The following is a 68,446-nucleotide window of genomic DNA, read 5'->3' as shown; positions in this document are numbered from 1 at the left end:
AGGACTGGTGTGATTAATGAGGTGGTACTGTCGTTGAAGCACTAACAAAGTGGCTGACTCACAGGTGCGAGTTCACTGAAGGGTATTGAAATCTGAGTCTCAGACTGACTTTTATTCCATGGTCATGCTGTGGCTCACCCACCTGACACAAAAGGGTCTGAAAAGTATTTCTGGGATTCTGCTCTGCATTTCTGTAGGAGTGGTGCTCATGTTCACAATCGAGCCTGGGCCACAGGGAAAGCTGAAGCAAGGGGTAAAGGAAAATTCCTCATCTTTCCTTTTCCTCTCTAAGCAGTTTCTACCAAGTTTAATCCTCCATTTAGTAATTTAGATAGATTTAGCAATTTCCACAGGACATGAGTACTGGAAAGAGCTTTAGAGATAGAGTAGTTCAGGTTCTCACTTGAGGAGGCTGCAGACAAGAGAGAATTATCCCACAGAAATGTATGTACAGGAAGAAAAAAATGACAGCTATGCTTCCTCACTCTAGGGAAAGGGCAGTGTTTATGTCAGAGATGGCAGCTCTGTTGGGGGAACCAGTTCAAGGAAATTTCATGGGCTTTTAAAAAATATACTTTTTATTGATTTCAGAGAAGGAGGGAGAGATAGAAACATCAGTGATGAGAGAATCATTGATTGGCTGCTTCCTGCATGCCCCTACTAGGGACTGAGCCCACAACCCAGGGATATGCCCTTGACTGGGATCGAACCCGGACCCTTCAGTCCGTAGGCCGACACTCTATCCACTGAGCCAAACCAACTAGGGTTTCATGGGCCTTTTTAATGAAAAGGGTGAGACTGGGAATCTTGGTGAAGGCAAGTCAAGGAAAGAACTCAATAAGAAAAGGAAGACGAGTGGCGGTTGGAGGTTGGCATGTAGAGAAGAGAGAAAAAAGGTATCCAGGAGGCAAGAGTGCCCAGAAGATGACCATCAGCCAGGACCTAAAGAAGACACAAACAAAAAGTTCCCATCGTAGAGACTGGCTGATGCACTTTTAGGCAATGATCAAATTGTTTTTTAGTTGCTATCCATATGAACTTTGCAGTATTCTCCATTCATTTACTCGAATCCTGAGTGAGAGTTTGCCACACGTTGTGTTCCTGGTACTCTAGGGAATGAAGGAATGAAGGTGGTGTTTAGGGAAAGTTAAAATGAAGAGAGAAAGTCTAGGTCATAGAAGACAAGACCCAGAGCTGAGAATCAATTCAGTGAAAGCAAGAATTTGGTACAAGAGGTAATGGAGGGAAAACACAGGGGTGGGCAAAAGTAGGTTAAATTACCAGTCATCATTACCTAAAAGATAAATCACAAGTAAGGACACAAAACAATAACAATAAAAAGACAAATAATACAATAATTAATAAATACATAATAATACAAGAATAAGCTCTGTGTTTCACATACCCACCCCTGTATGTCCCAGAGAATTCCCAGACTTCTGACAGTGGAGAGATGTTGTTGTCCTCATAACATGGAGAATGAAGCTTGAGCCAATTTATTGTAAGATTAAAAGAGATAAACAGCCCTCACCAGTGTGGCTCAGTGGATAGAGAGTTGGCCTGTGAGCAGAAGGGTCCCAGGTTCAATTCTGGTCAAGGGCACATACCTCGGTTGCAGGCTCAATCCCTGGCACGTGCAGGAGGTAACCAAATGATGTGTCTCTCTCACATTGATGTTTCTTTCTCTGTCCCTCTCCCTTCCACTCTCTCTGAAAATCAATGGAAAAATATACTAGGTGAGGATTAACAACAACAAAAGAGATAAGTCAATGGAATAAAATTGAGAGTCCAGAAATAAACCCATACATTTATGAGGAAATGATTTTTAAAATTGACTTTTAGAGAGAAAGTAAGGGAGAGAGAAACATCAATGTGAGAGGGAAACATCAACTGGTTACCAGGGACTCGAACCCACAACCTACATATGTACCCTGACTGGGAATTGAACCCAAAACCTTTTGGTGTACTGGACAATGCTCCAACCAACTGAACCACCCAGCCAGGGGTGGGCAAATGATTTTTGACAAGGATACCAAGACAATGCAATGGGTAAAGAAGAGGGTTTTGTTTTGTTTTTGTCTTTTTGTTAATTCTTACCTGAGGATATTTTTTCCATTGCTTTTCAGAGAGAGTGCAAAAGAAGGAGGGAGGGAGGGAGGGAGAGAGAGAGAGAAACATTGTTGTGAGAGAGACACATCGATTGGTGGCCTCCCTCATCCATCTTTCAGGGTGGGGAATGAACCCGAAACTCAGGTACATGCCCCGACTGAGAACAGAACCCTCAACCCTTTGGTGCAAGGGCCAGTGCTCTAACCACTGAGCAACACTGGCCAGGGCAAGAAGAGGTTTTTGTTTTGTATTTACCAAAAGGTTTTGGGAAAACTGGATATTCACATACAAAAGGATAAATCTACACCCCTACCACATGCCATTCACAAAAATTAACTCAAAATGGATAATAAGCTTAATGTAAGAGCTAAAATTGTAGAATTCTTACGAGAAGATGTAGGGGTTTAATCTTCACGACCTTGGGTTAGGCAATGGTTTCTTAGATATGAAACCAAAAGCACAAACAAAAGAAAAAATAGATAAATTAGGCTTCATCAAAATTTAAAATAGTTGTGTTTTAAAAAGCACCATCAGGAAAGTGAAAAGATTGATAAGAGACTAGTACCCAGAATATATAAAGAACTCTTACAGCTTAATAGTAAGACATATAGCCGAAACCGGTTTGGCTCAGTGGATAGAGCGTCGGCCTGCGGACTCAAGGGTCCCAGGTTCAATTCCGGTCAAGGGCATGTGCCTGGGTTGCGGGCACATCTCCAGTGGGAGATGTGCAGGAGGCAGCTGGTCGATGTTTCTCTCTCATCGATGTTTCTAACTCTCTATCTCTCTCCCTTCCTCTCTGTAAAAAATCAATAAAATATATTTTTAAAAAAATAGTAAGACATATAACCCAATTCTAAAATGGGCAAAGGATTTTAATAGTCCTTCAAAGAAAATATACAAATGGTCAATAAGCACATGAAAAGATGCTCAACATCATTAGTCATTGGGGAAATGCAAATCAAAACCACAATGAAACTACTTCACACCCACTAAGATTGCTACAATAAATGTGGACAATAACAGTGTTGGCAGGGATATGGAAAAACTGGAACTCTCATACATTGCTCATGGGAATATAAATGGTACAGCCACCTTGGAAAATAATTTGGTAGCTCCTTCAAAAAGTTAAATACAGAGTTATTTGACCCAACAATTCCACTCCTAAGTGTTAGGTCTGATCCAATAATTGAATCAATACCCCCTCCCCTGGGAATGGACCTTTAGGCCACTTAACAATGGACATTCCACTTGCTAATACCATTATCTCTCCCCTCCAGAGTTTCCCAGAATCCGACCCGCCCAGAGAATTCTCCGCCCAGAAAAAGCCCGCTTAGAGTCCTTTAAAAACCTCTGACTTCCCGTCTTTGGGGGCTGGTGCCATTTTGAGGCTTAGCCCATCCAGGTTTCCAGATGACCTAGTAAATTCATAATTCTATACCCCCTTTGGCCTCGTGCATTCCTCCTTGGGCGACCCTAACACGAAGTATCTACCCATAGAATTGAATATATGTGTAGCCATAAACTTGCACACTAATGTCCATTGAAGCACTATTCATTTTTTTTATTGATTTCAGAGAGGAAGGGAGGGAAAGATAGAAATATCAATAATGAGAGAATCATTGATTGGCTGCCTCCTGCACACAGCCTACTGGAGATTGAGCCCACAACCCAGGCATGTGCCCTTGACCAGAATCGAACCCAGGACCTTTGAGTCCTCAGTCCTCTAGCCACTGAGCCAAACTGGCTAGGGCACTATTCATTTTTAAAAATATATATTTTTATTAATTTCAGAAAGGAAGGGAGAGGGAGAGAGAGAGAGATAGAAACATCAATGATGATAGAATAATAGATCGACTGCCTCCTGCACCCCCCTCACTGGGGATCAAGCCCTCAACCCAGGCATATACCCTGACTGGGAATCGAAACATGACCTCCTGATACATAGGTCGATGCTTAATCACTGAGCCACACCTGCCGGACCTAAGCACTATTCATAATAGCCAAAAAGTGGAAACTACCCAAATTTCCATGAACTGATGAATGGATCACAAATTGTGGCACTTTAGATTTATATAATGGAACCAGGGTCCCAGTGCACAAATTCGTGCACCTTGAAAGGAACTGTGGGCCACGAGGCTGCAGTGGGCATAGGGGTGGGTCTCGGCCCATCCTCCGCACCCCTGCCTGGCCCCTCCTGCTATGGCCCCTGATCCCCTGTCTACCGGGAGCCCTGCTCCCACCCCCACCACTACTCCCATGTGCTGACGTCTCGGCCCTGCTTGCACCTGCTGACTGCGTAGAGCGATTGGCAGAACAACCCGCCATTCAGTTGTGCCCTGGTCGCCCCTCAGGAGCAGGGGGTGGTGGAGAAGCCCTCAGGGGCGATCGGGGCCAGCACCTTCGCAGGCAGTGGTGTGGGTGCAAGTGGCGGCTCCAGCACTAGCAGCAAGTTCGAGAAGGGCCATCACCAGCAGTGGATGGGTGAGGCAGCTGCCGGCCTCGATCGCTCCTCAGGAGCAGGGGGAGGTGAAGAAGCCCTGAGGGGCAATTGGGGCCGCTTGCACCGCTGGCAGCGCTGAGCAATCGGAACCAGCGCCAGGCGCCGGCAACGGGTGCAAGTAGGGCCAGCGCCAGCTGCAGGTGCGAGCGCCTGGCGGGACCATGGTGCTCAGGAGGAAAGAATTTTCAGTAACCGCCAGAGGCTCGCCCCAATGACAGTGACCAGTGCCCCACCTTGGTTGGGCATCCCCACTCACCTGCTCCACCATCCTGCCACAGCTGATGCCCGCCATGTTCCTCGCTCTGCTGCCTGCTGCCGACGCCCGCCATGTTCCCCACACACCCCCTGGTGGTCAGCACATGTCATAGTGACCAGTTGTTCCTTGTTCAGCCGTTCAGTCTATTTGCATATTAGGGTTTTATATATATAGATATTATTCAGCCTCCAAAACCAGTGAAGTACTGATACATGCTACAACATAGATGAATCTCAAAAATACATTGTGTTAAAAGATAAAATGAGGCATATTGCATTTTTATATAAGTTTATTTGAGTAAAAGCAGATTCAAATTGGGCAGAACCAAACCATAAGTGGTTAGGAGTGCTCCACCTACAGGAGCTAGGAGAAAGACTTTTGTAGAGAAGATGAGGAAGCAAAGCAAGGACATTATTATCTGTAACTTACACTTTTACCTTACTTGGAAAAGCTGTTTGATTGGCTCTTTAATTGGTTGTTGTTAGGTTTTGATTTTTTAATGTGCTTGAGGCATTTCAGGATTAGGTTTGGTTTGCTTACATCGGCTGCTGAACCATTAGAACCACCTCAGTTTAGGCCTCCTTGTTTGATTAATTTAACAAGTGAAAGAAGTCAGTCACAAAAGACCATATATTTCATTATTTCATTTATATGAAATGTCAAAAATAGGCAAATCTATAGAGACAGAAAGTAGATTAGCAGTTAAAGGGGTGGTGTGGGGAGAGGAGAGATGGGGAGTGACTACAAATGGGAACAAGCTTTCTTGTTGGGGTGATGAAAATGTTCTAAAATTAGACTCTGGCGATTGGTGCACAATTATGAATGCAGATTAAAAATAATTGAACTGTAGATTTTAAATGGAAGAATCATATGATAGCCGAGGCCACGTGGCTCAGTGGTTGAGTGTCGACTTATGAATCAAGAGGTCACGGTTCAATTCCCGGTCAGGCATATGCCTGGGTTGCCGGCTCGGTCCCCAGTTTGGGGTGTGCAGGAGGCAGCCGATCAATGATCTCTCTCATCATTGATGTTTCTCTCTCCCTCTCCCTTCCTCTTTGAAATCATAAAAATAAAAAAATTTTAAAGAATCATATGGTATAAAAATTATATATTAAAAAAATAAACCAACAAGATCATCCCCAAGAAGCTGAAGAACCTGGGAGCACCCCAACAGAGGGAATATTAGTTACCAAGTTGGACTCAGATTTAGCTGTGTTCCAGTGTGCCCCATTGCACTGTCTCTCTGCAAAGATGACCTTCAGAATTCACTACTCCCTAGCCCAGTGATGGCGAACCTATGACACGCGTGTCAGAGGTGACATGCGAACTCATTTTTTTGGTTGATTTTTCTTTGTTAAATGGCATTTAAATATCCTATATAATAAAAGGCTAATATGCAAATAGACCGAATGGTGGAACAACCAGAACAACTGGACAACCGGTCACTATTACATGCGCTGACCACCAGGGGGGTGTGCACGGAACATGGCGGGTGTTGGCTGCAGTGGGATGGTGGAGCAGGTGAGTGGAGGCGCCAGACCAAGGCGGGGCACCAGTCACTGTCATCAGGGCAAGCCTCTGGTGGTTATTGAAAATTTTTTGCTCCCCCGCATGCCACAATCCCACCTGGCACTCACACCTGCTACTGGTGCCGGCCCCACTCACAGCCGCAGCCAGCACTGGGCACCGGTCGGTGGAGAAGCCCTGAGGGGTGGTTGGGGCCAGCAGCCACCACTTGCACCCACTGATGGCACCAAGCGATCGGGACTGGTGCCGGGTGCCAGCAGTGGGTATGAGTGGGGCTGGCGCCGTCAGCATGTGGAACCGGCAGCAGTGGGAGCAGGGCTGCTGGCAGAGAGGGGACCGGGAGTCATGATGGGAGGGGCCGGGCGGAGGGCCGAGGATGGGCCGAGACCCACCCCTATGCCCACAGCAGCTTCACGGCCCATAGTTCCTTTCCAGCTGCAGGAATTCGTGCACTGGGCCCCTAGTATAAAATAAATATCAAAAATATAAGTCTTTGTTTTACTATGTTTGCAAATATCAAAAAATTTCTATATGTGACACGGCACCAGAGTTAAGTTAGGGTTTTTCAAAATGCTGACACGCCGAGCTCAAATGGTTTGCCATCACTGCCCTAGCCCCAAACTGACACAGGTTGCCCAGAGTCCGGGCCTCGCATTTCTGTACCTGAAGACTTGTCACTTCATTTAGTTACCTCTCAAATATTTATCTTTGCACTAAACTCCATGAGCACTTTTAGGGACTCGGAGAAACAAGGTGCAATTAGAACCCTTGAGAAGTTTCAGTCTTGTAGAAGAAATAAAACATACAAATAACTACAGTTAAAAAGCAGGATGCAGCCAGTGCCACAAGGGGGCATTGTGGGAGATCAGAGAAGTCACTTCGGATTTAGGAACCAGAACGAAGCTTTGAAGATGTGTTATAAAGGCTGGCTAAGATTTTAGTAGAGGTGAAGATTTCAGGGGGATACAGAAAAACAAAAGCGTGAAGTTGGGAAGACAGACATATCCCAAGAACTGTTAAGAGCTCAATTCAGCTGAGTGTGGGGCAGTGAGAAGAAAGGAATCATGGGATATAATTTAGAATCTCTCTTTTCTGTTTTTTAAATCCTCACCCACGGATATTTTTAGAGAGAGGGAAAGACAGAGAAAAACATCGATGTGTGAGAAACACATCGATTGGTTGCCTCCTGTACCCGTCCTGACCAGGGCCAGGGCAGGGAGGAGCCCTTGACTAGAATCGAACCCGGGACCCTTTGGGCCACATGCCAACACTCTATCCACTGAGCCAAACCAGAATTTAGAATCTGTTGAAAAAATAGCCCTAACCGGTTTGGCTCAGTGGATAGAGCGTAGCCTGCAGACTGAAGGGTCCCGGGTTCGATTCCAGTCAAGGGCATGTACCTTGGTTGCTGGTGGCACATCCCCAGTAGGGGGTGTGCTGGAGGCAACTGATTGATGTTTCTTTCTCATCGATGTTTCTAACTCTCTATCCCTCTCCCTTCATCTCTGTAAAAAAATCAATAAAATATATTTTAAAAATTAAATATGGAACTGCCATTTGACCGAGTATTCCCACTTCTAGGAATATATCCTAAGAAACCCAAAACACCAATCAGAAAGGATATATGCACCTCTATGTTCATAGCAGCACAATTTCCCTATGTTCATAACAGCACAATTTACAATAGCTAAGATCTGGAAACAGCCCAAGTGTCCATCAGTAGAGGAGTGGATAAACAAGCTGTGGTACATTTATACCATGGAATACTATGCAGCTGTAAAAAAGAAGAATCTCTTACCCTTTGAGACAGCATGGAGAGACCTGGAGAGTATTATACTATGTGAAATAAGTCAGTCCGAAAAAGGCAAGTGTTACATGAACTCACTCATATGTGGAATCTAAGTAACAAACTGATGAAAGGAGTAGATCCAGAGACATGGGAGCATGGAACAGAGTGTGGAATCTGGGAGGGAAGGCAGGAGAGGGTGGGTGGGTGGGAGGTAATAAACCAAAGATCTTGTATGCATATATGCATAACCCATGGACACAGACAGTAGGGTGGTGTGGGTGGGGGTGGCGGGCGGCAGGGGGCAGGCTGTAGGGGGTTAAAGGGGGGGGGGAATGGGACAATAATGTAATACTTTCAACAATAAAGAATTATTAAATAAAAGTTATTAATAAGGCAAAAAAGAATATTTGTTTACAGTTCTGTTTGTCCTCCCCCCTATTTAACATGTTTTTGTTTTATTCATTTTTTAAAAAATTACTGAAGTAGAAATGAACATTGTAGCCAGTGAAGCAAGACAGAACATAAAAAGAAAAAAATTTAAAGTAAAAACATTTCTTCCTTCTCCCCATCTGGCCTCCATTGCACCCTTTCACACCTTCCACTTTTCCAAGTCAGCTGAGATTGTGTGACCTTGGGCACAGCGTTGTCGCGGCTGGATCAACCATTTGTCCTTTTGAAATAAAATTTACATATAATGAACACACGAACCTTGAGTGTAAAATTCTCAGAGCTTTGATGAACTCATATATCTGTGTAAACTCAACGCCTACTGCCGCAGAACATTATAGTTACCCCAGAAGTTTCCCTCCAGGCCCTTCTTAATCTCTGTACCTAGGGCTAATCACGGTTCTGATGTTTTTCTACCATAGATTAGTTTTTCCTATTACAATATTTCAATTTTTTTAAAAATAAGAGAAAAATGTAATGTGCATATTGCCAGGCATTGTTGTAGGTGCTTTATAAATATTAACCTCCTCGCTCTTCATGTCAACCTTTCAGCATGGTAGTATCTTTCCTCCATTTTTGCAGATGGAGAAATGAGACAGAAAGTGGCCAAACAGCCTGCCAAGGCCTCACAACTGAAGAGACTGGGGCTGGGCTGCACAACCCACTGTTACCCACTCTTCGGCATCTTTCTGACCTAAGTAAACTCCAAAATGCCAGCAGCAGTTATCTTTGGGTGTCGGGGCTGTGATGATTTTTGTTTTCTTCCTTTATCTGTATTCATATGATCGGTCACTTCAGCAAAGAGCATGAAAGCATCCAGTGTCACATGGGAACCATGTCTGTTAGTTGACAGATCTCAACGTAGGCAGATGAAAGGCAGGAAGTGACTACTTCTCCATGGGTTTCTGAATGTTTACTCCTCTTGAAATCACCATAGACTTTGTCTAAAGTGTAACATGTTTGCTCTGTATTTTGAAACTAATGGAGTATTTTAAGGTGTTAATAAAGATAAAGTTCCTTTTTCTTTTTTAAAATTTTATTTTGGCCCTTACCGGTTTGGTTCAGTGGATAGAGCATCAGCCTTCGGACTAAAGATTCCCGGGTTCGATTCCGGTCAAGGGCATGTACCTTGGTTGCAGGCACATCCCCAGTGGGGGGTGTGCAGGAGGCAGCTGATCGATGTTTCTCATCGATGTTTCTAACTATCCCTCTCCCTTCCTCTCTGTAAAAAAATCAATAAAATATATTTAAAAATTATTTTGAAGTAATTTCAAACTTTTGTACCCTTTATCCACATTCACCAATTATAGACATGTTGCCACATGTTTTTACCATTCTCTATTTCTCTAATGTTTTTTCTGAAATAGTTTAAAGTTGCTATATACCATGCCTCTTTACTCCTTAATACTCCCATGTAAATTTTTAAAGAATAAGGACATTTTCTTACCTAACAGTAATACTATTTCCACATTCTAAATTTTAACAGTTATCTCAGTGTCTTTTATAGAATTTTTAAATTGTCTTATGTCTTTACCTTTTTATTTATTTCAGAGAGAGAGAGAGTGAAACATCAATTTGTTGTTCCATTTATTTATGTACTTATTAGTTGCTTCTTTTTTAAAAAAATACTTTTTAATAATTTCAGAGAGAAAGGGAAAGGGAGAGAGAGAGAGAAACATCAATGATGAAAATCATTGATTGGCTGCTTCTTGCAAACCCCACACAGGGGATCGAGCCTGCAATCTAGCCATGTTCCCTGAATGAGAATCGAACCATGACCTTCTGGTTCATAGGTCAACATTAACCATTGAGCAATGCCGGCCGGGCATTAGTTGCTTCTTATATGTTCCATGGCCAGGGATGGAACCTGCAACCGTGGTGTATCAGGACGATGTTCCAACCAACTGAGCTACCAGGCCAGGGCTTGTACTATGTTTTTAGCCTCCTTACATCTGGAGCTATTCCTCCCCTACTTTTTTTTTGTCTTCTTTGACACTGTCATTTTGAAGGGTATACACCAGTTGTTTTGTAAAATGTAATTTGTGAGGAGATAGAATGCCTTTATGACCATGTATTTATTTAATAAGTATGTTTATGCATTTTTGAACGTTTACTTTATTCAAAGGCTTAAATATTTAAGAAATATGTAAATGGCTAGGAATCTGTATAAGAATTCTAAAAACCTTTGGAAGAAAATGCTATTGACACATAAGGAGAAAAAGTAAATAGACCAGAGTATGGAAAGAAAAATCCATAATGATGAAGAGCAGAACATGAAGAAGAGAGAAGAATGTTAGCAAACTGAGAACAAGAGAGGAGAAAAAAATGGGGGGAATGTGTGTTTAATACTGTGATCCCTGTCAAGAATTTTGACCCTGTCCTCATATCTCTCATTATCTTGGTCCAAATATACCTTTCAGGGTTATAAAAATGCTCAAATAAATATTTGTGCATGAATGAACAATTTGTCACAAGAGAATCTGCTTATATTTTTCAAGTATGTATTTAATCATAAGCATCTATCATTGTCCTACCCCCAGTACAAGTGCTAAGTCTGAGAAGAAAGAAGCTATTCATTGTTTCTAAGAAGTATATAAGAAGTGAAGATGCTATTCAGATTTGGTGCATTCTGTGCACAGGTAGCAGCTCTTCTGTCAACAGTCCTCCACAAAGCTCCTCTGGGTGATGGAGAACAATGTAACAATTTTCTATTTCCAAACAACTTTGACCATACTTCCAAAAATATCAGCAAATGAAAAGTGTATTAAGCAGCTTGATTTTACTTGTGATTTAAGGTTAGTTGTTGATATGTTTTCACAGTATAAATTTCACACAAAAATGCCATTTTGCCCTGTGATTTTAGGTTGAATTCATTAAGAAACAGTATTAAGTTTGCAAGAGAAGTTAATTTCTAAAGTCATTCAGTGTTTGAGCATCGTAGTTGAAGGCAGTTCTCATTTAGAAAAAAAATTTTAGCCGAAACCGGTTTGGCTCAGTGGATAGAGCGTCGGCCTGCGGACTGAAAGGTCCCAGGTTCGATTCCGGTCAAGGGCATGTACCTGGGTTGCGGGCACATCCCCAGTAGGAGATGTGCAGGAGGCAGCTGGTCGATTCAAATATTTTCCACAAAGTATCTGTTGATGATTAATACAATGAATAACCACAGGTTTTAATCATCTTACATTTTCACAGGCTTTGTAAATTTTCCACCTCAAGTTTTTTCTTCTTCACATATATTTTTACCACCATTGGTTGCAACACATGTGCAGCTTTGTTGCAGGTTCCATTTAAGGTTGTACTGAATTAGTGATTTCTCAACTCCTTTGAAATATTCTTGCCTGTGGTTGTTTCATGCAAATTATTCATAAGTCTAATTCTTCAGTAACTACAAAGTCTACACTGGCTTCTGGAACAGCAATAACTGAGCTGTATCAGTAACTTCTGCCAATTCATCAAGAACCAAGGAAAACCACTGGAAATCACTTGCCTTTTAAAAAAAATTGATTACTGATGTTTCTCCCAACATTCTCAAGTCTTTGAACAACTGTCCTCACCAAAAGGCTAATATAATAGTCTTAAGCAAAGTTTAAGTGCTGTGGGCAAGGCAGAATTGAGTAGATTATATAAGTACTTTCTATGTCCTTTATAATGTACTTTTTTAAATGATAAAAAAAAAATTAGCCCTAACCGGTTTGGCTCAGTGGATAGAGCGTCGGCCTGCGGACTTAAGGGTCCCAGGTTCGATTCCAGTCAAGGGCATGTACCTTGGTTGCGGGCACATCCCCAATAGGGGGTGTGCAGGAGGCAGCTGATGGATGTTTCTCTCTCATCGATGTTTCTAACTCTCTATCCCTCTCCCTTCTTCTCTGTAAAAAATCAATAAAATATATTTTAAAAAATTATTTGGGTGGAAAACTACCATGTTTCATTGCTTGACGAAGGTAAGTTCCACCACAGTGGGGTCTAACCACTGCTACAATTTACTCATACGTCATTTGTGCACAATAACCAATTAACATGACTGACAAGGTGGCCCAATGACTTGATTTCCTATTACTCCCATTGACTAAACCAACAGTCATTTCACATCATGCTGAAGAAGAAAAAGCACAAAAAAATACAGGCTAACAAATGTCCAGTCTTTGTGGTTTTTTTGTGATTGAAATGTTTAATAGTTCTCTAGCTTGTGGTCTCTAATTCTGTTTAACAACTAACTTCATTTCTGTGCAGATCATGAACTAGCAAATGTCTTCTAATCCCAAATGCTTTTAAAACAAACCTGTATTTGACCACTTGGCTTTTAAAACCATTGGTTTGCACACTCTGAAATGTATTTTTTTCATTCCGACATTGTCATTCATAAATTTTAAAATAATGGAGAATTTCATTATCATCACTTGAATGCTTAGTAGCAGCCTGTGGTCTGTTACTTTGCATTGCAAATTTATAAAGAGGGACTTTGGAACCTCAGTCATGGTCAGCCAGAAGGTAGTCTTTCCCTCCTTTGATTAAACCAATGTTTTTGGAAGTACAGTCAAAGTTGTTTGGGGCCCCTTCTTCACTGCCACTGGGTAAGGAGGCCTGAAACTTGTTCTTTCAGCCAAAGAACTTAAGTTACTATCAAGAGATCACTCCTTCCTTTTCTCCTTGGGTGGTTGCCACAGGACAGAAGGCTGGGGCTCTTCCTGATATCTGAAGATCCTTTTCAGGGAAATCCATTCTGTTGGTGTTTCTTTTTTGTTGTTGTTTCTTTTTTTTTAAAAAAAATTATTGATTTCAGAGAGGAAGGGAAAGGGAGAGAGAGAGAGAAACATCAATGAGAGAGGATCATTGATCGGCTGCCTCCTGCATGTCCCCTCCTGGGACTCAAGCCCACAACCCTGGCATGTGCCCTTGTTCGGGAATCAAACTGTCATCTCCTGGTTCACTGAGCCACGCTGGCGGGGCCTATTGGTGTTTCTTTTCTTTTTTTTTTTTACTTTTTTAAAAAATTTATTTTACTATTTTTCTGTTTGCTTTTTCTTTTTTTTAAAAAAAATTCTTTATTAGTTAAGGTATTACAAATGTGTCCTCATCCCTCCCCCCCCCCCCCTCCAATCATGCTCCCATCCCCCTGTTGTCCATGTCCATTGGGTTGGCTTAATATGTATGCCTACAAGTCCTTTGGTTGATCTCTTCCCCTTGCCCCCTCGCTCCCCTACTTTCCCTCTGGGGATTAATATTCTGATCGCTGTTTCTCTGTCTTTGGATCTGTCCCTGTTCATCAGTCTATGTTGTTCTCTATATTCCACAAATGAGTGAAATCATGAGGTATTTATCTTTCTCTGACTGGCTTATTTCACTTAGCATAATGCTCTCCAGTTCCATCCATGCTGTTGCAGAAGGCAAGAGTTCCTTCTTTTTTACCGCAGCGTAATATTCCGTTGTGTAGATGTACCACAGTTTTTTAATCCATTCATCTACTGATGGGCACTTAGGCTGTTTCCAGATCTTAGCTATGGTGAATTGTGCTGCTATGAACATAGGAGTGCATATATCCTTTCTGATTGGTGTTTCTGGCTTCTTGGGATATATTCCTAGAAGTGGGATCACTGGGTCAAATGGCTATTGGTGTTTCTTAATGTTAATCCTAAGGCTTGTCCCACCTCCACACTTCATAAATTTCTCTCTTATACACCCATCTCATAAGCAGAGCTACCATAGGTTTAGAATTCTTTTTTTAAAAAATATGTTTTTATTGATCTTAGGGAGAGGAGAAGGGAGAGGGATAGAGAGATAAAAACATGGACTGCCTCCTGGAGCCCCCAACCCGGGCATGTGCCTGACCTGGAATCAAATGGGTGACCTCTTGGTTCATGGGTCCACACTCAACAACTGAACCACCAGGCCAGAGGGGTTAGAATTCTTATTCCCAAAAGGTGGGGGGAGAGGATGGGGGAGAAGGGGTTGGAAGAGGTTTTTTGGGGAAAAATTGGAGGACCTATGTAATACTTTCAACAATAAAGATCGAAAAGAATTATTATTCCCACATGGCTAGTGAGTGGCAAGCAAGGCCTCAAGCCAGGTCTTTGGGTGCTGTGTGGCGGGTCCAACATGAGAGCCAGGAGGAGCTGGGGAGAAGCGCCTGAGACTAGGGGTGGGCTGGGAGTGATGCTGAAGACACCTCTTGTGCCATTCTGGGCAGGCCCCAAGGGGAAAGGACGTTCCCCGCGTCGATTCCACCATCACCCTTACACCTAAATTCGTATGTTCTCCACGGAACCGAGCTGAGTGAAGCCGTGCCCCCTGGCGCCAGTTCAGGGGGCTGAGCAGCTGCGGCGTGAGCGCCCCGTTATGGGTCTGGGGCCGCCAGCTCTGCGCTCTGCGAGCAAATACTTGGCAGACGGGGCCCCGACAGAGGGTGCTTGGGCGCGACGAAGGTCACATCTGCCCCAAGGTGGGCTCAGTTGCACGTTCCGCGGCCGGGGTTGGTGGGAGAGGCTGGGCGGGGCGGGGTCTGGAGGGGGCTGGCCTGAGCCTAGACGGCGCTGGGCGTGGCCTGGACGGCGCGGGGCGGGGCCTGGACGGCGGGAGTTGCTGGGCGGGGCCTGGGCGGGGCGGGGCGGGGCCTGGACGGCGGGAGTTGCTGGGCGGGGCTGGCGCCCTCGGAACCGCGCGCAGCACCTTGGGGTCTCAGCGGCTGGCTGCGCACAGACTCCCGGACACTCGGACAGACATGCTGTGCTCCCCGGGAGAAGGACATGGGGCCACTCCCGCGGGCGGACCCGGCGAAGAGCCAGGAGCCTCCACGCTGCCGGGAAGTAGGCGGGAGCGGTCAGGCCGAGCTGTCTCTTTGAGACCGTGTTCCCGCTGACACCGACGGTGAGGAACCCAGCCCCAGGTCCCCGGAAAACCCTAGAGGATGGGCATTTGAGTATTCAGGTCTCTGGGCGTGGGATTTTGGGAGGTTATGAATGGGGGGGGCACCCTGCTTTGAGTCAAAGCCCCAGGTACCTTGTAAATTTTAACAGGGCTCAGGTGAGCCCGAGCAAGGCCAAGTTCCAAAGGGAGGAGAGGACCCCGTCTGGCCTCAGGGCCCACTCGGGGCTTGTCCTTCAGGATCTTGGTAAGCCCAGCCAGCTTGTGAACTAGTGGGTGAATACAGGAAGCTCCAGGCCTCGGTGGTGGGTGGGGAGGCAGAGGAACCAACTACTGTCAGCTGTTCTTCACGGTTTCCTGAGCTGCTGAGAGGTGCAGCTTTGCCTGCCTATGGGCCCCAATGAGGCAGCAGCACCCCCCTTAGGACCTCAGAGCACAGCAGCAGGCTGTGGAGAGGTGGCTGAGCACTGTGCCTCCCTGGTACCCACTGGGAGTTGGGCCACTGGCACCAGGGAGAAGAGGCTGGGTTGTTTGATGACAGTGGGGGCAGAATTGAGGATTGTGAAGTCATAGTGTAATGGGATGCTACAGGTGGGGCCTGGGGCAGACTGCCTGGCGAGAGAAAGGTACTGCCCAGGCAGACCAGTGCTTCTGCTGGTGGAAGGGAGCCTCTGGGATCAGCAGGGCACACCTGGTTCCCATGGTGGACTGATGAATTGGGTAAGGCCACCCTACCACAAAGATCCCTCTCCCCATCCTTACACAGGCAGGAAAGCAGTCCCATGCCAGTCTGGAAGCCTAAATACCACCCACGCCATGGGGAAGGAAAGCAGTAGAGAGACTGAGTGGCATATCCTGCTGCCCCCTTCCTCCCAAACCTCCTCCTGGGCAGACCCCCCAGGCTCTGCCCAACCCCAGCTCTGTGAGTGTTCTGTTTGTCCTGGGTAGTTGGCTTCCAGGATTTAGGGTTCCAGGGCTCTGGGAATATGCACTGGGGAACAGATGAGTCCTGAGGATTACCACTGACCCCACCCCTACTTCTCCAGATGCAGAGGCCTCCATGGCTGTGCTAAGCCTTCTGTTCTTGGCAGTGATGTATGTTGTTCACCACCCCCTGATGGTCAGTGACCGCATGGACCTGGACACACTAGCCAGAAGTCGGCAGCTGGAGAAGCGCATGAGTGAGGAGATGCGCCAGTTAGAGATAGAGTTTGAAGAGAGAAAGCGAGTCGCTGACCAGAAGCAGAAGGCAGAGAACTTCTGGAGAGGAGACACATCCAGTGACGAGTTAGTGCTGGGAAGGAAGGACATGGGGTGGCCGTTCCAAGACAAGGGCCAGGAGGGACCGCTGAGCTGGATGCTGGGAAACCTGTGGAATGCTGGCCTCTTTTGCCTTTTTCTCATCTTCGAGCTTCTGCGACAGAACATGCAGCACGAGCCGGCCTTTGATTCCAGCAGTGATGAGGAAGAGGAGGAAGTCCGGGTGGTGCCTGTCACCTCCTACAACTGGCTCACCAACTTCCCTTCACAGGAGGCCCTGGAATCCTTTTACAAACACTATGTCCAGAATGTCATCCGTGACCTGCCCTGCACCTGCGAGTTTGTGGAGAGCTTTGTGGACGACCTCATTGAAGCCTGTCGGGCACTCAACCGCCAGGTGGTCAGCCCCCAGGAGGCTCGCCCACAGCTGGAGGACTGCCTGGGCATCGGGGCTGCCTTTGAGAAATGGGGAACCCTCCATGAGACCCAGAAATTTGATATCCTGGTGCCCATTGTTCCGCCCCAGGGCTCCACGTTTGTGCTGGAGATGAGGGATCCATCCTTAGGCCGCCGCTGTGGCAGTGTGCTGGTGGAGTCAGAATGTGTGTGCAAACGTGAGAAGCTTCTGGGTGATGTGCTGTGCCTGGTGCATCACCACAAGGACCACTCGGCCCTCTTGGGCATGTGCAACAGCTCCATCAAAGCAACCCTCTGCACCGGCTCCCACCTGGACGTGTGCAAGACCGTACAGTGGTTCCGGAACATGGTGGGCAACGCCTGGGCTCTCGTGGCCCACAAGTATGACTTTCAGCTCAGCCTCCCACCGTCCACCACATCCTGCAAGCTCAGGCTGGACTATCGCTCAGGCCGCTTTCTCTCAATCCGCTTGGTCCTGGGGGTGCAACGGGAAGACACTTTGGTCTACCTGGTGAGTCGGGCCCCTGACCAGGAACAGCTCACTAGTGTGGACTGGCCCGAGTCCTTTGCAGCCTGTGAGCACTTGTTCCTGAAGCTGGTAGGGCGTTTTGCTCCAGAGAATACCTGCCACCTCAAGTGCCTCCAGATCATTTTAAGTCTCCAGGACCTTCAGAGCTCACCCCAGGGAGCATCCCGTCCCATCCTGACCTCTTACCACTTCAAAACAGCCCTCATGCACCTGTTGCTGTGGCTGCCCCTCACGGACTGGCAGCACAGCATGCTCTCCCAGCGGCTCCAGGACATCCTCTGGTTCTTGGGCCGTGGCCTCCAGCAAAGGTCCCTCCATCATTTCCTCATTGGTAACAACTTCCTGCCCCTGACCATCCCGATCCCTAAGAAATTTCGGAATGCCGAGCCTGTCAATCTCTTCCAACACCTGGTGCTAAACCCCATGGCACACTCACAGGCACTGGAAGAGTTCCACAACCTTCTGACCCGAGTGAAAGCTCTGCCTTGTGCCCCGTTGGCCGGGGCACATTAATGTAAAGGCCATTAATAAAAGGGAGAAGGTATTTGTGATTCAGGCTGCAAAAGAGTATATTTTTCAGCTACATCGGTGGCATATATGACTTTACCTTGTGAGTAGGGGTTATGATAGATTAAGACATTTTAAGGGGAGTGTGAAGTGGTCACAAGATGGGGTCCCAGTGAGTCTTCTGAGTTTTTCTTCTCCTGACGTAACTTGCATCATGACCCACAGAGAGACCAGGGAAACGGATGTTGTGGGAGAATCTTGCTGCTCAAGAGTTAGATCCAGAGGTGGCTTGGGAAGTCGTGTTTTGTATCAACACTGGAAGTGAAAGAATACCTCCATTCCAGCTTACTCCTCATATTTTAGGAGCTAATTTTTCAGACTTTCACTATTTGAAGATACAACCAAGATGTTTATTTTCTGTTTTCTTAATTTAGCCCAATCTTTATATGTCAGTATAGTTGTTTTTAACGCATCTGAGAAAATTCCAATACTACCCAAATAATTTATTAGCATTGATTCACAAATATTAAGTCAATAGTGACCTGTCCCATAATTGAGGTAATGTGTTTACTTAAAGAGCAACATCTGATGACCTTCTCAATGCCTGGACGCAACATTATAAAACCCTTAATAAGGATGATCTTTTGGGGGCTCTGAGATGAATAATTCTTGTTTCTGTAGGGAGCCACTTGTTTGGTGAATGGAAAGAAGTCCTAGCTACCATGTGTAGCTCTGCTTTTTCCCAGTCTGGTAATGCCTTTGTATTCTCTTTTCAAAGATGAGAGGAATTATTTGAACTATATTTGCGGTTTTGCAAAACAAGGTCATAACAACTGACCATTGGCAGGGCTGGACTGGAAGGACTATAAAGCAGTCCAACTCAAAGTCGAGATTCCAGAGATGTGATCGATGTATTTTTCTGTGGGCATCCTGAGGAGGAGTGTTAAGAAATGTGAAAATAGCTGTGGGTGTGGTTGTTTTGGAAATCCAATGCTGTACCTTCCTTGAAAGCCTGGAAGATCTGCTCAGAGGAGGACCTGGCCCCACGTTTAACTTGACCTAGGTGGGGTTAAGATGTCGGCCTTATGGGCTTTGGTTGTAGAATCCACACCCTCCACCAAGCAGAAATAAATTACAGGTGTCCCAGAAACTGATGCCAGTCAATATTTGGGGCTCCCTCTGCTCAGTAGCTACTGTTGTCTGCTGGTATCTGCCAGGTACTGCTTTCAGGTTAAGATGCAGTGATGGTTGGTTCCTTGCTGGTGGGATTTTGATGTTTTAAAATATCCATATGCTTTTTGTTTAGAAAATAATTTACTGCTGTTTCCTTCTAAATCAATAAATGAGGCTATTTTCTGTATCTGTTGGAATCTGTGCAATAACACATATAGCAGATCAGCATTCTCACAGCCTGTTCCCAAGAAGTTCATGTTACCCTGATGGCTCATCCAGCACACCCTGGTGTTTCTCAGCATACCTGGAACCAGTCTGCCCTGTGGTTTCCCAGTGGCCTGGCCAGTAGCCAGGAAATAATAATTCAGAATGTTAAGGAATACCTAAGTCATTCATTTTCATGGGGCCCAAACCAAAATATCAGCCAAATTGAAAGCTCTTAGTGGCTACAAACAACGTAAATTCTAGAGGGCATAAGTCTGTCAGGCAGTGAGAAGTTGGTATAAAGTTCTAGCACTGGGGTTTCCAGTGTAGTAAGAGGCGAGAAAGAAAACAAAGTTATGAACAGGCACAGCTTGGGTGGGGCAGTAGATGTAAGAGAGAGTATAGCAAAAACAAGTAGTGGGAAGAATGGAGCTGTAGTGCTTTGGGAATACTCACAATGAAAGGGGAAACCAGATATTTAGGAAGCTGAGCTTCTAAAACAATACTGGCTGGCACCCAGGATAAAACAGCAGTCACAGTAATGAAAATAGTAGCATTCATTGAGCATTGCCAATGTTCTAAATGCACTATTCTAAACACTTCACATCTGGTAACTCATTTAATCCTCACACGAACACCCCATGAAGTTGGTGCTTTATCTTCTCCATTTTACCAATGAGATAACAGGCTCAGAAAGAGCACACAACTTTCCCAGGTCACAGCTGGTAAACAGCAGAGCCTGGAGGGAAGTACCTGTCCCAGCAACTTCCCAGCAGGAATCCAACAACACATAGGGCTTAAAGTTATTTGAAAAGCAAAAGGCACTGTATTAATTTTAAGCCAAAGGGTGGTATGTTGTTTGGAAATTCCAGAAGACAGAAATTATTGGTTCTTAGCCCAGTCTTTAGGAGGTCAGGAATTTTATATCACATACAAAATTAAAGGCATTTGCTCAGAGGCCAAAATGAATGTAAAGCCATTTTAACTATGTGTCCTTTGAGCCCCAGTGACAATATATTTTATATTATAAGCCAGCTGCAAGCTGGAAGGTCAGGGCAAATTTGAAGCCAAAAAATTGCTTGTTCAGGTAACTAATTGATAACACTATTGTTCCTCACCTAAACTGAGGCTGTTTGCTTTTATTCGGGGGAAGCAGAACCTCGAAATGAGGAAGACCAATGGCCTCAACATTGCTTTTCTGCTGAGAAGGAATGGGGGAGGGGCCCCGCTACTTTACTTTTGTACAGACAGGGTAATTGAGTTTTGCACACCATTGACACCACTGATAAATCATTCAGTCTTTTTGCACCCTCTGTACTCCTAATCCCCCAAAACAAAAGATGGGCTGGGAGTGGGCGGTGAATGAGCTGCCTACACTCATACAGAGCAGGATGTGGAGCTGGCCCCTTCCTCCCAACACATGGCACCCCAAGCAACCAGCTCAGGAGGCTCCATTATAACCACAGAACAGATGCATGCCTCACCTAATGGGTCACCTAGTAGCCTTCCTTTGCCAGGAGTTCCAAGCCAGTTCTTCAGAGGCTCCTGACTCTGTGCCACCTATCACCCGGCAACACCCAATGCTCTTAGTTGGTGCAGACATGGAATCCAGAGGCTCACTCTCCTGGACCCTAGTGCATACTGACCCCATGTGCTCACTCATGGGAGTTTAATCTGTTACTAATTCCTCATAAACCCCAGTGAAATGGGGTATTCTCATCACTTTTATTTTTATTATTTTTAATATTTATATTGATTTCAGAGAGGAAGTGGGAGAGAGAAACATCAATGATGAGAGAGGATCATTGATCAGCTGCCTCCTGCACAACCCCTACTGAGGACAGAGCCCAAAACCCAGACATGTGCCCTTGACCAGAATCAAACCCAGAACCCTCCAGTCCTCAGGTGGATCCACTGAGCCAAACTGGCTAGGGCTATTTTTTTAAAAACATGTTTTTATTGATTTCAGAGAGGGAGAGGAAGAGAGAGATACAAATATCAATGATGAGATAATCATTGATCAGCTGTTTCCTGCCACCCTCCAACTGGGGATGGTGCTCACAATCCCGGCATGTGCCCTGACCAGGAATTGAACTGTGACCTCCAGGTTCATAGGTCAACGCTCAACCACTGACCCACACCATCCAACCAGCTGGGCTCATCACTGTTTTATAAATGGGGAAGAAAATGGGGCTCAGGGAGGTTAAGATGCCCAATTTAGGATTTAAACTTATCTTCCAATGTCCCTCATTCAATACGTATTTAAGTGCTTGCTGTGCCCAGGGCTAGCACCAGGCCCTGGGAAAACAGGTGAGCAAGGACACCGCTTCCTCTTCATGGAATTGACAGTCTAGGGAGGGGATTGACATGAAATAGTCACCCCAGCAGATGTAAAATTTCACAGGTGACAAGTTCTGCTAAAGCCTCCAGTACAGACACCTGAGTATATCAGGGAAGGTCTCCCTGAAGAAGTGATGTGACCTCATTGGGTGAAGATGGGATGAAGAGGATCCTATGTGAAGGACATGGCATGCGCAGAGGCGCTGTGCTGGAAGTGGGCATGGTGAGGGCCAGTCTGAAAGAAGGCCCAAGAGACTGGAGGGCAGGGAGCAAAGGGAGGCAAGATGAGGCTGGAGAGGCTGCAGGGATGGCCTTGTAGCCCACTTTAAAAGTTCCCAGAGCAGTGGAATTTTTTAATGTGCAGGGACTAAAAAAAATTAATACTTTCCCTCCCACCTTCTAAGTCCTTCTAACTAGGCTAGTAATCAAATGAACAGAGACAGATTAACAGAGAAAAATGTTTAATACATGTTCCTGGGGAATTCACACAAGCATGAAAAGTTCAAAGACACTGTTGAGGCAACATTCAATATATATGACATTTTTGGACAAAGGAGAAAGGGGTTGGTGAATGGGTAAAATGGGCGATTTACAGGTGGTTGAGGAAGAGTGGATTATGTTGTGCCCAGATTTCAAGATTCCCAAGAAACCACATCAGGAGGCCAATTCGATGCAAAAGCATAAGAATCTGTATTTCAAGTTAACTTGGGCTCCCCATCCACACCGACACCAAAGCAAACCAAATGGCTGAGCGCGCCAACCGCGTCTCAGGACCGGTTATATAGGGGGGGGGTTGGAGTAAGGGGAGGAGAAAGAACTGTGCTCTGCCGCCTGGGTGTGGCTAGCAGAGTAGGACGTAGCCCCTACCCTGGGGCAACCTAGCCCTCGCCCTTTCAGATTATACGAGGCAGGAAAATTCTTGCCAGGCAATTCAGAAACAATGGGACATGGGGTATCTAGCTAACAGGCCTGGAATCTTCCTGACTAAAGCTAGGGTGAAGATTTTTAAGATGATTAAGCCAAGCCGAAACCGGTTTGGCTCGGTGGATAGAGCGTCGGCCTGCGGACTGAAGGGTCCCAGGTTCGGTTCCGGTCAGGGGCATGTACCTGGGTTGCGGGCACATCCCCGGTGGGAGGTGTGCAGGAGGCAGCTGATCGATGTTTCTCTACCATCGATGTTTCTAACTCTCTATCTCTCTCCCTTCCTCTCTGTAAAAAATCAATAAAATATATTTAAAAAAAAAGATGATTAAGCCAAGACTCCCTTCCTAAAGCAGATCTTTCTGTCTGAATTTCTTAGTCAGCAAAAGAGTAAGGGTCAAAGGTTCTGAGTCTTGTTTCTCAATTAACAGCTTAAAATCAATATCCCAAAAAGTCAGCTTAAGGGTGGCAAAAATTTAGTTCCCTTCAAACGGTTTTAGACTTTGGGGGAAAAGTAACAGGTCAGATTTGTACTTAGCAACCACCACCCTGGACCCAAAGGAAGCGGGGTCAGCAGGTGTGGGGTTGCTGCAGACCTGCCAGGTGAGACAAGGAGAGACACACGACTGAAGAGATGTTAAGGGGGGAAAGAGAAATCAATGGATTGTCCGTAGAGTGAGAGGGAGGCGCCAGGGTGGCTCCTGGGTGGCTGGTTTCATTTGTGGAGACGAAGAAGCGAAGAAGCTTCCCCCATTGCCTTAGGCGAAAGATTTGGTGGGCACTGAGAGAACAAGTTCATGCAAAAATATATATATATATGGGCTTAAAAAGTAGTTTTCAACAAAGGGTAGCACTTTTTTGGTTGCCAAACTGACTGAGGGGCACTGATGGCATGTGGCAGGTGTCAGGGTCGCCGAAGGAGGAATGCTTGAGGCCAAAAGGAGTAAAAATTATGAATTTATTACGTCATCTGGACACCAGATGGGCTGACCCCCAACATGGCGCCAGGGACGGGGAGGGAGAGGTTTTAAAGGACTGGAGGCCGGCTTTTCCTGGCGGGGAATTCTCTGGGCGGGTCTGGACCCTGGGAAGGTCCGGAGGGGAAGGACAATGGCCTTAGCAAGTGGAATGGGGCATGGAATGTGGTCTCGGTGGGAGGGAATGACCTTGCGAAGTGGCCTAAAGGTCAGTTCCTAGGGGAGGGGTATCCATTTAGTTATTCGATCACCGTTCCCAGCAGGCAAACGTGTCAGGGTGCGGAAGAGCTGTACACAGAGGGCCGGATCCCACACCAGGAACCGTCCCGTCCGGAGGCCATGCACCGGGAGAAACACTGTGCGAGGCCAGCTGTGTGGTAGGAACACGGGAGGCCCGGGGCACTCGGAGGAGCCGCCCGGCCTTTCCTCCGCTGGTCTAGGCCTCGGGTGAGGCAGAGCCAAGGGAGCGGCCGCACAGTGCATCCGCCTCACGTTCCTTTAGTTAATCCTCACCCCAGGATATTTTCCCATTGATTTTTAGAGAAGGTGGGAGGGGGAGAGAGAGAGAGAGAGAGAGAGAGAGAGAGAGACACACACACACACACACACACACACACACACACGCATCCATTGGTTGCCTCCCCCACGCGCCTCGACCTGGGCAAACCGGCTAGGACCCGCCTCACTTTCGACATTAACTTTTTTTTTAAGGGGATTGGAGGGAGAGAACCAGGAAGCTTTTCACGAGAATTTGAACAAAAACGATGGCCTTCATTTAAAAAATGTGTATAAAACATTGTGCATCTGTCCTTCCCGCCTGGAAGGCTCGCTGCGGGTCGGCTCCCTCTCACCTGCGTCCCCCGCCCCGGGCCCGCGCTGCCCTCACAGCTCAGGGACAGGCACCTCGCTCCTGGGAATCCGCTCTCCCCTCTGAATCCCGGGAAAGCAGAGCCTTCGCCCGCCTGCTCCACGCTGGGGCCCCCGCGCCCGGTGCTCGAAAGGAGGGAGTTCACACTGTCCCGGGGGAGTCCACGGACCCCTCAGTCAGCCCCCGGGACCGAGCCTGGACACCACCTCCCTGGGCTGGTCCCACCCGCGCCTCCTGAGTGCGGCTCCCCCCGCCCCGCCCCCCGCGGCGGACCGGGCTGTCTGCGCAGGCGCGCCTCCGCCCCGCCCACCGGTGACGTCAGCGCGGCCGTTAACGGCCCTCAGTCGTGTCGGCGCGCGATTTAAAAGCAGTTGAGGAGCCGCGACGGGCAGGATGGGACCTCCGTGCCCAGGTGAGGTCGGGCGTGCGGAGGCGCCGCGGGGAGGCCCCGGCGCGAGCGAGGGTCCCGCGGGCAGGGTCGGGGTCTGGCCTGAGCGGGACTGCGGTGCTCTCGGCCCAGTGGGTGCCTCAGCTCTCCTTCGGCCGCGGGGCCAGGCGCGCGGGGCGGGAGGAGGGAGGGCGGGCGAGAGCGCTCCGCCAATCAGGACGCGGCCTCGGGGCGTCCGCTCAGTTCGCGGGCGGAAACCCTGCTGCCCCGGGTGCCTCCACGGTGCTGGCGTCTCCGCTTCCCAAAGGCCTTTTTCTTGGAAGGCGCCTTAGAAGCGTCTTGGCTACCACTGTATGCTTAACACGCTTGTATTCAACTTTACCTTCATTCCTCAAGTATTGAGTGCTCCTTGTGAGCCAGACGCAGAGACACAGTAAAGAACAAAATCAGTAAGATTCCAGGCTACTGTATTCTAGTTGGGGAGACAAACAATTAAACGAACTAATTTACAGGTGAGACCGAGACCGAGTGCTGTGATTGAGGATAGCGGGGGGAGGGGGGCGCTTTAGATTAGGATTGAGCCTTTAGCAAGGGACTGGGAAACGTATTTCAGGCAGAGGAGCAAGTGCAAAAAAAGAAAAGAAAGGAAAAGGGGCTAGCAGGAACGAGCCTGGCTTGACCGAGGACCGGACATGGTGACGAAACAGTGAGCAGGTCTCTCAGGTGAGCAGGGCCTCTGTCGGTCTTGGTAAGACATTTGGGAATTTAGGGTTATGTTTAGACCTGATAAATGGCTTACCTCAGAGACAGCCAGGTGGAGGGAAGGGGTCGGTAAACACTTGGATAGGAGGTTGCCATTCAGGGGAAGTGATAGGGCCACTCAGGGAAGTGATGGCCTGAGGAATAAGTTCGGGTATCATCATCATAGATCGTAAAACCGTGGGAACAGGTGAAGAGCCTGTAGAGGAAACTACAGGCCGACATTTAGGAGCTGGATAGAAGGAAGAAAGTTACAGAGGCCCAAAGTGTTTCAAGAAACGGGGTTGCCAGCTGCTTCAAATGCTGCTGAATCTCAAGAGTGATGAGGCCTGAAAAATGCTGGACTTGGTGACCTGACAGTTGTGGGTGATCAGTAATAGTTTTCATAAGGTAGTGGGGATGGGGGCCAGACTAGAGGGAGCTGAACACGAGTAGGAGGTGAGGAAGGGGATGCAGAAAGTGTTCTTTGAGCTCAGTAACCCTGATGCATGATGTCAAAAGCGGTGCGAGAATCAGAGAATGTTCAAGAACTGAAGTGTGCCTCTAATCCCCATCCTGAGTCTCCCTCTTAGACAAATTCCTTCTTCAGTGCTTCCTATTTCTGTTCTCTTCTCCCAAGGTCCAGCTCCTTCCTTACCTTGCAGTGCCCACATCTAAATAGTCACAAGCCCTCTTGATTCAGTCTCTAGAAATGTCTCTTACCTCCTTCCTTCCTGTTTTTACTTTCTTTTTCTTTTGTTTTGATCTCAGCTGAGAGTTATGTTAATCACTCTTCAGCTTGTGGGAAGCTATTAGGGAACATGTGAAGTTCTTGTATGTTTCCTTTTTAAATTTCTAATCACCACTCCGTTTTCCTTCCCCTTACATGGACAAACCATTCAGTGTTTATTGTGTATCATTATTTTTAATGTGTTCCTATAAAATATGTATTATAATTAATGTACATATGGATTTTTTAATATCATGAATTCTGAACCATCTGAGATACACATTCTTATTCTCATCTAGAGGATGAAGAAGCAAATGCTTAGGGCATGCACTTGTTTAGAATTTTTCCAGCTGGTAAGTGATGGAGCCGGAGGTTTGAAAGCAAGCCTTCTGTTTCTTACATTTGGAAACATTCTTCCAAGATCTCTGTTTCCTCATCTCTCCCTTCCAGTGATCTTGCTTCTCCCAATCATAATAGGCCTCAGCACTCACACCCTAGACCTTGTCTTTATCAATAGCTGCACTATTCTACAATCTCAATTTTAAGACCCCATTTCTCAATACCACTCCTATCTTTCCAACTCACTCCCTCTTGTTCCCCGACTCCAACAATCTTTTGATGACCCAGCAGACCCAATATTCCCTCACTTCCCTCATGACCTTGTTCCCCCCTTACTTAGCTTACATTCCACCGTCAGTCTGTAATCACTCCCTTTCATACACCTGCAACCCCTTGCCCTCTTCTTGCTTTCTTACACTTGCTTGACTAAATCACAACCCTGGTTAATTCCAACTTTGCCTACTCTGCCCAGTGCACTGGATGGCCAAGGGGACCCCAAGGCTACTCAGCAGTCATGCTTTATTTTCTGATTCACCCACTCCTCTCCTAGATCAGTGGTCGGCAAACTCATTAGTCAACAGAGCCAAATATCAACAGTACGACGATTGAAATTTCTTTTGAGAGCCAAATTTTTTGAACTTAAACTATATAGGTAGGTACATTGTTATTAACTTAATTAGGGTACTCCTAAGGCTTAGGAAGAGCCACACTCAAGGGGCCAAAGAGCCAAATGTGGCTCGCGAGCCGCAGTTTGCCGACCACTGTGATTATTTCCTTCCTTTTTCTTGTGAAATCTCTTCCCCAATCCTTACACTTAATTGTGGAGTTTTTGGTTTTCGCTTGCTTCCTATTTTTATAAGAAAAGAAAAGAAAAGCAATCAGAAGAGATGATCCAGCCCAAGACTGTTTTGCTCAGTGGTTAAAGGCTCAGCCTGCGGACCAGAGGGTCTCGGGTTTGATTCCAGTCAGGGGCACATACCTCCGTTGCAGGCTCAATCCCCAGAGGGGTCGGGGCCCCTGTGGGAGGCAACCAATCTATGTGTGTCTCTCACATCGACGTTTCTCTCTCTGCCCCTCCTCCCCCTTCCATTCTCTCTAAAAATCAATAGAAAAATATCCTTGGGTGAGGATTAAAAAAAAGAGAGAGAACATCCAAAGTCCACCATGGAATCTGCTCCCCTGTCCGCAGTTGTGCCTGTGCTCTCCACCCTCCTGTTGCTGTGGATGGGTTCTATGTGCTCTCAGCAGAGGAACCTCTTTAACTGCTTGGGTACTTTGGTCAGCAACTTTTACTCCTCCTTCTGCATGATCCCTGTGAATAATGCCCCCCCCCCCCCCCCCCCGCATCTGAACCCCCCCCCGGCATCTGGAACCTGTGAATGTGTTACCTTACATGTAAAAGGACTTTGTAGATTAAGATTATCCTGGACTATCTGAATGGGCCCAATGTAATCACAATGATTCTTACTAGTACAAGAAGGATACTGAAGACAGAAACAAGAGGTTGGAGTGATGGGAGGGAAGGGACCCCCAAGCTAAGGAATGTAGGTGGTCTCCAGAAGCTGAAAAGGCGCAGAAACAGATTCTTCCTAAAGCCTCCAAAATGAATGCAACCCTGCTGACATCTGAATTTTATACTTGAGTCTAGAACTGCAAGAGAATACATTTGTGTCATTTTAAACCACCAAGTCTGTGGTAATTTGTTATAGCAGCAGTAGGAAACTAATACAATCTTTTTGTTTTATTCTTTCTACCAACCTGGAATTTTCCCCCCCATCTTAAATTAAAATTACTTTCTTGACCTCACTTGCCTTTAAACTTCCTCCCTCCCATTTCTCTCCTTCCTTTTACAGCATAAGTCCTTGAAAACCTTGTCCCATTTGCTGTTTCCAATTTCTTCCATCTGCTCTTGAATCTCTGCTCTTTTGACTTTTTCTCTTTCCCCTGCTACTCTAGGAAAACTACTCTTGTCAAGATCATCAATAACTTGTAAGTTGCTAAATGCAGTGATCAGTTTTGAGTCCTTATCTAATTTGACCTGTTAGATGCATTTGACATAGTCATCACTCCTCTTCCCTCCTGAAATGTTTCTTACCTGACTTGTAGAACACCACATTTCCCTGGTTTTCTCCCTGCCTCGTTAGTTGCATATTCCCCATCTCTTTTGCTGGTTCCTCATTCTTTCCTTCTCTTTAAACTTTTGAAATATTCTAGGACTCAGCCTTCTGCTCTTCTCTATTTGTACTCATTTAATTGAAGTCCTCATCTAGTCTTATGGCTTTTAATACCCTATATATGCTTATGATATCCAAATCTATGTATCTAGCTCAGAACGTCTCCCTAAACTCTAGACTTAAATATCTGCTCTCTATCCCAGTGGATGACTAGTAAGCATCTAAGCCCAGCATGTCCAGAACTGAGCCCTGATCTTGTCTCTTTCCCCACAAATATGCTTCTCCTACAGCCTTTCTTTTTTTCAGTCGTGGCAACTCTGTTGCATCAGTTGTTCAGGTAACTGTAGAGTTATCCTTGATTCTTCTGTTTTCTCTCATGCCCACATTTAATCCATCAGGAGATCATGTTGGCTCTGTCTTGAGACTATATCCAGTGTCTGACTACTTCTTACCACTTCCATGCCACCTCTCTGGTCTGAGCCACCATCATTTCTCTCGTGGGGTGAACAGAGACATGGTGAGAAAGGGAATAAAGAGGTGGTATATAACGACACAAATGTATTCTCTTGCAGTTCTGGACTCAAGTCTAAAATCAAGGTGTCAGCAGGGTTGCATTCATTCTGGAGGCTTTAGGGGAAAATCTGTTTCTGTGCCTTTTCAACTTTTGGAGGCTGCCTACATTCCTTGGCTTGGGGTTCCTCCCTTCCACAGTCTTGCTTCTGTCCTCACAGCTCCTCTGATTCGGGCCCTCCTGTTTCCCTCTATAGGGACAGTTGTGATTACACTGGGAGATGAGGATTGCATCATACCCAGTTATTGGTGGTTGCCCCCTGATCTATATTTCTGCTTGTCAATTCTCCCTTTTCAGTCAGTTTTCATCACAACAGCCATTGTGATCTTCTTGAAGCAGAAGTTAGATCACTTTATTTCTCTTCTCACCATTGTCCAATCACTTCCCTTCTCACTCCACCTGAAAGCCACAATCTTTACAGTGGCCTGTGAATAAGGCTCTACACCCCTGCCAGCTGTCCTTCCCTTATCCTGACTTGGTGTCTGCTCTACCAGGCCCTGGAGGGTCTGACCCCATCCTCTCTCACTCCACTTCAACCACATGGCCCCTCAGACATGCCAGGCATGTTCCAGCCTCTGTGCTTGCAGTTCCCTCTGCCTCGGTGTAACTTCCCCCAAATATCTCTGTGGTCTTGATTCTGAGGCTTCCTTAGTGAAGCTTCTCCTAACAGGCTTCTACCTCCATTCCGACGTCCTTCTTCCAGGCTTTACTTTTCTCCACACAATTTTCATCATGCAGCATGCCATCTATTTTCTGACTTCTTGAATGAAAATGTTTAAAACACAGGGACATTGAAAGGCCAAGACAATAAACAGCTTATACTCACTACCTAGATCAGTGATGGTGAACCTATGACACGCGTGTCAGAGGTGACACGCGAACTCATTTTTTTGATTGATTTTTGTTAAATGGCATTTAAATATATAAAATAAATATCAAAAATATAAGTCTTTGTTTTACTATGGTTGCAAATATCAAAAAATTTCTATATGTGCCACGGCACCAGAGTTAAGTTAGGGTTTTTCAAAATGCTGACACACTGAACTCAAAAGGTTCGCCATCACTGACCTAGATCCAACAATTGCTAATTGGCCAAACTTATTTTAGCTCCCGCTTACATACACATATTTTTGACTGATTCAGATGAAAGTTCTAGACATCATGTTATATCACCCCTAAATTGTTTCTCATGCATCTCCTAAAAGTAAAGATACTCTTCTACATACCATAATAATCATTATCACACGTAAGAAAAGAAAAATTAGTTTTAAAAATCAATGTTATCTCATAATTCAGAGTGTATTCCAAATTTCCCTTTTTGTCCCCAAAATGTTTCTAGCTGATTTTGTTGTTTGACCAAGGATTGGCTGGAAGTTAAGACTTTTGTTTGTATGCCTCTTTGGTTTCTTTTGATTGAGAAGAATCCCCCCCACCTGACTTCTTTAAGAGACTAAGTTGGTTGTCTTGTAAACTGTCCCACATTCTGGATTTGTCTGAATGTTTCCTTGTGATATCATTTATTAGTAACTTGCTCCTCTGCTCCTATATTTCTTATAAAATGGAAGTTAAATCTAAAATCTTAGTTAGATTTAGGTTCCCCATCTTTGGCAAAAATATTTTATGGGTTTGTAAGTTTCATATTTTGTTCCATCAGGAGATGAGACAGTCAAGCTGTCTCATTTTTAGAGAGGCTACATTGATTGTTTGGTTAATGTGGTGACTGCTAGATCTTTTGTTGTTAGAACCATCTTTCCCTTTGCAGTTAGTGAGCAATCTGTGGTAATTCTTTGGCATGTTATATTTATTTTACACATTTGTGTTTTTTATTCTCTGTGTCCTATTGGGATTAGAAACTGGCATATATCTGACTTGATAGCCCATATCTCACCCTTATCTCGGCATCTGTTTCTCTCGCTTAGGAGTATGCTTATATGTGTCTGCTGTTCTGTTAGTTTGTGAGCTTATCAGAGGCAGCAACTTTCTCTTAACCCACCTTTATATCCCTATTAGTGCTGTAGGTTCACATAGTGGATATTTGTCCCATAGGGAAGGAAGCATCAGAAACTCCTCATCCCCCAAGAAACCTAAACTATAGAGGTTCTAGCCATAGACTCTTAGAGTTGGCAGCGATCTTCACGGGCAGTGTGCAGTGAACTTCCACCTTGTGATGGGCCCCAAGCCCCCTTTAGACCTAGGAAACATTCTGTTGAAGGTTCTTGAGCAAGTGTTTTGTTCCATCACTGTGAACCACAATGAATCACTGTTCTTCAGAGACCCGTGGACACTCCCTCAATGCCTCACCGTCAAAACGTGGGTTCTCAATGCCCCCACCTAAGAAGGCCCCCCTCAACACTCCTGGCACTCCAGTTCTTGAAGACTTCCCTCAGAATGACGATGAAAAGGAGCGTCTGCAGCGGAGGCGCTCCCGGGCCTTTGAGCTACAGTTCAGCATAGATTCTCCCCGTCTGCTGGCCTCTCCCTCCAGTCGGTGAGTGTGTTCTGGGCTGCCTCCTGGGGTGGCACCACCCTGACATGGGTGCGTGGGCCTGGCATCTCCACACTACCTCCTGCATTCTGGGTCTTGATTTTGAAAAGTTACAGCATCATGATCCTCACCAGAGTTTTTTATTTTTGTTTTTCATTTAGGAATATTGACTTTTCAGCTACAATTCCAAAGTTTACAAACACACAGATTACAGAGCATTATTCCACCTGTATCAAACTATCCACTGAAAACGTGAGTATCTGCTGGGGTTTATCAGCGAAGCTTCTGCAGCTTGAGCACCGGGGAAATCTAGCCTTGATTCTATAGAGGATGCATGATCCATAATAACTATTTCTATTCTCCAGCGACTCTTCTTAGTGTTGGTGCTTTCATATGGTTTTACTGTGTTTTTTTTTAAAATATATTTTATTGATTTTTTACAGAGAGGAAGGGAGAGAGATAGATAGTTAGAAACATCGATGGGAGAGAAACATCAAGCAGCTGCCCCCTGCACATCTCCCACGGGGGATGCGCCCACAACCCAGGTACATGCCCTTGACCGGAATCGAACCCGGGACCTTTCAGTCCGCAGGCCGACGCTCTATCCACTGAGCCAAACCGGTTTTGGCGGTTTTACTGTTTCTTATATACCTTTGGTGCACCTTCTGACAGGTTGCCTGTCACCTGTAGTATATCAGCATGGCTTAGGGGATAACAGTGTGAGCTCTGGAGCAGATAGTAGAGTTGTGGAGCTAATTGTGAGTTTTAGAGCTCACTTGAATTGGTATCCTGTCTGTGCCACTTATAAGCTATGTGGCCTTGGCAAGTCACTCAACCATTTTGCTGCAGGGTTCTCTGTAAAATGAGAAAGAGAATAGTGCCTGCTCCTGGGGTCCCTTTGTGTGCAGTATTTAGAACAGGTCCTGCACACAATGAGCACTCGGGAGTCGTGCTGTGACTCTCTAGGACTTGAGAATGAGGAGGGACACATATGTATTAGCTGTGTCCCAAGTGTTTGTGGCAATTGATATCTGTGGCGAGATGTGGGATATCCCTGTTTAAAAACTTAGCCACCTCTTAGGGTAGCATCATTTATGTGAACCTCTGCTATAAATAACAAATTTTTCTGCAATTTTCTCTTTCTAGAAAATCACTACCAAGAATGCTTTTGGCTTGCACTTGATTGATTTTATGTCAGAAATTCTTAAACAGAAAGACACCGAACTGACCAACTTTAAAGTAAGAAAGATATCTACCTTCTCTTGCATCTGAATTAATGATGAGTATTTCTGATACTTAGTATAGCACAATCATTAAATTCTACAAACACATGAGATTCTCCCTTGTTAAGACATATTATTAACTACTTTACCTTCTTTTCCTAAACCGACGAAATGTAGAAAAGTTATCTTTCTGTTATGTTGTCTAATCCCTGTCAGTCTTAGAAATCTTTGTCACTTTTTTTCATAAGGACAAGTAAATATTTTATGAAGCTTGCTGTGTTTTGCCTGTTCAGCACACCCTTTTTATGTATCCCCACGAGTACAGCTCTGCTTGTCTGATTAGGTGGCTGCGGGCACTCTGGATGCCAGCACCAAGATCTATGCTGTGCGTGTGGATGCTGTCCACGCTGACGTGTACAGAGTCCTTGGGGGGCTGGGCAAAGATGCACCATCTCCGGAAGAGGCAGAGAGCCATGATGCAGGTACGTGTGTGGGGGTCTGGATTTAAGGTAAGGGCTTCTTAAAGGGTGTGGAAGATTGTTATGTGAGTAATATACTGGAATGAAGTCACAAGAAATCAGTTATCTCATCTTGTGAAGACACGGACATTTTCCGATATGTCTGTGAGAATTGGAAATTAACTTGTCTTAGAAACTTAATTGAGTAGTTTGGTTTCTCCTTCAGCTGCAGATCAGATGTACCTGTTGCTGTGAGAGAATGGCATGTGTTTGTCACAGTCACTCTTTAGAGTTTTGAGGAACTTGAAGTTCAGTTGCACCCTCCAAAGCAGTCCTTGCAGTACACGGTCTTATTCCTTCTTTAGATGGAAGTGTGACTGAAACAGGAACTACTAAAAAGGCTCCAAAGCCCAAGAAGAAGCACTCGCACAAAACCATCGAGCAGAATATAAACAACCTCAATGTCTCCGAGGCGGATCGGAAGTGTGAGGTGAGGAGCCGTGTGCACAGTGTGGTCTCTGACTCATTTGAGACGTGGGTGCTGAGCCTGCCTTGCTGGTTTGTGCTTGTTTAGGTCTCAAGGGGGTAAAATATTCAACTGGTCTTTTCAGTGTCATCCTTTAGCCTTTCAGTAAGACTGATGGGCAAGTCCCTGCTTTCCCTCAGTGTTTCAGAATGACTGAGTAGAAAAAGATGGCAAATTACTGAGAAATCTGATTAAAACATTTCTTTTCTTTCTTAGTACATGCAGCAATGCTGGCATTAGCGAACATTTATTCTGTACTTGCTAGGCACATTGTGCTGCCTTGAGCATGTGACTAGCATTAACTCATTTAATCCTTATAACATCCTTGCTACATTTTATGAAGAGGTGATTGAGGTGCAGGGCTGTTAAGTAACTTGCCCAAGATGGCACAGCTAGTCTGTAAGCTTGGATGGGAAGCTAAGTGGTCTGCTCCAGAGTTCTTGCTCTAAGTAGCCAATACAATTCGGCAAACTTAAGGAATCTTCTGCTTACAGGAATGGTGTTGGAGCTTCATTTATAATTATCACAGTTAATTTGAAGCAAACAAGTGTTGCCAGAGTTTTTTTAAAATTTTGCTATTAAAAACAATACCTCTATGAACATTTTTGTACGTATCATCTTTGCACTCTTCTGGGAGTATATGTATAAGAAAATTCTGAGAGGGAATTTCCACTGCCCTCAAAAAAAGTTTGTACCAACTTACTCTCCCACCAGCAATGGACTAGATTACTTCTTTGTTATCTCCATGACATTCATAAATGGTAATTAAGGTCACGAGACTGGACTTGATCACCAAGGGGATGTGTGCATGTGAAAGAAGGACTGAGCCCTGGGATGCCCCAATTTTAAGAGTTCAGTAATCTGAAGGGAAAACATCCAGTAGGTAGGAGGAAAGCCAGGAGAGTGGTATCCAAATGAGGGAGCATGGGAGTTTCAGGGAGGTGGGAATGATGAGCCATGTTAAATCTGGCAACCTGAAGCTTCTGGTGAGCTTGGAGGGGGCCCTGTGGAACTGAAGCTCAAGCCTCCAAGAAAGGGATGCTTCGTGGCTGTGCTGGTGGCCCTGAATTTGGAAGAAGGGCTCGTGGGCCAAGGATCCAAAGGGCATGCTGGTTGGTGCTGGTGTCTCTGAGGCACACAGTGAGGCTGGTTCTGTGAGTGAGAAAAAGTAGATTGAATGCAGCTACTGTTACAGGTAGGACCTCTCACATCTGGAATGAAGCACTGCTGGGTGACAGAAATAGGAGGCCTGCATAAAGAAGGAAGTCCCTTCTCCCGGTAGCCCTGCAATCTCTCTCTCTCTAGTGCCTCCTATTGGTGGATCCCAACAGCAAGCTGCTGGCAAAGCCAGAATGTGGCCACAGACCCAGCATCAGAGAGAATAGAAGGTAGTTTTGGAGTTGAGAGGCAGTAGTAGCTTAATAACTGGCAGAGAAGTAGAGTGTCATGATCTCTACTTTCAAAAAAGTTCTGTTGTGGGCGGGGAGGGGGGAAGAGAAAGGCAATATGCAAAATGTTTCCCATTGGGGAATCTAGGTAAAAGTTAAGTGGAAGTTCATATTACTTTTTCAGCATTCTTGTAGGCTGAAATTTTTCATAATAAATGGGGGAAGCAAATAGGAAGAAACAGATATAGGCTGTTGTTTTAAAGAGTAATGGATAGGCAAATGGAGGGGGAAGTAAGATCTGGAAGTTTTGTATTTGTTTTAATGGGAGAATTAACAGCATGTTTGCTTGTTGATGGCAACGATCTAGTGGAGAAGGAATTACTGACAATGCAGAAAAGAACAGAGAAATGCTAGCATGGCATCCTTGAACATGTGAGAAGGGAAGGGGATGGATAGCATTGATGGGCCTGGGCCGAGGAGCCCCACAGTGATGGGAGATGGGACATTCTCTTCTGGTTGAGTGTCTGTCTCCTCCCCAACCCCAATTGAAATAGGAAGCCAGATCATCAACTGACAGAGAGTGTGAAGGAAGAAAGTGTTAAGAGATTTGAGGAGAGAAAAAGGTAGGAAGGAAAGAGTCATCTGGGGGTGGTGGTAAGAAAATGGACTAGGGAAATATAGTTTGCTTGCCAGACAATACTTAGGGTCCATTTGATGGATTTGAAGTGAGGTCAGTCAGAATGCTTTGTTTCTTCGTCATGATTAGCTGTGTGGGTGCAAGCATGGAGTAGCAGAAAATTGTATTTAGCAAAGGATTGTGTTTAGCTGAGTGAATGTGACACAGAAAGAGACTGGAGTTAAGAGCATGTGCAGGGGATTGGTCACAGTCATTGCTTATGGAATTTTAGCTGGGAAGGTAGGTAGTGAGCGTAAAGTAATTTGATCATTAGTTGTAGGGCCTGGTGGGATCAGACTTGTTGGAGACATCACCTGTAGGCTATACAGGTGGGAGGTGGTTGTCATAGAGAGGCACTTAGAATTAAGGGAATGGAACCTGGCCGTCGTTGTAGCTTAGTGGTTGAGCGCCGATCTATGAATGAGGAGGTAACGGTTCGATTCTTGGTCATGGCACATGCCCAGGTTGCAGGCTCCATCCCCAGTGTGGGGCGTGCAGGAGGCAGCCGATCAATAATTCTCTCTCATTATTGATGTTTCTGTCTCTCTCTATCTCTCTGTTCCTTTCTGAAATCAATAAAAATATATTTTAAAAAAGCATTAAAAATGGTGACTTAGGGAAAGAGACCAACAGAAGGTTTCTGTTCAGGTTTTAACAAATGTGTTTGTTGACATGTTATAAGCTTGTGATCACGTGCTATGTACTTGACTGGCATCTATTTATTTATCTGACTACATACAGCCTTTTTTTTGAACTGGTATCGGTTGGGATGGGCCTTTGCCTGATCAGTTAGAAAGCCCCATCCACTTTTTCTTGTTAAATTATTTTATTATATATCTTTTTTCAACATTTTTTTTTTTTAAATCCTCACCTGAGGATTGGTATTTTTCCATTGATTTTTAGAGAGAGTGGAAGAGAGAGGGAAAGACAGAGAGAAACATTGATGTGAGAGAAACATCGATTGGTTGCCTCCTGCACATGCCCTGGAGCCTGCACCTGAGGTGCGTGCCCCTGACCGGAATTGAACCTGGGACCCTTCAGTCCTCAGGCCAACACTTCATCCACTGAACCAAACCGGCTAGGGCCCCATCCACTTTTGATTATGTGCAGAGACATTTCAGTTCAGTGTGTGCAGCCGTGATGAGCAGGCCCAGTGAATGGATTTGATATTTTCTTTGGCTCCTTTCCATAACCTTGGCTTCCCTGTGTTTGTGCTCAGATTGATCCCCTGTTTCAGAAGACTGCAGCCTCGTTTGATGAGTGCAGCACAGCAGGGGTGTTCCTCTCCACCCTCCACTGCCACGACTACAGAAGCGAGCTGCTTTTCCCTTCGGATGTCCAGACCCTCTCCAGTGCAGGGCCCCCTGAGATGCCAGATTTAGATTGGGTAGAAATGACAGATTTAAAAGGTAAGTCCACACAATGCCTTTCACCAAGCTGTCAGTCATTAGAGATGATTGTTATAACCCTGGGGCGTAGAAAGCGATGGTGCTCTCCAGAAGGTTCTTCTGGAGTGCCAAATTGGGCACCCTGTTGGGTGGAACTGTTCCTACTTTCTGAAGCATGGAGTCTGAAACAGTAGTAGCTAGTGCTCTCCTGTTCTCGGCCTGTGTGTGCCAGTCCCTCAGGTGCCCCATAGCAGCCAGTTCTCAAGTCACATATTGGAGCCAACAGCTAACCTGGAGTGTCAGAGTTTGGGCTTAGGAAACGGGCTTTGAGAAACTTGTCAAGCCAGAGGGGTCTCGTTCTTATTTGTTACCAATTGGGGGGGTGGGGGGGAGACCTGCGAAGAAGAGGACATTGGGAACTGCTCACAGATGGCTCTGTGGTGGTCTGAGAACAGATCTGCCCTGTTGTCAGCCTCTTATACTGGCTTGGCAAGGATTTTAACCCCCATCCCATCCTCTCCCTCCATGCCCCCCCCTAGTACTTTCTCCTCTTTTAGTCTTCTCTCAGATTTGTTAAGTAGAACAATTTTGTACTAACAATCTGTTTTCCAAGTTTATGTGCTCAGCTGGCGCTCTAATCCTGGGAGGCGGGTAATCTAGTTTGGGACTGAATTGACATGATCGGGGGGTTGTGCACTGAGCACGCTCTAGGAGAGGGGTTTTCATTTCCCGACTATAGCGAAAGGCATGGGATCTGTTTCATAGTCACCTGTTATGTGATTCAGGTTTCTACTCAAGGGTTTTACTAATCTTTGGAATGCTTGGGAGCAGCCTGCCTTCAGTGGGGGTGCCTGTGTATCTGCCCCTCCCAGAGAGCAGCCATTCTCTCTGCTCGGGGACCCGAGGTGACTGTGCCTCCCTCGACATCCTGCTGCTCTGATCCTTCAGGGAGTGGGGAGCGGGCTCTGCTCACCTCTAACCTTCTGTGCTCTTCCTGTCCTCGCCAGCACTCCTGGAGCAGTGTACGGAGGACCGCCAGATCTGCCCTTCCCTGGCCGGCTTCCAGTTCACAAAATGGGACAGCGAGACACATAATGAGGTGTGGACCTTTGGACTTTTCAGGGCTTTGGGCATTTCTCCAGCACCTTGTGGTTTCAGTGAGACAGTCTGAGATTAGTTCTGCCCAATAGGAAACTGTGGCATCATTTTTATTTAGCCACAAGTAGAGAAAACATTTCCTTTGGCACTTTTGTAGGGACTAAAACCTGGGAACATCGGGGGGAGCTAGGAGTGGGGTTGTGACATCCAGCCAGACCAGTGGACAGGTGGGTGAATTCTGGGACCAGCTTTGTGCTCTCCTTGCACGAGGCAGCCCTTCCACACCTGGGTGCACATTTCTATCAGATTTACTCTTGAACATGGTTATGCCTTGGCCATTGGTTTCTTGGGCTGCTGTCAAGCTCGAGGAATTTCCTGCTCTTTGAGATTGAGTACCTTGGCACAGAGTTTCCTGAGAAATTGTCACGTGTAAAGCTTTCCTCTGTGTATTTTTAGCCTGGCCCCTTTAGCCTACTTACTACAACTTCCAAAACAAATGGTCTCCATGGGCAACTCTTTTCTCTAAACATGTAGCTAATGATGTGGAGTCCTGTTTCACATTTTACCAAAGACAGTACAGCTCCATTCTGTACTGCACAATATAAACTTCCTCCACGCTTTTCTGTTATGAGAACATTGGCTCTGGGGAGGAGGGGAGGCATATCCAGCGAGGCCATTCCTCCAGCAGTGACCGTGGTCACCAGAATGAGGAGAACTCTCTCTCTGTTCCTCCAGTCTGTATCAGCCCTGGTAGACAAGTTCAAGAAGAATGATCAGGTATTTGACATCAACGCTGAGATAGAGGACAGTGATGGCGAGGACGTCCCTGATGGGCCTCTGGAGGATGACTTTGATGCCAACGACGAACCGGACCACACCGCCTCTGGGGATCATGCAGAGTTCAGGAGCTGGAGGGACCCCTGCCATAGTCAAAGCTGCCAGTAAGGCTCTCGGGGCCGTGGAGAATGTTCCCATGGGAGTTTCCCCAGATTTCCTGCTGGGGCAGTCTCGTTCCATCTCTGTAGATAGCTGGGCTGCTGGGCCATGTTGTCCACACAGGTGGAGCCACCCGACTCACAATGGAATCATACCTACCTTTGAATGTCAGCTCAGCTACTTATTGGTTATAAAACTGACATTGCAGTCTTGGCCAGGTGGCTCAGTTGGTTGTGCATCATCCCATACACCAAAAGGTTGCAGGTTCCATTCCCAGTCACGGCACATACCTGGGTTGCGGGTTTGATCCCTAGTCAGAGCAGGCAACTGATCGCTGTTTCTCTCTCTGTCCTTTACTCTCTCTAAAATCAGTAAACATATCCTCAGGTGAGGATTTAAAAAAAACAACAAACCTGACATCGCAGGAGTTTGTAAGGATAGAACTAAAATAGGTAAAGTGCTAGGGGAAAGTAGCTGGAATATAGTAGCTACTTCAGTGGTGACTATTGGTAGCACTTGCATTTGGTAGCATGGAGGGTGCCCCCTTTCTGCATACTGCAGCTGGTCCAGCTTTTGGCTAAATTGCTCCCTATTGTTATAGACGGAAACAGGCTGATGTGTTGCTTACAGAAAAAATGTGGTCCCTGCCTGAAGGATCAGGCAAAGTGGGGCTGGGCAGTGTTGGGTTACCAGGGACAAGCAGAGCAGAGAAAACTCAATAGGCAGATATCATTGAGCATATGGGGTGGGAAAAAGTAGTAAAATTGGTCTGTAGTCATTTATTTAGTAACCATCTAAGAAAATCAGAACTTTCTTGGCCTTTATTATATGTACTTAACAGATTAGTATTATTTAAACTTTGAATATAATTTGGAAGTAGGATCTCATAAAATCCTATAGTGCTGAGGGCCCCTAAAGGTCTTGAATGGGTATATGTGTAGAGCAGGCCCTCTGATATCTCCTGTGCCTCCAAGAGCAGCTTTGCAACCCTGGATTGGGGACAACCGAGGTGGTTGAGTATGTGTAAAACCTTAGAAGTCATCCAGTATAATTTCCCACGGAGGCAAGAATCCCTTCAAGAGCATTGCTTTAATATTTCCAGGGTAAGAGACTGCTTTCTTGAGCTCATTTTGTCTGCCCATGTGGGAAATGATTCTACTGATTAATGTCTTCAAGTTGGAGTGGACATCAAGGGGCTGAGCATTTGGTACCTTGAGACACAGCATCTGGCCCTTTAGCACTCTTCTTTCCTGATTTGTGCTGTTGACCTGTGATTTGATCCCTGTTCCCATCCTGTCTTCTAAGAAGTGAGAAATGGCAGGCAGCTTAGTGGGAGATTTTCAAATGTCAGAGAAGAGCTGTCACTCTTCCTGAACACTGAGGTGGCATCTGAGGAACTGATGATAGCAAAGTCACTTTCATTTGGTTATTTTGTTAGGAACATAGATACTTGGTTTGAACAAGTATCTCCATTTCTCTCTAGCTCCAGAGAGAGCAAACTCTTAGACTCCATCCTAGTGAATGCAGTAGGGGTGGGGTGGGGGCTTAGGTTCTAGTTAGGGTTTTGTCCATCTTGGAGTCCCATACCCTCACATGGTGCTGGCCTGTTTTGGGAGCTCAGTAAATGAACTGAATTGGACCTGACCCTGCCATGGAAGCTGTGAGGTGTGGGGTAAGAGGCATCACTTCTTTATTTTTTTAGGACATGTTTTTATTGATTGATTATTTACTTAATTTATTTTTTAGAGAGAGAGGAAGGGAGAGGGATAGAAAGATAGAAATATTAATGAGGGAAACATCATTGATCAGCTGCCTCCTGCATGCTCCTTACTGGGGATTGAGCCCGCAACCCATGCATGTGTCTTGACCAGGAATCAAACCTGTGACCTTTTGGTTCCTGGGTTGGTGCTCAACCACTTAGCCACATTGGCTGGGCTGACATCACCTTTTAGGCTCTTTCTTTTCTGGAAGGGTTGAGACTTGATGATTATAGTGATATCTGATATTTATTGAGCTCCTCATTCTGACTTTGAGCCAGATACTATGCTAGGACCCTTACCTGCATTGTTTTATAAAATCTGTATAATATGTAAAATGTAATCACTTAAACCAAACCTCACAACAGTCCTATAATTAGCTTCTGTTTGCCCCATTTACATGTGGAAACAGGCTCAGAGAGGTTATGTAATCCTGGCTGCACGTAATGAGCTATGAATGACAGCCTCCACTCAGAGCACTTAGGTGGAAGTCTGTGAGGCCAGCCATGTGTTGCCATTTTCCCAGACCTCCCTGGGTGACCATCCTGTGCACCAGGTCTAAGAACTCCGCACCATACTGAAAGGTCTTCAGGGTGGGGTATGGGCGATGCTGGATTAAATCCCCATGTGTGTAGCCTGCCCACGTTACCTGTACCTAGGTGGCATCACTGTCAGCTGTGCACAGGGTAAAAGGTGGTGTGTGTATGTTAACAAGGACACGGCTGAGAAAGTGCTCGGTGTTTAGGAGCAGGTCTGTGCGTTCCCTCTTCCTGGTCTCTCTGTGGTGCAGGCATAACTTTGTGAGGTGCTTGCTGTCTGAGGTACAGGCCCAAACCACAGCCTGCCCAATGCCTGCAAGAGTGAGGTGTGTGCTAGGAGCCAGATGGGAGGAGACCTTTAACCCGAAGATATTAGTTACTTAACTGGTGCTAAGCTGAAGGAAGGGGGGGACGGTATAGAAGAAATAGAATTCCTCTAGGACAGTGGTTGGCAAACTCATTAGTTAACAGAGCCAAATATCAACAGTGTAACGATCGAAATTTCAAGAGCCAAATTTTTTGAACTTAAACTATATAGGTAGGTACATTGTTATTAACTTAATTAGGGTACTCCTAAGGCTTAGGAAGAGCCACACTCAAGGGACCAAAGAGCCGCGTGTGGCTCGAGAGCCGCAGTTTGCCGACCACGGCTCTAGGGGATTAGAGATGTTCAATGGAGGGGCAAGCTTTGAAAATGACTGTGGTTAGGTTAGCTGTTGAGTGGGGATCAGTTGGCTGCCTCCACACAGCACTGTAAGAATTATTAAATGGCTAGAGTTCAAGCCTCCAGGTCCTCAGTCCAGCCCTGGCCCACAGACTCACTTTTTAAAAAAATACATTTTTATTAATTTCATAGAGGAAGGGAGAGGGGGAAAGATAGAGAGAGAGAGAGAGAAACATCAATGATGACAGAATCATTGATCAGCTGCCTTCTGCATGCCCCCACTGGGGATTGAGCCCGTAATCCAGGCATGTGCCCTGACCGGGAATTGAACTGTGACCTCCTGGTTCATAGGTCGATGCTCAATGACTGAGCCACGCCCATACTTTATAGCTTTGCCTTTTAGTTCCTAATGATTCCCAGCATGACCGCCTAAGCTTTATCAGAAGAATAGTCATGAGAATTGCGTGGGGATGCTGCTGGAGCCATCTTTCTCCGTCTGGAGTTCACAGTGCATACAGTTACTTAATAACATAGGCCAGGCATTTCGCAGGCTAGAAGTGTGCATTTTTTAGTACATTTTATTCTTTAAAATTAATATTTAATTACACAATAAATATATAAATACAGCCCTAACCAGTTTGGCTCAGTGGATAGAGCGTCAGCCTGCGGACTGAAGGGTCCCTGGTTCGATTCCAGTCAAGGGCACGTACCTTGGTTGCGGGCACATCCCCGGTAGGGGGTGTGCAGGAAGCGGCTGATCGGTGTTTCTCTCTCATCGATGTTTCTAACTATCTCTCTCCCTTCCTCTCTGTAAAAAATGAATAAAATATATTTTAAAAAGACACACACACACACACACACACACACACATATATATATATATATAAATACAATTTCCTGGGTTTTAAAAAAGATTCTGAAGATAAAGGCAAAGTCCCCTTTTAAAACGTTTTTAGCTTATTCCATAATGCTTGATATAAAGGGTTTATACCTATCGCTCACGACAGGTAAAAAGCCTTCCGAAGTTTCCTTGTTAACCTTCCTTGTAGCAGGCAGTAGAGCACTACTCACACACTTGCTGATGTCAGAGACCCTTCGGAGAAAGCTACCTCACACAGGCTAGTAATTCACAGAACGGGTGAACAATCAAACCCAAGCTGCCATGCTGGACTGGCCAGTTAGACACTTCACACACAGCAAAGAATGAAGCTAGATGGTCTGAGACTTAGATTATAAAGGGGACCCCCCAGCATTTGCAGGACATAAATTACAATAACATCTTCACTTTTAGTAGGAACGACAATGGTTATTGGAGCCCTCCTTTATGGAAGGATGATGAGGAGAGGATGAGCGACTACCAGCTTGTGAAGCACTTTGGAATGTCCAAAGTACTTGTGTAGATTTGATCATGTTGTTATAAAATTAAGAGAAGCAAAACACTTTGATGAAGTAAAAACTAAGGGTTGTTGATGTGCAGTAATTATATTGGACTTAGAAATGTTGTCATTTGTGGAAAAGTGGGTAGGTAGAGCCTTCAGCTGCATCACATGCTGCTTTACATGTAAGTACACGGTTGTCTATGTCAACATGGACATGATTGTATGTGTAAAAACATTATTTGATGTGTGTTACAGGGAAGAAATGATTCCCCTTGGGGATGGAGACATTAGGACCATGTGCCCCCTTCTATCCATGAGACCGGGAGAATATTCCTATTTCAGTCCCCGCACCATGTCGATGTGGGCTGGACCGGAGCATTGGCGTTTCAAACCCCGACACAAACGTATGTACTTCCAGGTAGTACCTCTTAGGAAAAGAGATAGTGTAGGTGACCAGCGGTCAGCAGGTCGGCCGAGGAAGGGAAATGCCAGTTGCTGTTCTATTGAGCCTTTTAGTCAGCTGCAGACACACATAGACAAGCCAGTCTCTCACTTGGACAGTCAGTTGGCCTGGCCTGGGATGAGGGATCAGTTAAGACTAAGGCCTCAGTGGGAAAAGTCAGGAGAGCTGGGCTCCTGACCTGGTACTGCCCTCTAGTATCCACGTGGCTTCAAACAATGGCTGCAGGTGGGAATGACCAGGCCCTGGGGCCCATGTGAGTTACTCACCATGCAGCCCTTGGCAGGATTCTGAAGGGGGTTATGCCAGCATTATGTGTTTTTCATTCCCTCTTTGAAAAGGAGATATTAATTCGCATACATTTTTGTGTTTGGTAGCAAAACCACAAATTATAAATTAAGGATGAAAATCAGACATATGATTTGCCATTCCCAGTGCTTTATGGTGCAGTTGGTAAGACTGCCAGTGTGTCCTGTGAGATGTGGACATACTGTAGGCCCCAGAAGTGAGCAGTGTTGCTATCTGTTCATTTCTGCAGAAGATGCTGCCTTGAAATCAGAAAACAGAAAGAAGAGCACAAAGAAAGACTTTGAAATAGACTTTGACGGTGACATTGACTTTGATGTGTATTTTGGAAAAGCAAAGGTTTGTGCTGGATGTATTACTATTTGTGCTTTCTTAAATTACTCTTTGCATTCCTCTTTCCCTTTTAGATGTGATTTTTAAAAATTAATTATAAATTTAACTCTTAAACAGATGGCTTCATTGTCCCTCGATTCTTAGAGGAATTGATAAACAGTCCCAAATTCAGTGGCAGAGAGGATAAAGTTTAGAATATGAATAATGTCTAGCAAAGTTGTTGGGGACTCTGGATGGGACACTAGTGCTGCCTATGCCCAAGCTCCTCCTAAAAAAGAATAGGTGTTAACCATTTTTATTAAAGATGCCTAGAAAGCACTTTTTTTCTTTTTTTTAATTAATAGGCTGCTACTATTCTGACCAAGTCTACTTTGGAGAACCAGAACTGGAGAGCCACCACCCTTCCTACAGACTTCCACTATGAGGCTGATCACCTGGCTCAGCTGCACCTCAAACCGGGCACCAGGGTAAGGCTGGTTCTTGTTTCCTCAAGGCTGCTGTTGAGCCTGTTTATAGCATCAGAGACGTCCAGTGGCTGGTATTGTTGACTGTCAGGCTGTGCCTTCAAGGAAAAGGCGTGAGAGCATGAGCAGGAATGTGTGTTAGCCAAGAGAAGTTACCTGAAGATCCAGGGTGGGTGAGGCAGAGCTGAAGGGAAAAGCTCATAGGGAGATGATGGACACTAACGTTTAGGAAATGGCTCTCCTGGTTGGAAGACTATACACAGGCCTGCATGTTGAAATGCTAGGGGCGATAAACAAAATCTTTTGTTGAGGTTTGTACACGATGTGAGTTGTTTCTGGATTCTCTCATGTTCTCATTGATGTTGTGGATTCACTAGCTGGATGCTTTCCCCAGCCCATGTGCCTCCCCACAAGCAAGGTGTAGACAGGAGCTGACTGTGACCCACTGGGTAATGGAGGTGCCAACCATCTGACTGTGCAGTCGTTCAGGAGTTTGCTAGAATTGCACAAGTGGCCTGAGTTCCTTCTGTGACTGTCAGGATGAACATTCGAGACTATCTGGTGCTGTACCCTGGTTACTGTTCACTTCCTTTGCCTGTGGTTCTTCTGGCAATGGTAGGAGCAAGTGCATGTCCCTGTCTCCAGGGTGACCAGACTGGTTCATGCCAAGTTCCATTTGATCACAGCCCTCTGCTCATTTGCATTCCTGGTTGTTTTGTTTAGTCTTTGGTATCAGATGTGTAGTAGTCAGTTTCTCTTCCTTTTTTTGCCTGTTCCTTGACAGGGTCTGTTTTTTTTTTTTTCTTAAATCTTTATTGTTGAAAATATTACATACATCCCCTTTTTTCCTCCATTGACCCCTTCTAGTCCGCCCCATCTCCCACCCCAGGCCTTCACTATCCTATTGTCTGTATCCATGGGTTATGTATATAAGTTCTTTGGTTGATCTCTTCCCACCCACCCACACACCCCCCAGTCTTCCAATTATGTCTCTGGATCAATTTTGTTCATCAGTTTATTTTGTTCGTTAGATTCCACATATGAATGAGATCACGTGATACTTGTCTTTCTCTGACTGGCTTACTTCGCTTAATACTTTCCAGTTCTCTCCATGCTGTCTCAAAGGGTAAGAGATTCTTCTTTTTTTTAACTGTTACTTAGTATTCCATGGTATAAATGTACCAAAACTTTTTTATTCTCTCATCTACTGAGGGTACTAGGACTGTTTCCAGATCTTAGCTATTGTAAATTGCACTGCTATGAACATAGGAGTGCATACATTCTTTCTGATTGTTTTTTTGGTTCTCTTAGGACCGTGGTCAGCAAACTGCGGCTTGAGAGCCACGTGCGGCTCTTTGGCCCCTCGAGTGTTGCTCTTCCACAAAATACCACGTGCGGGTGCACACGTGCAGTGCGATTGAAACTTCGTGGCCCATGCGCAGAAGTCGGTATTTTGTGAAAGAGCCGGTATTTTGTGGAAGAGCCACACTCAAGGGGCCAAAGAGCCGCATGTGGCTCGTGAGCTGCGATTTGCCGAGCCGCAGTTTGCCGACCACTGACTTAGGTTATATTGCTAGAAGTGGGATCACTGGGTCAAATGACAGTTCCATATTTAATTTTTTGAGGAAACACCACACTGTTTTCCATAATAGGTGCACCCTACTAGCAATGTACTAGGGTTCCCTTTTCTCCACATCCTTACCAGCACTTGTCACTTAATTGATTTGTTGATAGTAGCCATTCTGACAGGTGTGAGGTGATACCTCATTGTCGTTTTAATTCGCATCTCTCTGATGATCAGTGACTGAGCATTTTTTCACGTCTCTTGGCCATCCGTATATCTGCTTTGCAGAAGTGTCTAAGTTCTTTGCCCATTTTTAAATTGGATTGTTTGTTAAGTTGTATGAGTTCCTTATATAGTTTGGAAATTAACCCTTTATTAGATGTATCTTGTCAAATATGTTCTCCCATACAGTGGGCTCCCTTTTCATTTTGTTGATGGTTTCTTTTGCTGTGCAGAAGCTTTTTATTTGTTGTAGTCTCATTTGTTTATTTTCCCTTTAGTTTCCTGTGCCCTAGGGGGTAGGTAAACATATTGCTACCAGAGATGTCTGAGATTTTGCTGTCTCTGGTATCTTCTAAGATAGTTATAGTTTCACGACTTACACAAGTCTTTTATCCATTTTGAGTTTATTCTTGTGTATGCTGTAAGTTGGTGGTCTAGTGCAGGGGTGGGCAAACTTTTTGACTCGAGGGCCACAATGGGTTCTTAAACTGGACCGGAGGGCCGGAACAAAAGCATGGATGGAGTGTTTGTGTGAACTAATATAAATTCAAAGTAAACATCATTACATAAAAGGGTACGGTCTTTTTTTTTTTTAGTTTTATTCATTTCAAACGGGCCGGATCCAGCCCGCGGGCCGTAGTTTGCCCACGGCTGGTCTAGTGTCATTTTTTTTGCATGTATCTGTTCAATTTTCCCAACACCACTTTTTAAAAAATATATATTTTTTTTGATTTCTTAAAGAGAGGGAAGGAGAGGGATAGAGAGTTAGAAACATCGATCAGCTGCCTCCTGCACACCTCCTATTGGGGATGTGCGCGCAACCAAGGTACATGCCCTTGACCAGAATCGAACCTGGGACCTTTCAGTCTGCAGGCCGATGCTCTATCCACTGAGCCAAACCGGTTAGGGCCCAACACCACTTACTGAAGAGACTGTCTTGACTCCACTGTATGTTCTTGCCTCCTTGTTCAAATATTAATTGAGCATAATGTCTTGGGTCAATTCCTCGGGTCTCTGTTCTATTTCATTGATCTATATGCCTGTTCTTATACCACTACCAAGCTATTTTTATTACAGTGGCTTTGTAGTATAACTTGATATCTGGCATTCTGATCCCTCCAACTTTGTTGTTCTTTCTCAAGATTGCTGTGGCTATTCGGGGTCTTTTTTGGTTCCATATACATTTTTGGAGTATTTATTCTAGATCTGTGAAATATGCCCTTTGGTATTTTTTTAAATAAATCTTTATTGTTCAGATTATTACAGTTCCTCTTTTTCCCCCCCCATAACTCCCCTCCACCCAGTTCCCACCCCACCCTCTGCCCTTACCCGCCCCTACTGTCCTCATCCATAGGTGTATGATTTTTGTCCAGTCTCTTCCTGCACCCCCACACCCCTTTCCCGCCAAGAATTATCAGTCCACTCCCTTTCTATGCTCCTGGTTCTATTATATTCACCAGTTTACTCTGTTCATCAGATTTTTTATTCACTTGATTTTTAGATTTACTTGTTGATAGATATGTATTTGCTGTTCTTAATTTTTATATTTACCTTTTTCTTCTTCTTCCTCTTCTTAAAGAATACCTTTCAGCATTTCATATAATACTGGTTTGGTGGTGATGAACTCCTTTAGCGTTTTCTTATCTGTGAAGCTCTTTATCTGACCTTCAATTCTGAATGATAGCTTTGCTGGATGAAGTAATCTTGGTTGTAGGTTCTTGCTATTCATCACTTTGAATATTTCTTGCCACTCCCTTCTGGCCTGCATAGTTTCTGTTGAGAAATCAGCTGACAGTCGTATGGGTACTCACTTGTAGGTAACTGACTGTTTTTTTCTTGCTGCTTTTAAGATTCTCTCTTTGTCTTTTGCACTTGGCATTTTAATTATGATGTGTCTTGGTGTAGTCCTCTTTGGATTCCTTTTGTTTGGAGTTCTCTGTGCATCCTAGACTTGTAAGTCTATTTCTTTCACCAGGTAGGGGAAGTTTTCTGTCATTATTTCTTCAAATAGGTTTTCAATATCTTGCTCTCTCTCATCTTCTGGCACCCCTATAATTCGGATGTTGGTACGCTTGAAGTTGTCCCAGAGGCTCCTTACACTATCTTCATATTTTTGAATTCTTTTTTCTTTTTTCTTTTCTGGTTGGGTATTTTTTGCTTCTTCATATTTCAAATCTTTGATTTGAGCCAAAACCGGTTTGGCTCAGTGGATAGAGTGTCGGCCTGCAGACTGAAAGGTCCCAGGTTTGATTCCGGTCAAGGGCATGTACCTGGGTTGCGGGCACATCCTCAATAGGAGATGTGCAGGAGGCAGCTGATCGATGTTTCTCTCTCATCGATGTTTCTAACTCTCTATCTCTCTCCCTTCCTCTCTGTAAAAAATCAATAAAATATATTTTAAAAAAATCTTTGACTTGATTCTTGGGATCCTCTTTTCTGCTATTGGATCTCTGTATATTATTCTTTATTTCAGTCAGTATATGCTTAATTTCTAGTTGGTCTTTTTTCATATCCTCCAGGGTCTCACTAAATTTATCAGCGGTTTCTAAAAAATTCTTGAAAAACCTTAAAAGTGTGGTTTTGAACTCTATATCCAGTAGTTTGCTTTCCTCCATTTCTGTCATTTGTGATCTGTTTCTTTGTCTCCACATTTTTTATGCTTCCCTGTGTTGGTAGAGTGGCTTTCTGTGCTAGGTGTCCTATAGGGCCCAGTGGCTCAGCCTCTCCAATTACCTGAGATGGACACTCTTGGTGCACCCCTTTGTGGGCTGTGTGCATAGTCTTGTTGTAGTTAAGCCTTGATTGTTATAGGTATCACTGGGAGGAATTGACCTCCAGGCTAATTGTCTGTGAGAATCAGCTGTGTATACAGTGGGAGAACTTCTGTGCTGGAGACACCCTTCTGGGGCAAGACTTGCATCAGTGGGGCTTTGGTGCTCACTGAGTCTGCCCCCTGAGTGTGTCCCTTATGAATCTGAGGAGTTGTAATCTGGATGGTCCCACTCTGACCACTAGGTACATGGGCTCTTGGATCTGTAAGGAGGTGCTAATTTAGCCTCTGCTTGAGGCTACTCAGCAGGAGCTATGGAGAGATCTGCAGATTCCTCTTCCTTGTTTGGGGTTTGGAGGTGCTCAGATGAGGCCCAGCTGTGAAGCAATGCAAGCTGCTGTGGGGCCTTGAGCCTTCTTTTGGATGTTCTGGTTCTCTCTGACCCAGCTGCAGTTTGTTAGGTAATTTTAGATCTCAAAGGTCCAGCTCATTCGTATGCAAAAGCCTCTGCTTGCAGCTTGGGTGGGGTGGGGTCTCAGGGAATCAACAGGGCGGAGCAAACAGCTATGGCTGGTCCTCAGTCCTGCCCTAAGGTCCCGGGTCTCAGTATCCCGCGGTAATCGCTGCAAGCACCTCTGAGAAAGCTGCCCTCGAGTTCCACCTGCTGCCAGACAGTCCAGTTTCTCCCCGTATGAGTCTGTGTCCCCAGAGACTTGCCCGGAACTGGAGTCAGGGACATCTGGAGCTTGAGACTCCCTCCCGATTGAAAAAGACACCGGCGTCCTCCGTTGCCAGACCTTTCTGCGTGCGCGCCTCCGTACCTCTGCACTTTACTTCCGCACCTCTTGAGTCTCAGTGTGCTTTTCGCTTTCCTTCTAGTTGTAGAATTTCCACTCAGCCAGCCTTCCTGTGGTTCTGGGTGATATCTGTTTTGCCTTTAGTTGTAGTTTTGAAGTGGTTGTGGGAGGCAGCAATTTCAGGTGTTTACCTATGCCGCCATCTTGGTTTCTCCTCCCCTTTTGGTATTTTAATAGCGATTGCGTTGAATCTATAGATTGCCTTGGGTAGCGTGGACATTTTAATAATGTTAATTCTACCAATCCATGAGCACGGTATATTCTTTCACTTGTTTATATCTTCCTCTATCTTTTTTTTCAATGCCCTATAGTTTTCCTAGTACAAGTCTTTTACTTCCTTGGTTAAATTTATTCCTAAGTACCTTAATTTTTTTGTTGCAATGGTAAATGGGATTGTTTGTTTAGTATCTCTTTCTGAGAATTTATTATTGGTGTTTAAAAATGCCATCAATTTTTGGGTGTTGATGTTGTATCCTGCTACACTGCCAAATTCATTTATTAAATTTAGTAGTTTTTTGGTGGAGTATTTAGGGTTTTCTATGTACATTATTATGTCATCTGCGAATAATGAAGCCTTTTTTCCAATTTAAATGCCTTTTATTTCTTTTTCTTGTCTGATTACTGTGGCTAGGACTTCCAGTACTATCTATATATATAAAAGGCTAATATGTTAAGTTTCCCACCGGTCGCTAATACACGCACTGACCACCAGGGGCTCAACGCAGGAGCTGCCTTGACGCACACTGGCCATTTACAGTGCACCACGGACCTAGCCCCCACAAACTCGGCTTCCCCCAAGTGGGACACAGGCCCCGCCACTACCCCAGAGTGATAGCCCACCAAATCGCAGCCAATGCTGCCGAGACCCCATGGTGCAAAATGCGGCCCACAGCCCAGCCCAGCCCGGAAACAGTCACTGTGGAAACTGGGTAATGATGTCACGTAGCAATGCCCAGCTTCCTCTCCCTAGCAACGACCAGCCTCCTTGCAGTTTCTTCAGCCCAGGTACATGACTTGCTTTATAGCCAGGTGGAAACATTTCACACTGTAACTAAATATCTGTGAAACATTTTCCCATGCCTCATCTATTTGATCCTCACAGAAGTCCTGGAGTAGGTAGATAGGAGACTTGGTAGAATCCTATTTTCTTTTCATTAGCCAGAAAATGGAGATTTAGAAAGCTTAGAAACTTGACCCAACTGAAAAGAAGTAAGAAATGGTGGACCTTGAAAATGACTTCAGGTTTTCTCACTGTGCTGAATATAGTCAAACACTGCTGCAGTTAAATATCTTAACCTTTGTGCTTTCTGCATGATCTTACCTAATAATAGACAAACATGTAAATTAACCATCCCTCTGCTACACTCACCAGCCAATCAGGAGAGTATGCAAATTAACCCAACAAAGATGGCGGTTAATTTGCATATGTAGGGCAAAGCGGTGGAGCGAAGACTGAAGGTTCCGTCCGGAGGGAAGGCCTGGGTCCCAGGTGCCGGAGGAAAACCGGTGCCAGCAGCCAGAGGAAGGGAAGGCCTATTGCACGAATCTCTTTGTGCAACAAGTCTCTAGTCTACAATAATAATCTGCTTCGTGTTGATATTTACTGCTGTGTTGCTGACAATTACCTGAAAGAGAAGTTGGGGTGCTTCACTGGGCTGGAAAAAGTTTAGCTACATCAGAAAGCAGATCTAATTAAGCAAGTGTATTCTATATATATAAAAGGCTAAGTTGACTCGTGCATGTGTGATACATATAAAGCTCTCGCTGGCGCCAATTGCACGTGTGTGTTTCGATCTGTCATTGTCGATTGTGAATTTGGTTGACACTTTATTATAGAGAAAGGGCGAATGGTGATATTAAAATATTTTTTCTAATTAATTTCCTTTCAATGTGCATGAATTCGTGCACCGGGCCACTAGTTGACATATAATAGTATATTCTCTCTTTCTGCATTTTTTAAAAAAATTTTGTTTTATTGCTTAAAGTATTACAAAGAGTATTACATATGTCTCCTTTTTTTTTCCCCCTTGACCTTCCCCTGGCCTCCCCTAGCCCCCCAGTGTCTTGTGTCCATTGGTTATGCTTATATGCATGCATACAAGTCCTTCGGTTGATCTCTTCCCCCCCCCCCCCAACCCTCTCCGACCATCCTGCTGTAGTTTGACAGTCTGTTCGATGCTGCTCTGCCTCTGTATCTATTTTTGTTCATCAGTTTATAATGGTCTTTATTATCCATAAATGAGTGAGATCATGTGGCATTTTTCCTTCATTGACTGGCTTATTTCACTTAGCATAATGCTCTCCAGTTCCATCCATGCTGTTGCAAATGGTAAGAATTCCTTCTTTTTTACAGCAGCATAGTATTCCATCGTGTAGATGTACCACAGTTTTCTAATCCATTCATCTGCTGATGGGCACTTAGGCTGTTTCCAGATCTTCGCTATGGTGAATTGTGCTGCTATGAACATAAGGATGCATCTATCCTTTCTGATTGGTGTTTCTGGTTTCTTGGGATATATTCCTAGAGGTGGGATCACTGGGTCAAATGGGAGTTCCATTTTTAACTTTTTGAGGAAACTCCATACTGTCTTCCATAGTGGCTGCACCAGTCTGCATTCCCACCAGCAGTGTACGAGTGTTCCTTTTTCTCAGCATCCTCGCCAGCACTTGTCGTTTGTTGATTTATTGATGATAGGTGTGAGATGGTGCCTCATTTCTTTCTGCATTTTTAAGAATACTGTTGACTCTTGAACATGAGTTTGAACCGCATGGGTTTGCTTATATACAGACTTTTTCAATAAATACATACAGTACTGTAAATGTATTTTTTCTTCCTTATGGGTTTCTTAATACCATTTTCTTTTCCCTAGCTTACGTTATTCTATCTCTCCTTCTCCCTTCCTGTCTGAAATCAAATAAAATATATATTTAAAAAAAAGAAAGTCCCAGAGTAAGTAGAAAGAAGGAAATAATAAAGATTAGAGCAGAAATAAATGACATAGAGGCTAAAAAAAAAAAATGCCAAAAAATATCAATGAAACCATGAGCTGTTTCTTTGAAAAGATAAACAAGATTGATGAACTGTTAGCCAGACTCATCAAGAAACAAAGAGAGAGGACCCAAATAATCAGAAAGGAAAGTGGTGAAGTAACAACTGACACCACAGAAATACAAAGGGTTGTAAGAAAACACTATCAACAACTATATGCCAACAAGATGGACAACCTGTACGAAATGGACACATTCCGAAAAAAAATACAATCTTCCAAAACTGAATCAGGAAGAATCAGAAAACTTAAGCCAATAATAACTGATGAAACAGAAGCAGTAATCAAAAAACTCCCAGCAAACAAAAGCCCAGGCCCAGGGAAGTTTTACCAAACACTCAAAGAAGAACTAACACCCATCCTTCTCAAACTATTCCAAAAAATCCAAGACGAAGGAACACTTCCAAGCATATTAGCCTTTTATATATATAGATGATACCTGTTTTTTAAAAAGAAAGAAGTGCAGAAAGATACAAAGTTGCAGGAATGGTAGCAACTATGGCTACTGTGCCTATTGGTTAGATGCTAGCACCAAGTTCCCCACTCAGAAAACAGCCCTGAGGTAGAGCCAGGCTGCTGGGAGCTGAAGGAAGATGGTGGGCTCGTCCACGAGGCCTGGCTCAGCCTTGAATTGCTTGTGATTATCCACAGGAACAAATTTCCCCATGTTTCCAGGGCCGCAGTCACGGGGGCTGTGGATCCCCTCACCCTTCCAGCAGCACTACACTAGGAAAACGACTTTCAACACTGCAAAGTGAATGCTGGACTAGTAAATGCTCTATTTACCTAGAGATTCCACAGATCAACTAGCCATCCAGTTTAATATCTTAATGGGGGATTCTAATAGCAGTCAGCCAATACATGAGAAGTTGTGTACCCTTTCTGCTTAATATTATTTTGGAATTTTTATTATAAGAACATTGAGTTGTGGGCACTGCTTTCGGAGTATTTAATTACATTAAAATACTCATTGGTACTAATACACAGCTTTAGTACCATTTCTTTAGCCCAAAGACACACACCCCAGGTAAAAATCACTGGTTTAAGGGCCTGCAAATATCTGAAGGGCTGTGGTTAGCAGGCACTCCCCAAAGAGGCAGCCCTGACCAGTGGGTTCAGTGGTTAGAGCGTCATCCTGCACACCGAAGGGTCTCTGGTAAAGGGAACATACCTCAGTTTTAGGTTAGCACCCTGACCCTGTTCAGGGCATGTGCAGGATGCAGCCAGTCATGTGTCTCTCACATCAATATTTCTCTCCCTCCCTCCCTTCCTTCCTCTCTCCCTTCTACTCTATGAAAAGCAATGAAAAAAATATCCTCAGGTGAGGATTAACAACAAAAAGGGGGGGAGGCAGACCTGACCTGTGAGGCTCTGGAAGGCGGGACAAGGACCCTGGATGTAATGACCAGGAGAAGAGCTGACGTTTCTCCCTGTAGCTCTGTGGAGAACAGCCATTGCCTCATTGAAAGAGTGAGTGAGTGAGTTTTCTATCAGAATTGTGCAAGCAGCAAAAAGTTGACTTCAGATAGCTATAGGCAGTCTTGATTTTAGTGAAGAAACCCTTTTTCAAATAAAGTTGTGTACAGATCTCATTGCAAACCAGCTGCTCTGTTTTATTTGGGATTGATGGAGGCTCTGAGCCCTATTAGCTAGGCTTGCTCTAGATTGGAGTTGTGCAATTGGAAAGTTGGTTGGATTAGATGACTTCTGAGGGCCCTCATGACTAAATTCTAGGAGATTGAACATAAGGATCCAGTTGAGTGGTTGCTTTTCTAGAAATTGCTTTCTGCAGTTTTTCTTTTCTGCATTATAGATACTTACGATCGCCCGAGGCCAGAAGACGGGGACTGAGCATTATGAAGAAATTGGAGACTATGACTATAATAACCCTAATGACACATCCAACTTCTGCCCTGGATTACAGGTAAAGGCAAAGAGCTGTCCTCCCTTCCAAGCACCATAGTATATCTTTCCTGCTCCCATCACCCCTGCCATGTGTCGGAGCTGTAGGGTTTTAATCAGGTGGAAGTTTTCAGATGCCTGCCCTGCCCCAGGCGACAGGGAACTGAGCAGAGCTGAGGACACAGCCAGAACCCAGCCTGCCTTACTGTTAGCCCTATTTGCAGAAAAGTGGACATGCTTCAGTAACCCAGTCAATATGTGCATGGAGTTGTTGGCATGTGCAAAGTACTTGCATTAGCTATTTTGGGATTTTAAAAGAAAACACACTCTGGGAGAAACCAAGATGGCGACATAGGTAAACACCAGAAATTGCTGCCTTGCACAACCACTTCAAAAATACAACTAAAAGATAAAACAGACATCATCGAGAACCACAGGAAGGCTGGCTGAGTGGAAATTCTACAACTAGAAGGAAAGAGAAAAGCATACCGAGACTCAGAGGAGGTGCGGTGTGGAAGTAAAGTGCAGAGGTACGGAGGCGCACGCGGAAAGGGCTGGCGGCTGAGGACACGGTTGTCTTTTTCAATCGGGAGGGAGTCTCAAGCTCCCGACTGCTCTGAACTCCAGTTCTGGGCGAGTCTCTGGGGACCCAGACTCATACGGGAAGAGGCTAGACCAGCCGTGGACAAACTACGGCCCGCGGGCCGGATCCGGCCCGTTTGAAATGAGTAAAACTAAAAAAAAAAAAGACTGTACCCTTTTATGTAATGATGTTTACTTTGAATTTATATTAGTTCACACAAACACTCTATGCATGCTTTTGTTCCGGCCCTCCGGTCCAGTTTAAGAACCCATTGTGGCCCTAGAGTCAAAAAGTTAGCCCACCCCTGGGCTAGACTGTCTGGCATCGGTCGGACCTCGAGGACGACTTTCTCTCAGAGGTGCTTGCAGCAATTACCGGGACACTGAGAAGTGGGGCCTCTTAGGGCAGGACTGAGGAGCAGCCATAGCTGCTTGCTCCGCCCTGTTGATCCCCTGGGACCCCGCCCCGCCCAAGCTGTGCGCTGGCTTTTGCATATGAAAGGCCTGGCCCTTTGCAATCTGAAAATTACCTAACCAACTGCAGCTGGCCCAAGGCCCCACAGCAGCTTGCATTCCTTCACAGCTGAGCTCCTGCTGGGTAGCCTCAGGCAGAGGCTAAATTAGCACCTCCTTAGAGATCCTAGAGCCAGTGTACCCAGTGGTCAGAGTGGGACCATCCAGATTGCAGCTCCTCGGATCCATAAAGGACACACTCGGGGCAGACTCAGTGAGCACCAAAGCCCCACTGATACAAGTCTTGCCCCAGAAGGGTGTCTCCAGCACAGAAGTTCTCCCACTGCAGACACAGCTGATTCTCACAGCCAATTGGCCTGGAGGTCAATTCCTCCCAGTGATACCTACAACAATCAAGGCTTAACTACAACAATATTGTGCACAAAGCCCACAAGGGGGTTCACCAAGAGTGTCCACCTCAGGTAATTGGGGAGGCTGAGCCACTGGGCCCTATAGGACACCTAGCACAGAAAGCCACTCTATCAACACAGGGAAGCATAAAAAATGCAGAGACAAAGAAACAGGTCACAAATGACAGAAATGGAGGAAAGCAAACTACTGGATATAGAGTTCAAAACCACGGTTATAAGGTTTTTCAAGAATTTTCTAGAAACGGCTGATAAACTTAGTGAGACTCTCAAGAAATCTAGTGAGACCGCCGATAAATTTAATGAGATCCTCAATAAGTCTAGTGAGACCCTCGAGGTTGTGATAAAGGACCAACTAGAAATTAAGCATACACTGACTGAAATAAAGAATATTATACAGACTTCCAACAGCAGACTAGAGGATCGCAAGAATCAAGTCAACGATCTGAAATACGAAGAAGCAAAAAACACCCAACCAGAAAAGCAAAAAGAAAAAAGAATCCAAAAATATGAAGATAGTGTGAGGAGCCTCTGGGACAACTTCAAGCGTACCAACATCCGAATTATAGGGGTGCCAGAAGAAGAGAGAGAACAAGATATTGAAAACCTATTTGAAGAAATAATGACAGAAAACTTCCCCTACCTGGTGAAAGAAATAGACTAACAAGTCCAAGAAGCGCAGAGAACCCCAAACAAAAGGAATCCAAAGAGGACCATACCAAGACACATCATAATTAAAATGCCAAGAGCAAAAGACAAAGAGAGAATCTTAAAAGCAGCATGAGAAAGACAGTCAGTTACCTACAAGTGAGTACCCATACGACTGTCAGCTGATTTCTCAACAGAAACTATGCAGGCCATAAGGGAGTGGCAAGAAATATTCAAAGTGATGAATGCCAAGAACCTACAACCAAGATTACTTTATCCAGCAAAGCTATCATTCAGAATTGAAGGTCAGATAAAGAGCTTCACTGATAAGAAAAAGCTAAAGGAGTTCATCACCACCAAACCAGTATTATATGAAATGCTGAAAGGTATTCTTTAAGAAGAGGAAGAAGAAGAAAAAGGTACAGATACCAATTATGAACAACAAATACATATCTATCAACAAGTGAATCTAAAAATCAAGTGAATAAAAAATCTGATGAACAGAATAAACTGGTGATTATAATAGAATCAGGGACATAGAAAGGGAGTGGACTGACTATTCTCGGGGGGGGGGTGTGGGGGTGCGGGAGGAGACTGGACAAAAATTGTACACCTATGGATGAGGACAGTGGGGGGGGGCGTGGTAAGGGCAGTGGGTGGGGTGGGAACCGGGTGGAGGGGAGCTATGGGGGGAAAAAGGAACAAGTATAATAATCTGAACAATAAAGATTTAATTAAAAAAAGAAAAGAAAAGAAAACACACTCTGTTCTTAGGAGCCAATATTTTGGTCAGGGAGACAAAACTTATAGACATGAGAAGATGCCGGGTGCTAACAGGGAAAAAAGTTCATGGGTGGGTCTCAGGAGACCAGGCTGTAGCTCTGATGTTGGTTCTCACTGTTGGTTCTGTATAAGCTGCTCCTGTCTGTAGGTCTGTGGACTAGATAATGTCAGGGTTCCTCCGGTGAGTCTGCTCCTTAGACACAAGTGGAAATGACTGCAAGGGGAGACACCAGGCTGCATGTGGGAGAGGGAAAAGAATTGGAAGGATAGTTTATTCACCTTGTTTTCTTCCTTGGATGAGAGTTGGGTTTTTATATTTTAGTGGAAATTCAGATTGACCTCTTGACCAGTGTTTCTCCAACTTTCATTGTGCTTAAGAGTCCCACGGAGAGCTAATTAAACCATTCCTGGGCCCCACCCAGAGAGATGATCTATTGCTGCTGGGCTCAGCCAGCATTGACTTTCTCACTGACTCCCAGCAGGACCCTTGCTCTGGCTTCCTGACAGGTCACCCATTTCAGGAATGCTTTCTGTAAAATGAAACCCTAAATCTGTTAGAAGTCAAGGGGACCCTGTAGCTGTTGTGATGACTGTATTCCTTTTAACTCTCATTCCACAGTCGTGTTATTACCATGTCTCCCTAGTAGGGTTTATGTACCACGGGAGGATAACTAGAAGTACCTTGAGGTTCACCTCGGCTGACTTAGCATAATGAACCCTCTGCTCTTGCTGTATAAACACGGACTCTCAGGGATATGTCTAAGCCCCTCCCACAGCTTCTGCCAAACTTAAAGAGTTGTTTCCTTGTGCAGGCTGCTGATAGTGATTATGAGGAGTCGGGTGACTTGTTTGTGGGACCAGTTGGGACCTCTGACCTCTCAGCGTATCCTTGCCATTCGCCTAAGACAGCACAAGAGGATGATGACCCACCTGACATCCAAGGATCAGACATCACTCGTTACGGAGAGTCAAACCTGATAGCTGAGCCTCAGAAGGTAAAGATGAAACATGAATTCTGTTTCCTGGTGTTCTCCTGAGATCTGTGTCATTTGCTTCCTGAATGAGAGTCACGTTGGTCTGAGCTTGAGTTTTTTCTTTTTCATTTTAAGCCATTGCTATCCAAGTGGCTGATTCTTAATTAGGACGGTGGGGATGAACTGGCACTCATTGGATTTGCCGAACAAGCCATCTCTCTAAGGTTGTGATAAACTGCACGTGGCAAACCAGTCGCATGAAGTGTGTGAACGAAGGCTGTGGGCAGAGAGAGTGGGTTTCTGTGCCAGCTGGCTGAGGCTAGCTGCTCAGCTCTGGAAAATCTTGGCCAGGTTCAGTTCACATTAAAATACCTGCATTAAGCATTTGTCTGTTTCATAGCAGATGATAGGCTCATCTATAGGGTGTCCCCCAAATACGATAACTTAATTTTCACTCCTTTTCAGGTTTAACTAATTTGAAATAATGGTGAAGCCAGACTAAGCTTTGAACAAAGTGCCACTAGACTTTTTTTTGTATGGGATACATAAAAGATAAAGTTTACGGCACCAAACCGGCAACAGTGGATGATTAAGGGCACACAAATACCAAACGAAATGATTCTTGATGTTTGTGATTCCATTGCTTCACGTTAGCAGCAGTGCCAGGACCAGAATGGTCATCAGTTTGAAAACAGGCATTGACAAAAACAATTATTCATTTCTGTAGATTCTTTTAAATTTTGAAAATGAAGTGTACGTTAGTAAACACTTGATAATCATTAAAAGTGTTTATACATTATTTTGGAACATGTTGTTTATGAGGTTCACCCTCTCTTTTACACTGGAGTTCCAGGTTGGCCAAGGTAATATTTGAGCAAGAATAATTAGGTTGAAGTGAAGGACTCTATTTTAATATGTCCAAAGAAAGCTCTTTAACTCTGTAGTTTAAACGTGATTCTTCTTTACTTGACTCCCTGACTCTCATTTTACAGTATGTTGATGGTAAATGCCTCTTTCTTCTGCTTAGATTTACTTTTGTCACATACTTATTTCAGGTAAATAAAATTGAAATTCATTATGCCAAAACTGCCAAAAAGATGGACATGAAGAAGTTGAAGCAGAGCATGTGGAGTTTGCTGACGGACTTCACACAAGTGGACGCAGAGGTTAGCAGGCATGGAGGTGCTGGGGGTGAAGGGCTCCACTACTTCTCTAAGTGCCCGGCGGGGTGGTGGGTGGGTAGCTGCCGGTATCCATGGCTCCAGGATCTAGAGTGCCAACACAGAATGCGTCACTCAAACACACCAGGATGGCATCACACCTGAGAGAAGTGAACCAAGGCTATGAACAGGTCACACACAAGGCGATAGAGATAGTAACGTGGGACATTTCTCAGCCTTGCCGCTGATCAAAACACCAAGCAACGAAAGGATGTTTACCTTGCTTTTAAATAGCAGCTTGGCAGTGAAATGGATTCACTGCTGGTACAATTTAAGTTGATAAATGTCCCTTCTGGAGAGCAAATTCTGTCGTCTCAGGTGCCGTAAAGTTTTAAGCCCTTTGATCTAATAATTCTGGTTTGGGAAATGTATTCTAAGTAACAAAGTAAAAAAAAAAATTATGCTATCAAATAGTCTCTTTCTCCTGAGCAAGGTGAAACCTTGATTACCACACTCTAACTGAATGGAACTCTCCACTAACTAGAACCTTCCGTCTCCCCTTTCAGACCTCTCTGCTCAGGGGTGTTCTGAACTTTCCAAAGTCCACCCATCTCTTGTACTTCTCTGCTGGCTGAGAAGTGAAAATTATGCTTTGATTGAGGACCCTGAGCTGTGTAGTCTTGGATATCAGATAAAGCTTCTGTCGTGTTTATGAAGTTTTATCAACTAAAATGGAATGGGATGTGAACATCAGAGAAATGTGCTTTCTGACAAGTAGGAAGGGGTGGCCCTGGCCAGCGTGGCAAAGTGGTTAGAGCATTGGCCTGTGAACAGAAGGATCATGGGTTCAATTCCAATTAAGGGCACCCACCTGGGTTTCGGCTTGTGTGGGAGGCAACAAATTAATGTGCCTCTCACATCGATGTTTCTCTCTCATCTCTCCTCTTTCCCCATCCCCCTCCCTCTCTGTAAAATCAATGGAAAAATTATCCTCCAGTGAAGATTAACAAACAAAAAAGTAAGAAGGGGGTTCTTCTTTAACCTTTGAGTCTCAATGACTCATACTACCCTGTCCTCCAGGGATTCTGGTTAATTAAAGATTTGTTGTTTTTTTAAAAAAAAAAACACAACACACTTTTTATTATAGAAATATTCAAACAGATTTAAAAATAGCGAAAATAGAAAGTTTCGTGAACGTTCGCTTCTAAAAATTATTAATATTCACTTCTGTCCCCCACTCCCCCCCACCATCTCATTGTGTACAGATTCTGAGGGGTTGTTGTTGTTGTTAATCCTCACCTAAGGATATTTTTCCATTGATTTTTATTTTATTTATTTATTTTTTTCCCATTGATTTTTAAAAAGAGTAGAAGGGAGGTAGAAAGACTGAGAGAGAGAAACATTGATATGAGAGAGAGACATTGATTGGTTGCCTTCCACACATGCCCTGACTGGGGTCAGGGATCGGGCCTGTAACCCAGATACGTAGCCTTGACCAGAATTGAAACCGTAACCCTTCAGTCCATGGGCAATGCTCTAATCACTGAGCAAACCGGCTAGAGCCATATTCTGAGTTTTTTAATGCAAATACCAGCCATAATATCCTTTTATAGCTGCTTGCCTGCTAGTAAGGAGGCAGCCGTGTGTGTGTGTGTGTGTGTGTGTGTGTGTGTGTGTGTTGTTCTGTGTGTGTTTTAAGTGGAAAGCTTAAGTCTACTTTTCTGTGTTGCCCTTGACTATGTGGTCCAATTGAAGCTATAAATGATCATGGCTTTTTGTTATTTTATTATTTTTTTCTTACTTTCTTTGCAGTTTTTCCTTTCCTGAATTCCACTGGCAATCAACATCACATTTACCAAAAAATGTCTAGGGCTGAGGCACTGGATTCCTTTATGGGTTCTTTCCCTTGAAAATATGACTAAGAAATTGTTTCGGTTTTGTTCAGACTTTCTTTTTGGAGATAGAACTTTGTAAATTTATGTTGCTCCCTCAAAAGTGAACCTGGCCCAGGTGTCTGATCTGTGAATATCCTTCTTCTCTTAGACAAACCACAGTGAGACTGGGAAAGAAGAGGACCCGGTGGAGGTAGCTGACAAGAAGATGCTCAGCAGGCTCACATGGGACTTGCAGAAGAGGTGCGTGCCAGCCCTCGGGGGCTGGCATCTCCTTTGAGCTTTGCCCCTGCCCATACTGTTAAGTGTGACGGACCCTCCACATACGATCTACTGTTCTAACACTCTAGCCGGTTTTCTTCTCTGCTTTGATAAGTGAGTTCATATAGACCAACTTTCAAAAGGCATTTTTCTGCACTAGTGATTGGAATGAAACAGGAGATAAATTTTATTTCCAGATTAAAAAAAAAACAAACTGGAAAAACCTGCTTATAAAATGCATCTGAAATATTTCTTTGTTTCTCTTTAGCTTATTCATTGGACATGTGTATTCATGTAGATGAAAGAGCCTTTGTTCCTAGAGTTGCAGTGACCCAGATAAATGCTGCCCTTTGTTTTACAGCCTGCCGCCCCTCATGGCTCAGAACCTCTCCATACCCCTGGCCTTTGCCTGTCTCCTGCATTTAGCCAATGAAAAGGTAGGTGGCTCTGGTAAGCATGGGTATGTTCTCTATTTGTGTCCACCTGCTTGAACTTTCTATCAGATCTTCTTGGGCTCCCTCATAGGATGGAAGTCTTCTGTACAGTGACCTGTGTGGTACCCTCAGCCCAGAGGACTGACCAGGCACCAAGAAAGAACTTAGAAAAATGCCGTCAGGTGTGATTAGCAATAAAGAGAATGAGGAACACCCAAATGGGAAAATATTAGATGTGTGTGTTTCTAACTTGAAAACATAAAGTACTTTTACATCATTGCATGTCAAAGGCTTAAAGGCCTAATCCTGTCAGAGTCAAAGTCAAGACACATGGGAAACATGGTGGAGAAGAGGGGAGAGCAGAGCGTAGCAGGAAGTCAGATGCTCAGGGAGAAAGAAAGGGAGGAATGGAGGCAGCGGCCAGCCAGGTGGGGCCACCAAGAGTAGTGAGGAAAGTCTTGGGAATGGAGATATGTCATAAGCACGGAGACAGCAGAGATGCCACCTGTGACAGTGTGCCAGGCTCCTCACTGCCACGCTGGCCAGCACAGCTGATGGGATGGTTATTGAAAGAGCAGGCGGTGACCCACCCTCTCAGGAGCCTGTATATGCTGCAGGGGGGCGGGGGCACCCTGTACGTGCGGTGCTGCTGGAGACTTGCTGTCCGTGGGTCTACCCAGGCTGGTCCCTAATGCAGACTTCCGTACTTGGAGTAGCAGGCCATGGGCTGGGCTCGGGCTGTATCACTGGGGTTAGGGATGCCTAACTGCCATCCCTGGCTGCTCAGCGTTTTCTAGGGCAGGTGCCCTGCCCTGGAGGGAGAGGGGAGAGGAGCATGACACCTGAAGTGTGGTTTGAGAAGATTGATAAGATTGGATTGGAATGGTAGCAAAAATGGGGTGTTGGGAACAGTGCCCGAGATTACTATGGGCCAGTGTCTGACCTCTGACCTCTTAATGACATCGGGAGCAGTGATGACTGGCTGTTTCCCAGGCCTGCCTTTGCTTTGGACTGACTGTCAGGCCCCAAGTAGGGAATGTGCCCTATAGGGCATCCTGTGTAGCACAGCCTCCAGTCAATCCCGATGGACCTGCCCCTGGGAATCAGGGACCACTTCTCTTGCCACCTTGTAAGCTCATGACCTCACCGAAGATGACACAGTTCATTTGGCAGAAGCTAGTTCTGATTTTGGGTTGGGAATTGATGTAAAAGAGCCATGGAGACAGAGCCTCGTGCTGCATGTGTCTGTCTATGGGGTGACCACTGGGCCTGTAACCTCCAGGCTGGGCAACACCTGAGCCAGAACAGAATAAGCCCGCCTTACTCCTGAGAGTGAGCAGTTGTGCATCAAAGCCAACTTTAGACAGGCGTTGACCCAGGAGCACAGCTCACAGCTGCTGTAGTGTCCTGCTCAGAGTCAGGAAGGTGTGGGAGCCAGGTTTCCTAGCAAGAAGGTCTCTGTGTGAGTCCTGACACATCCAAGGTGCCTGAACTCAGAAGCCAACTATAAGAGGAAAGAATGACTAAGAAAAAAAATGAATGAAAAGCTATATCGTTGTCCTGACAAGAAATCCACGAAGGGCTCTGAGGAGAAAGACGCACCAGCCACCCTCTGTCTGACACTCAGAAGGGTTGCTGCTGAGCGCTCCTGGGGAGGCCTGGGATCTCCCATTATCCTCATGGACAGAGGTGCTGGTCCTAGCACACATGGGCACCTGAAAGGTAGGGCACCTCCAAAGCCCCAGTCTGACAAGCAGAGCGCCCCCAGGCTGTGCGCCTCCTCAGAGGCCTGCCTCTTCCCCTGAGAGCAGCTGTGGCCCTCACTCACCTCCCAAGTAGCCTGGGGCCAAGTAGACACTGCTGAGCAGGTCAGCGAGGCCCAGGCTCCAGCACTGTTCTTCCCAATGGCAGTGCTGGCTTTGTTCCTTTGGTTCTGATCAAGTCTCTGTAAGGGGCCCCAGGGCCTCAGCATTTGAAGAATGGGGAGGTAGGCCCATACCATAACCTCTTGGTGAGCACTGAGGCCATAACTGGGGCCTGGCTTTGGGCTATGTGAGATGTGACTGGTAACATTGGCTCTGACAGTAACGGAAAATCTTCAGGGATCTGTGGTGACTCAGCTTGGAGCCACCAAGAGAAATCTCCCCACGTTTTCTGGCCTTCTCCCAGTCTTTCTCTTCGATCTGAACTCTGGTAACGAGCCCCTCATATACAGTGTGATGGGGCTTGGTTTGACCCATGATGGATGCTGGGCCCTCTGCCTTCGTGAATGCCAGCAGTGTGTCACTGATCAGCCACGCCTAAGCTACTTCTGGACCCCAAGCTGCACGACATCATACCAGGGAGGCATGATCTGAACTTTCCATCGTTAGCAGTCTGGGAGTGTACGCTAGTGCTAGAATAGGGTGGATACTCAGCGCAACACACCTTATCTCTCTCCAGTGCCGAGGGAGGGAGGGGTGAGTGAGGTTAGGCAAGAAGGACTTTGCTTTCGTCCTGGGGGAGTGGTTGCCTAGGGTTGGTGGAGACTTCATGGGCTGGGAGAGTGGGTAAGAATTGGGAGGTGGGAAAAGGCCTGCACAGAGATAGGGGAGAGAACAGATGTGTAGCCATCACTAAGGGATGGGGTTTGGGGTGGGGGAGGAGAGCCTGGAGAGGGCACATATGGACAGGTTAGTAAACGCACTGTGACTCCTAGTGGCCTCCCATCTACTTCCCTCCCTCCTTCAGGACAGATAGCCTAGCTCTTGGGCCTGAACACAGAGAGTGTTGTGAGAACCAGAGGTGAAGGCTTGCTCTCTGCTTTTTCCCCCTGCGATTGGCAAGAATTTGGAACCAGCTCTCTCATCCAAATTATATTTGCTGTGATAATTTTACTTATAGTCATGGGACAAACCTCATTCTTTGTTATCTCACTTAGGATTTGCTTTGCGATCCTTTAATTCTTGGTGCATCAGAGTCCATGTGTGTTTGTCCTCTTTCAGAATCTAAAGCTGGAAGGAACCGAGGATCTTTCCGACGTTCTCGTGAGGCAAGGGGATTGAGTTCACGGGAGAATTCAACAGGAGGAGGCTCATCACTTCTTCAGTGACCAGGACATCTCCACTGGGTGCCACAGTGTGGGGCTCGGGGCAAGGCCAGAGCCAACTTCCAAGGTGCCCATCTGCCTGTCGCTCTTCCCTCCTGTCCCTCTCATTCTGGGAACCAGCACCAGAAGCTCACCCTTGATTAGAGCTTTCTGCCCTGTGACCTGTAGGCGGGAGGAGAGGGTGAGAGTACGTTTCTGAAACCTACATGCATTCTCTGTATTTGTGTATAGGCTTAGTCTCCTAAATGGATCTGTTGTTCTGCTCACTCTTTTACTCTTGTAGAAAAGAATTTCCCAGTAAGCATCTGTGGTCCTTTACCAGCTACCTAATTCATGTACATAAAATATGTCATGTGCACTTATAAATGTATATATAATGCTTAAAAATAAAATTCTAACAAGCTTGGCAAAATATGTGAGTACCATTAGATAAGTATTGACCTCGTCTTTACACTCAAGGGGGTGCCATCTTGGTAGCTAGACAGGATACCTATGTGTCAGCGTTAGGCAAGAGCCACTTAAGGAGGTGCTGCAATGGTATGTCTCGTGGTGGGGGGGTGGGGGAACCTGAGAAATCACTGGCTGCAGACCCAGATTGTGAGATGGGATCCATGCGGCCTATGACTTCTGCTGCAGAGCGATGGCAGTAACAGTGGCTAGCTCCTAAATACTGTCTGTGGCTTGCTGACTTCATTCGCCTTCTCAGCATCACTGTGAGGAGCATGCTGGTATCACTCCATTTGCTAGAGGAGAAGCAGGACACAAAGTTCAAGGAACCTTCATAAGGATGGGCAGCTCACCATCAGGAGCTTGGCTCTGAACCAGGAAATTGCTTCTGGAGTCTTCCTTTGTAGCTACTCTGCTATATGCTGCTCAGATCACAGACTCAATGCTTGTAGGTGTGGATCCAGGTGGCTCTGTCCTTGGCAGTCCTTGTCTCTGCCAGAGCATTCTGTCACCATTCATTGGGCAAATAGAGGTTTTGGATGCTAGGTCAGAAGCCATGAAGTCTAATTGGCAAGTACTCTTGATAATAAATAACTTGCTTCTAAGCCATAGTCCACACACAACAAAGAACAAGTAATCCCTTCCACCCAGGAATGGGCTTTCCAGACTGCATCCTAAACACATGGTGAGCAAAAGTAGGTTTACAGTTGTTCATATGGAAAATAATACAATAATCCTAATACATAAAAACCCAGGGTCCATAATGACCGAAGGCTCGACTGACTGGAAATCAGTTCTGCAGTTAGTGCTGGGTTGCCGTAGTGACCCAGCACTGACTGCCGCTGCTGTAGGCGACCCAGCACTGACTGCCGAGGAGGCTGCGGATCAGGCCCCGAGAGAGGCAGTGTCTGATGCGCAGTCTCCATGGCCGCTGTTGATCAGCCGTTGCCTCTCTCTTTCTCTCTGGGCTTAGCCAGCAGCTGCACCTGTTTGTTTCTCCCTCCCTCCCTTCCTTCCTTCCTTCCTTCCTTCCTTCCTTCCTTCCTTCCTTCCTTCCTTCCTTCCTTCCTTTCTTTCATTTTTTTATTGCTTAAAGTATTACAAAGGGAATTACATATGTGTCCTTTTTTTTTTTTCCCCGCCCTTGACAAATCCCCTGGCCTCCCCTACCCCCCAAGTGTCTTATGTCCATTGTTATGCTTAATATGCATGCATACAGTCCTTCGGTTGAT

The 68,446-nt window shown here is 45.3% G+C and overlaps 2 protein-coding genes and 1 long non-coding RNA gene across 11 annotated transcripts in view; all 3 read left to right on the top strand.

Moving 5' to 3' along the window:
* LOC106699526 overlaps positions 1-3,546 on the top strand; it is a 5,305-nt gene extending 1,759 nt beyond the window's left edge. Inside the window, exon 2 of the long non-coding RNA XR_001351144.2 lies at positions 3,387-3,546. This is a non-coding gene — a long non-coding RNA (uncharacterized LOC106699526). The remainder of the gene's footprint in view (positions 1-3,386) is intronic.
* An 11,805-nt stretch (positions 3,547-15,351) lies between these two features.
* On the top strand, positions 15,352-19,559 carry ITPRIPL1 (ITPRIP like 1). 4 transcript variants are annotated; one of them, XM_014468123.2, is made up of 3 exons: positions 15,356-15,489; positions 16,253-16,408; positions 16,533-19,559. In XM_014468123.2, the coding sequence occupies exons 2-3, from the start codon at positions 16,303-16,305 to the stop codon at positions 18,203-18,205; spliced, it is 1,779 nt and encodes a 592-aa protein (XP_014323609.1). In that variant the 5' UTR covers positions 15,356-15,489; positions 16,253-16,302; the 3' UTR covers positions 18,206-19,559. The 4 variants fall into 4 exon arrangements, with proteins under 4 accessions (XP_023599880.1, XP_006102872.1, XP_014323609.1 ...); XM_023744112.1 differs by lacking the exon at positions 16,253-16,408 and having other exon boundaries at positions 15,352-15,489; positions 16,539-19,559; XM_006102810.3 differs by lacking the exon at positions 16,253-16,408 and having other exon boundaries at positions 15,354-15,489.
* Positions 15,355-67,195, top strand: NCAPH (non-SMC condensin I complex subunit H). 6 transcript variants are annotated; one of them, XM_023744107.1, is made up of 18 exons: positions 15,355-15,489; positions 31,894-32,110; positions 32,269-32,359; positions 33,254-33,346; positions 33,674-33,812; positions 34,154-34,278; positions 37,598-37,787; positions 38,774-38,865; positions 39,600-39,805; positions 44,395-44,543; positions 45,138-45,244; positions 45,583-45,705; positions 55,976-56,086; positions 59,771-59,953; positions 60,988-61,098; positions 63,136-63,227; positions 63,607-63,682; positions 66,664-67,195. In XM_023744107.1, the coding sequence occupies exons 2-18, from the start codon at positions 31,944-31,946 to the stop codon at positions 66,721-66,723; spliced, it is 2,115 nt and encodes a 704-aa protein (XP_023599875.1). In that variant the 5' UTR covers positions 15,355-15,489; positions 31,894-31,943; the 3' UTR covers positions 66,724-67,195. The 6 variants fall into 6 exon arrangements, with proteins under 6 accessions (XP_023599875.1, XP_006102871.1, XP_023599878.1 ...); XM_006102809.3 differs by lacking the exon at positions 15,355-15,489 and adding an exon at positions 24,982-25,094; XM_023744109.1 differs by lacking the exon at positions 15,355-15,489 and adding an exon at positions 25,405-25,582.
* Positions 67,196-68,446: the final 1,251 nt, after the last annotated feature.

Source organism: Myotis lucifugus, unplaced genomic scaffold (assembly GCF_000147115.1).
Source record: "Myotis lucifugus unplaced genomic scaffold, Myoluc2.0 scaffold_430, whole genome shotgun sequence".
In the NCBI taxonomy this organism is placed as follows: domain Eukaryota; kingdom Metazoa; phylum Chordata; class Mammalia; order Chiroptera; family Vespertilionidae; genus Myotis; species Myotis lucifugus.
Note: the sequence above shows the minus strand (reverse complement) of the source record. Positions and strands in the feature narration are given on the sequence as shown.

Bases quoted from the DNA above. Each gene is read 5' to 3' on its own strand.
- ITPRIPL1 (XM_014468123.2), top strand. From the start codon at position 16,303: ATGGGGAAGGAAAGCAGTAGAGAGACTGAGTGGCATATCCTGCTGCCC. The intron at 16,409-16,532 runs GTGAGTGTTCTG...CTACTTCTCCAG, and splicing joins CTCTGCCCAACCCCAGCTCT to ATGCAGAGGCCTCCATGGCT.
- NCAPH (XM_006102809.3), top strand. The intron at 37,788-38,773 runs GTAAGTCCACAC...TGTCCTCGCCAG, and splicing joins AGAAATGACAGATTTAAAAG to CACTCCTGGAGCAGTGTACG. The intron at 45,706-55,975 runs GTAAGGCTGGTT...TCTGCATTATAG, and splicing joins ACCTCAAACCGGGCACCAGG to ATACTTACGATCGCCCGAGG.